Source organism: Peromyscus leucopus, chromosome 10 (assembly GCF_004664715.2).
Source record: "Peromyscus leucopus breed LL Stock chromosome 10, UCI_PerLeu_2.1, whole genome shotgun sequence".
Classification (NCBI taxonomy): Eukaryota; Metazoa; Chordata; class Mammalia; order Rodentia; family Cricetidae; genus Peromyscus; species Peromyscus leucopus.
This window is the reverse complement of record NC_051071.1, coordinates 51161464-51222411: the sequence shown is the minus strand read 5'-3', so window position 1 is coordinate 51222411 and position 60948 is coordinate 51161464. Positions and strand designations below refer to the sequence as shown.

The window sequence follows — 60948 nt, the reverse complement described above, 5'->3', positions numbered from 1 at the left end:
CACTTCCTTGGGATCCTGACATATACTAATGTCACTTGAGACGTCCAGCCTTGTGGACCCAACAGTTACTGGTTCCTAAGACCTTCCATTGGGAGACTAATTCACCTGCCATGGAGTGTTAGGTGTTGGGGATTGAACCTAGGGCCTTGTGCACGCTTGCTAAGCACTCTACACACAGAGCCACATCCCTAGGCCTAACGTCTTTCCTTTACTGGTTGAATTACTGCCTGTTCTGCTAATAAGACTAGAACAAAGAGGTGTGGAGATGGCTCGCCAGTTATAAGCACTTGCTGCTCTTCAGAGCATCCAGGTTTGGTTCCCAGGATCTACATCATGGCTCATAACCATCTGAAACTCCATTTTCAGGGGACGTGACACCCTTTTCTGGTATCTACAGGTACTGTGCACTCATGAAGCATGTACATACAAACAGGCAAGCCTTCACATACTTAAAATACTGAGTAAAATATTTTTTTAAAAAAGAATGGAACAAAAGAACAATGGAGGAAAAAACATGCAAAGAGCTTTACAGAGTCATTTTGTTTTAAGCACAAATGTTACATGTTTGAACTCAGCAATTTTGATAGAGCCATATTCAAAATGGGGTCTTACCTGCAACAAGGGAGTAACCTGAGACCACATAGTAAAATTTCTTCCTCCTCCTCCTCTTCCTTCTCTCTCTCTCTCTCACACACACCAGTGTAATAAAAATTTAAAAACAGCAAACTTATCTTTTGTATTCATAGATTACATTAGGTTCACTCTAGATGTGGTACAGTCTGTGGTTTGGACAAATACATGACATGTGTCTATCATAATAGAATCCAAACAAAAGACTTTCACTGTCCTAAAGCCCTTTCTCTGGCCTGCCTATTCATCCCTCCCTCCTTGACAATGCCTAGCAACCACTGATCTGTACAGTGTGGGTGCTAAGGACGGTAAGCTCATTCGTCATAATGCACACACGCTCTAGGGGAAGGTTTTAAGTGTGGAGGGAGGTGTACACAGGGCAAGGAGTCTAGACATGTATGCTGTCCTTAATTTTACTGTGAATGAAAACTGCCCTAAAAGGCACCCCCCTCCTGTTCCACCCCCCCCCAAAAAAAAAAACCAATTTCAACACATACTTAGTTATCTTAGACAGGGTTTCTATTCCTGTAAAGAGACATCATGACCATGGCAACTCTTGTAAGGAAAACATTTATGAGGTGGCTGGATTATATCAGAGGTTCAGTCCATCATCATGGTAGGGAGCATGGCAGCATGCAGGCAGATAGGGTGCTGGAGAATCCGCTGAGAGTCCTACATCTTGCAGGCAACAGGAAATGGTCTGAAACACTGGGCCATATCTTGAGCAAAAGAGACCTCAAAGCCTGCCCCCACAGTGACACACTTAACACCTCCAACAAAGCCACACCTCCTAATAGTGCCACTCTCTTTGGGGGCCATTTTCTTTCAAACCACCCCAACAGTGTCAATGCGAAGTAGCTTGCACCTCAAGTGGGGTAACAGGATCTGATGAGTGACCATGGCTCGGGAACACGGGTTCATGTTCCAACATGGAACTGGTTACATGGGCTTTCATTCATGACAGGTGAAAGTCATGAGTCTAGGCATTCACCAAATGCACTGGTGGGGACTACAGGACAATCTCTGCCATAGGTCTGGGTGCTAGCTGATGATGATGTGCTTAGCTTTGGAATGGTAGAATTTGGGTACCTGCTAAGAAGACATTCAGAAGTATACCCTGAAAGTCAAAAGGATGTAAGGGCGGGCCACGCTTGGGAGGCAGAGGCAGGTGGCTCTCTTGGAGAGCTGGAGGGCAGTTTTGTTTACATAGCTTGTTCCAGAACAGCCAGGGGCTACACAGTGAGACCCTGTCTCAACCTCTCCACCACTCCACACAAAACAAAAGAAGGGCTATTGAACGGACTAAAGGTAAATCAAGATAATTTGGTACTGTATTTATAACATTCTGACTCTCCACAAACAAGATTCGAATCAGTTATTCAGTCTAGTAAGATTTCCAACATAGGTGGGTTCATTTTTTTCCTTTGGAGAATTTAAATTTACAGTGGCTAGGCTGATTTTTTTTTTTCTTAGCACCTGTACAATATTACTAAAACTTAAAAATCTTAGGTTTAAAAAAAGCCTGATTAGCTCATTTGGTTTGTTTATTTTACTTTATAAGTAACTGACAGAAACATAGGTATAAATGTTGTTATAAAGCTGCTATCCTAGACACAACACCCTGGAACTTAGGAACTATATTGTTTTTCTCCCTATTTCAATTACACATAGAAAGAATCACACAGAAGACATGTGTATGCAAATTAAGGCATATTATTTACAATCTACTTTTTGAATTAAAAAAAAACATCTTTATTTAAAAAATTCAGATAATGCCCAGACTTAACATTTTCATAGAGATGTTGGTTTGTTGGGTTTGGTCATGTTTTCTTTATTCACTTTTTGGGCCAAAAATATAAAACCCAAGGAAGGTAGAGCTGTTGAAAAAATGCAAATACTTGTGATGATTATCCAAATCACTTGGTCCTCAAGAATGTTATTTTAAAAATCAAGTTCAGCCTGGCATGGTGGTGCACGTGTTAATTCCAGCACTCTGGAGGCAGAGGCAAGCGGATCTCTGAGCTTTCCAGGCCAGACTGACTCACTACAGAGTGAGTTCCAGACAGCCAGGGCTGTTACACAGAAAAACCCTGTTTCAAAAACCCAAACCCAAAACCAAAAGATTAAAGTTCAGTTTAATTGAGGTAAATGTAGTCATGGCCAATGCTAGAATGCTTTATTCTGCTCTTGGCTGCAGGTTATACTTTTGTGGCTGGAAAAAATGTTCTTCAATGGCGCCGACTAGCTCATCTAGCTCCTTTTTCAGCTGCTCCAGATCACTGAAAAATATAAGAGGGAGGAGAATTCATATTAATGGATTATTCCAAAGCAAAACAAGTACACGTATTTGATATTTTTTGAGACAGTCTCAGTAGGTAACTATGCATACCAGGCGGGCCTCAAACTCACAGAGACCCAGCTGCTTCTGCCTCCCAAAGGAATGCATTAGCATGCTCAGCCTTGATTTGGTTTTGAGACAGGCTCTTATTATGTATCCCGGGCTGTCTTTGAAATCACAACAATCCTCTGACCTCAGCTTCCTGAGTGCTGGGATTAGGGATTGCAAGTATGAGCCGCTACTCCCAGCTTCAAAGCAAAATTAAAAACTTAAAACATGTATAAGTGTATTTTAAAGATTTCATTTTTAATTACGTGCAAGTGTACATGTAAACGCAGTTGCCTGTGGAGCTGGAGTTACATGTGGTTGGGAGTTATCCAACCCTGGTGTTAGGAAAAGAATTAGGATCCTCTGAAAGAGTCATGAACCGTCTTTCTAGCCCCTTCAAACTGCATTTTCAAATGCTCCCTTCATGGACCTCGTGAGACAGAAACTAAACTTGAAGAGATGGAATTCAGAAAAGAACAGAACTCCATGAACTTTTGCGTGGGAACACATTTGTTGACTTAGGGAGGAAAAAAAGTCCCAGGAGGCAATATGTATTCTTTTCCCTAAAGGTTTTCCAAACCAAGATCTTCACAATAAACAGAATTACTCTTTGCTCTTCTGCTAAGAATTTGAAGAACCACAATTTTAGCCCTGGCATCCCCAGGGATCTCCACTGTTTGTATCTAATAACACAGAGAAAGCGGTCCTGATTTCTTTCCCTCCTGCTTCAATCCCACTCAACTCTGACCACATCTCTGTGAAGTCCTCAGTCTGCCTGGCAAGCTGTTCCCAATGCTGTTTGTCCTCGGGTCACAGAAGTCAAGTTGTCTTCTCAGGAAGGGCCCAGACAGAAGCCTCTTCATGGTGCAAGAAACATTAACTACACATCTTTCTTTCTTTCTTTCTTTCTTTCTTTCTTTCTTTCTTTCTTTCTTTCTTTCTTTCTTTCTTTCTTTCTTTTCTTCTTTTCTTTCTTTCTTTTCTTTCTTTTTCTTTCTTTCTTTCTCTCTCTTTCTCTCTTTCTCTCTTTCTTTCTTTCTCTCTTTCTTTCTCTTTCTCTCTCTCTCTCTCCCTCCCTCTCTCTCTCTTTTGGTTTTTGTTTTGTTTTTTCAAGACAAGGTTTCTCTGTGTAGTTTTGGTACCTGCCCTGGATCTTGCTCTGTAGACCGGGCTGGCCTCGAACTCACAGAGATCCACCTGGCTCTGCCTCCTGAGCGCTGGGATTAAAGTCGTGCATCACTACCACCCAGCCAACTACATGTCTTTTCAATCAAATACTTTAAAACTTATGTTTAACAAGGAATTCAAATCTTTACAGACAGACAGACAGACACACACACCTTGGAAAACCTTTCTGCAAATATCTTAATGCCCACCCCATGCAGTAAAACCCTTGTTTACACAAAGTCCTACAGCATTCCCTGCTTAAGTGAATTAAGCAGCTAACCCTTCCCCTTCCCTTATCTCCTTTGTGCCCATTCTTTTAAAACTAGCCAGACTTCAGCCTAGGGGGGGAAGACAGTCACACTTCTGGTCTCCCTATGCTTGCTCTTCTGAGTTCACCCTCCAGATCAAGGGTCAAATTTGTCCTGCAGTCACTTCAGCTGGGGTGGTGGTCTTTTTCTTTTTCTTTCTAACAGGTAGGAAATGGGAGCCATGGTGTTGAATGTTTATTGCTCTATCACCACCATCAAAACAAACAAAACAACAAAAACCAAACAAACAAAAAACACAGCTAAAAGATAAACAAAAATCTAGGGGAACTGATCCCTTTAAGAAAGCCAAGTTTTTCAGGCTGGCAAGAATGCTTAGAGGTTAAGAGCACTGGTTGTTCTTCCAGAGGTTGTGAGTTCAATTCCCAGCAACCACATGGTGGCTTACAACCATCTACAATGAGATCTGGTGCCCTCTTCTGGTGTATAGGCATACATGCCAGAACACTGTATACATAGTAAATAGATCTTTTTAAAAAAAATTTAAAATAAAAAAAAAGAAAAGAAAAGAAAGAAAGCCGAGTTTTCAAGCATGTAGGAAGCACTTATTTGTATACACCAGGTCCATGAGTGAAAACAATACATAAGCCTACTCCCAGTGAAACGGATTTCTAGCAGCTTAGACAGTCTTATGTGCGTTACCATACAATTGGATTTGGAAATTAACCCTTCACACACTTTCTATTACTTCATTCTTGACCACCTGCAACACTTACATGCAGTTTATCTGAAAGGAAATGACAATTCCTGCAATCAGTTAAGATCATTTTGATATTGCAACTGGCAATAATATTAATAAAGGCAACCGATTTCATTGCAGACATTAATTCTGGCTCTGTCAATTATGTACCTTTGGGCAAGTGGCTTGGGCTCTCTAAGACCCATATTCTTCATCTGTAAAATTGGGATAAAGACTTTCCCTTCTCAAGAGTGTTATTGTACATAGTGAGATATACTGTATAAAGCAATTAGTCCAGAGCCCAGCCCAAAGATCTCAATAAAAAGAGCTATCATTATAGTTATTTTTATTCCTATTAACAACATATACAGTAATTATGACTCATACATGCATGTGAATTACACTGGTCTCTTTGTCCTCCACAAATGTGCTTTGAAGAAAATAACTCTCAGGAAGGCAAATATGGTCATAATTAGTTAAAAGCAAAGTGTAAAACTCAAACTCAGTGAATTTGCCAATTACTAACTTCCTTATAAATCTTTTAGTTCCTAAGACACATTTACATATTGATTCCTTCACTTATTGAGTTAATGTTCCCAAGCTGCATGTTTAAAGTGTGTGGGGGGCCCTCTTACCACTCCATAGGATTTGGTGATGTAATCATCATTAAAAATACAGTTTGATCTTACTATTTCCCATATTAATCCTAAATGATCCATTTAGACACTTCAAGTGTGACATTGTTGAATAAAATTTTATATCTTAAAAACAAGGACACTCTGCCTGGCAATGTAAACTTGGGTTAGGAATCCTTATTTCCTAAGTTTAAATTCAGTGGGTCACTTTATGGAAATGGATATTGAAGTGTCTCTCATAATCAGTCAGTGGTGTCTCTCTGAACATGCCAAAAATCAATGTAAAATAAATGACAACTGAAGCAATCCGATTTCTCAATGAAATTCTGAATTGGGGAAAAACAACAACAGCTATTTTGAGGACTTTGGGGCATGTCTGAATTCACGTTGACCAGGCAAGGCTTACAAACCATCCCTGGTTTTTCAAAATTTTGGCACTGTGAAAGGATTTTGGAGATATGACAGCCACTTACAAATAGTTTACTTTAAATCAAGGCAATCAAGATTCAAAAGGACATTTTTTTTCCTGAGGAATTTAATCCACATCTACAACTTCACCCCACGCCCAGGAACTCCAGCCTGCCTCCCCACCGGCACGTGCACTGTCACGTGAGCTCACTCCCACCAACCACTCTCCCCTTCTATGCAGTCCACGGGCTCTGCTTCTCTGACGCAACTGTTTGAAAACAACCAGGAACTAATGGTCTGTTTTTGTGAATAAAGTTTTATTGAGACACAGTATGTCCATTCATTGGTACATAGATGGCTGTTTCTACACTTCAACAGGAGAGCTGAGTAGCTGCAACAGAATCCCAGGGCCTGCAAACACTAAGACATTAGCTCTCTGTCCATACACACTTGCCAACCTGTGGCCTGGGTGAAGAACATGAGGGCTCAATGAATTATCATTTCAGTTGGGAAAAAAATCTCCAAAAAAAACTTTTTAAATAGCAGAACCTAGACTTGAAAGGCCTTTTGATTCTAACCAATTCATAAGTTAGATGGTTCTATTAATAAATGAAATGCATGGTATGAAGTCTGTTGATATTTAAGCTTATCTTAGCTGTGTTTTGATTGCTGTTGCATGTTAGTAGGCTGATGTCCCGTTGAGCTGTGACATTATGCCCAACCTAGAACCCAATGTCCTTTAATAAATCGGAGTCACCTGTCACTGATTTTTAACACAAGGACAGTTTTTAAAAGCTCCCCCCAATTTATAAAGGTCTGAAATGAAGTCTATTCTAAAAAGTGACATGATAGTGTGAAAAACACAGAGTCTGACATGTAAACAGTATTACTGTTATTATAAGGAAAACTACTCTGAAACATTATGTACATTTCACAGGCTATTAAAAGAGGAAAGGGCTTTTGGAAGAATCATGCAACAAAATATGGTAAGTGGGGCTGAAATAACAGAGACAACCATGGAAAACCCGCCTCAATATAGTGCAAACAACTCATTACTTAACCATATAAAAACATTGATACTTGAACACTAGGAATGGAATACTGACAACCTAGAATTCTTTAAAAAATGAGCTGCTTTCTGTTTGCCTATAGGTTAAAATTTTGCTCAAAATATCAATTTTTTTTCAAAATATCAAATTTTAAAACTATGTTTAGTTCCATAAAACTGTACCATTTGAATTTTTTTGAAGTATGCTGTGTGAATATGTTTAATGCTTATTTGGAAGCTTAAAATTCTTTAAAAGATAATGGAAGCTATTTCGCTACCTTTTTTCTTACACGGATTCTATGTTGTAATGATAGTATTTGGGGGATGTACTACTTCATGTAAATGAAATAAAATACTGAAATTCACCTCATCAGTCTCTTTTTTTTAGCTATTAAATTGTGTTTGCTAGCACGCTTATTAACTGACTAAATCCCACCCATCAGTCTCTTTTTAAGCTTTTCAAATGTGGTTGGTAGACATTCTAAACTGCAAACATGGCTTTATGTATACCAAAGCACTGGCTACATTCACCTTTAAAGGCACTGTCCTGGTCCTCAGCCACATCCTGGTCAAAGAAATACCTCAGCACCAATTAGCTATGGCTTATGGCATTTACATATGCTAGCACCAAGAGATATCAAGTTCAAAACAATACAATGACTCCCAACTCAACTGTGTGCTGAGGTCACAGGCATAGGTTGGAGCATCCAGTCCACCATCTCCAGGTGAGCAAGCATAATTTTTGATCTGGTTCCTTCTCTGCCCTGTGACCCAGCTCAGACCGGAGCAGACACTCAGGTATTTACTGAGTACATGCGGAATGGATTTTAATTAATTTTATCACAGGAGTAAAAGAGGACAATCCATTGGCACTAATTGTTAGGATTCTGCCCCTGCTCCAGCTGCATGACTACACATGCACAGTTCAGGAGTAGGCAAGGGGTCTTACGTCATTAGTGTGTGCTGGTGACTATGTTCCCATGGCGTGGTCACGCCAACAGCGCATGCCTGGCGTAGCTCTGTAAGCCCGCCTGCTCTTTAAAAAGCCAGACACAGACCTCCCTCCTGCCTTCTCTATTCTCTCTCTCCCCACTTCTCTTTTCTGTCTCTGTCTCTGACTCTTTCTCTGCACATCTGCCTTCCCTCCTCCTAATAAAGCTCTGATACTGGGTTTTGTTGTTACCACGAGGTAACCAGGGCCGGTAACCAGTGCGGCTTATCATTTTTAAAACCATCACTAATCACTAATAAAAAATGGAGAAAGGAAGTTTTGTTGTTATCAGTAAGATGAGGAATGTCATTTTCCCATACAGAGAGGTAGAAGAGTTGAAAAATATGAGCCTGCTTACCTGTGGAGACTCATGAAGGGTTTTTTGTTTGTTTGTTTTTTGAAGATTTACTTACAAGTTTTTTATTTATGTGTACGTATTTATCTGTCACATGTATGTAGGTGTCCATGGAGGCCAGAAGAGGACATCAGATCCTCTGGAGTTGGTGTTAAAGGCAGTTGTGAGCTGCTCGATATGGACATGGGCGTTAGGAATCCAAACTCAGGTTTTCTGGAAGAGCAGGAAGTGCTCTTAACCACTGAGCTAGCTCTCCAGCTCAAGAGGTTTTTTTTTTGTGTATTTGGTATGTGTGTTTTAATTAAAAAAAAATTTTTTTAAGAGTATATCACTCTTGCAGAGGGTCAGAATTTAGTTTCTAGTCCCACACAGGACAGCTGGCATCTGTAACGCCAGCTCCAGGGATCCCATGCTTCTGGCCCTCAAGGGTACCTGCAGCCTGTCCCTTCCTCCATATACATAATTTAAAAAAAGAAAAGAAAATCTTAAAAGAAAACAAAAACAAAACCTTGACTCCCAGGTCATACTCCATTATAATTAAAAATCAGAACATACTGGTAAGACCTAGGTATCAGTTTTAGAAAATTCTCCAGATTATGTGTAGCCAAGTTTAAGAATCACTGTTAACCCTCCACCCCTCTTTAAAAAAATTATAAATTTATTTTATTTTTTTTCAGTTTTGGTTTTTCAAGACAGAATTTCTCTGTGTATCCCTGGCTGTCCTAGAACTCACTTTGTAGACCAGGCTGGCCTTGAACTTATAGAGATCTGCCTGCCTCTGCCTCCTGAGTGCTGGGATTAAAGGCGTGCACCACCACGCCAGCTATTTTTTAATTTTTTTTTTTTTTTTTTTTTTTTTTTTTTTTTTTTTTTTTTTTTTTTTTTTTTTTAATTTTTAAGGAGTCTTTGATAACATGATATCACCACAGTTTCTAACTAAGCTACATGTGAATTTTTACACTTGATCAGAACCTGGACATCTCAGGAATTAGAGTCACAGCAGCTACCATCCACATCATACCTGTTGCCAGGAGGAGCACACAGCTCGGCATAGTACTTGATTTTGGGTTCTGTCCCGCTGGTCCGCATGGTTGCCACACCTCCATTAGCAAAGGTAAAGGTGATCATTTGGCTGCTCTTACTGGTAGGAAGAACCTAGAGATTAATTTGTACATGTCACACACTTAAACAGTAACAAGCTATTCTGACCCAGTGAATACTGTCCCAAATAAGCAGAAAATTAATACCAGACAAGTACATTGGCTACAAGGACATTCCTCAGAAAAAAATCAGAGAATGTGATTCCTAGTAATGTGTGACCACTCAGTAACTTCACAGACTAGCTTTCTACTTCCATAAATTTATTAGACATTATCAAGCTTTCGTTCAAATTAAAACACATTATTTCAGCTTAATGATGTACTACAGAAAATTAGATCATACCTCAATGTTGTAAACTGAAATTTTGGCAAAAAAGGGTTCATAAGGAGTTTTTGTTTGTTTGTTTGTTTTCTGGTACAAAGCTGTGAAGGTGTATTTATAATTGTTAACGTCAGAACATCACTAAAGTTCCGCGTAGATACGTTTCACAGGTATAAACACAAGGGCACAGAGGAAGAGAAACGGTAACACTTGAGGAGGCAGTCACTCAGTCGTGGAAGACAGGAAACAGATAAAGATTCAGAAATGGTGTGATGAAACATGTGACCACAGGGTCCCAGAACCTGACGGGGAGACAGAAACAGGAAACAGAGACACTGTGCTCTGCAGAAGTCCAACTGGGCTCGAGAATTAGAGGTACCAGGTATGCCAAGGACTGGGGTAAGGCAGGGATGAAACAGAAACAGGATTGAAGAGAAACTACCAGATGCTCCAAGACATTCCTCCTGGCTTCGGGAGTCAGGGGCTCCAGCTCTTCTCTGCCTGCAAGAAATGCTTAAAGTCCCTGAGTTGGAACTAAAAAGGCTCAGAAACTAGGATCACCAGGTACCATGGAGTGTATGATATGATGGAACACACTGAGACATCCCAGACCTGCCCCTAGCCACACCTCTAGGGCCTTGACAAGCCAATTTACGTCCCTTAGGAAACCAGTTAGAGTTAGGCTCTGAACCAGCCCAGTAGCTCCAAAATGAAGGTCAATCTTAGAATAGCTGTCTTGCTACTTAAGATCCCCGGAAGTGCATTAGGTCATTTGTCATGCGCACACAGGACTTATAAGAAGTTAAGTATGCAAAGGATGCTGGGGGACCCCTAGGGAAGGACAGTGGGTAAGTAACAAGTCCGAAACAAATAGGAAAAACAAAAAATAAACAACAAAAAGCCAAAGTCAGGGGCAGTAAAGGATATAGGGATGGAAAAAATACTCTTAGTTTTTAAAAAGAATCTTTAGGAAGATAGAGTATACAAAAACAATAATAGCATGTCATTCTGGAAAAAAAGTTAGAGTAAGACTTGAAATGAACAGTCAACAGGAATGCTAAAAGTTAGAAGTTGAGAAAAACCCCTCGAAAAAGGAGTAGAGAGGGACAAGAAGAAACAAAGAGGGAGGGGTATCTGTCCTGGAGAGCCAGCGTCTACCTAGGACCTCTTCAAGGAAACAGACAAGCACCTCCCTTCCTGGACACATCGCCAAGAAAACTGACACCTGAAGAAAATGATGCCACAGACCGAAAGACCCACCGTGATGGCTGACTTGATTGGACTGAGCCGTGACTAGGAAAACTACAGCACACTCCGGGTATGTCTGCGAGGGCACTTCCAGACAAAGTTAGATCATAAGGACTCTGACCTAATCAATGGTTTAGTGCATTGATAATGCAGACTTTTAGTGGAGCCCTGAGAAGGCGTGGAACTGTGGAAGGTGGGGACTACTTGGAGGAAGGGGTTCTCTGGGAGCCTGTCTTTGAAGGTACAACTTGAGCCTGGCTTCTCACTGTATTCTTCCTGCTTCCTGTCTGTAAGGAGTAGAGTGAACAGCTTCCTTCTGCCATGCCCCTCTGTCAAGATTTCTACACTGCCACTGCGCTTAAGAGCAGTGGAGCCACATGACCATGGACCAAAACAATGCGTCCCAATAAACCTTTCTTCATTTAGACCGCTTCTCTCAGGTATTTTGTTGCAAGTACCAAAAAGTCTGACACATCTAACAAGTAACCCCAACACTGAACAAAGAGAAACGCTAACCAACACACTGAAACTGAACATTGAGTTGAGAGAGAGATTTTCTCGTTGAGCAAACAAACTCAGTTGCAAAGAAATGATGAGTGAGTATGGTGTTAATTTCCTCGAAGGCATCACACATGGACTCCATTCTTCACTAGATAGAGGAGCAGATGCCGAACACAGTGCTTGGACACTGAACAATAATGGAGCAATGTAAATGGACGTTTCCTGTCCTGGGACTGCCCAGTCCCAAATAACCGACTCAGAGGCTGAACATGAATTACAAATGCTTAGCCGATAGTTCAGGCTTGTACTCAAGGCTCGGATGTGATTCATGAGGACAGGCCGGGGCTAGTGAATGCAGGAAGTGTATGCATGGATTCTTTATCTACACGAGAGAGAGAAAAGTTCTCTGGCCAACACCAGGAGAAACCATTGAGAAGAAAGTTGGTTGGTTGTCTCAGTATGGCTGTAAGGTGTCATACTTCACCATAATCATTTTAATGTAATTTATCTCTTATAAATATATTGTGCTCCGGAGCTGGGGAGATGGCTCAGTGGTTAAGAGCACCGACTGCTCTCCCAGAGGTCCTGAGTTCAATTCCCAGCAACCACATGGTGGCTCACAACCATCTGTAATGAGATCTGGTGCCCTCTTCTGGCCTTCAGGGATATATGCAGGCAGAGCACTGTACATAATAAATAAATAAATCTTAAAAAAAAATATATTGTGTTCATATGAAATTTTTTTTTTTTTTTTTTTTTTCAGACAGTTTTCTATGTAGCTTTGCGCCTTTCTGGAACTCACTGTAGCCAGCTGGCCTAGAACTCACAGAGATCCGCCTGCCTCTGCCTCCCAAGTGCTGGATTAAAGGCGTGCGCCACCACCGCCCGGCCATATGAAAATTTTAAAACAAAACACAAAAAGGTAAATATCAGGAAGACATCTAATGGCTCATCGGGCTATTCCTGCTCTTCTCCTAAACTGGACACAGCCAGCCCTACACCTCTGCTACCTCTGGTTCTAAGAGAGATCCTAATGCAAACATAGGTTTACAGTGAACAGGCCACACGCAGTCAACAGTGAACAGGCCACACGCAGTCAACAGTGAACAGGCCACACGCAGTCAACAGTGAACAGGCCACACTCAGTCAACAGTGAACAGGCCACACGCAGTCAACAGTGAACAGGCCACACGCAGTCAACAGTGAACAGGCCACACGCAGTCAACAGTGAACAGGCCACACGCAGTCAACAGTGAACAGGCCACACGCAGTCAACAGTGAACAGGCCACAAGCAGTCAACAGTGAATAGGCCACACGCAGTCAACAGTGAACAGGCCACACGCAGTCAACAGTGAACAGGTCACACGCAGTCAACAGTGAATAGGCCACACACAGTCAGAGAACGAGGCCAGAATCCTCAGAAAACAAGAGGCCCTCTCAGAGCTGACCAGCATCTAGTCACCTTGAATCTTATTAGATGTGCAAATTCTTTGGCCTTATCTCAGACCTACTCAATGAAGAACTCCAGGGTGGCCTTCAGCACTGTTTGCTTGTGACAGGATATCATGACATAGTCCAGGTTGGCCTCAGACTAAGACTTCTGACGTTCCTGCCTCGATCCCCCAAGTGTAGAGATGTAAAGTTTTACTGGTCTGTGTCATCATACCCAGCAAGTACCAGTTAGTCACACATCCTCTGTGTGACTCAGATACTCTCTGGAGTGACATGTGCTGATGGAGAGGAAAAGCGGGGTCCAGAGTCAAAAGGTTTCAACTCCACCTGGACCCTTACCAGTTAGTGCCCTTCTGAGTCACAATTTCCTTGCATGTGAAAGGATGGCTCTGGATGTCATTTATCACCAAATGACTTGTGAGGTCACTTGCATTCTCGCCCATGATTCCTAGTTTTGCCACATAGCTTATTTCATTTTTTTATTCGGTTTTTCAATGCTAGGGGTCTAATCCATGCTAGGCAAGCAGTCTACCCCTGAGCTACATACCACCAGCCCTAATTTTCCATGTATTTTATTACAATAACACTTAAGTGCCCCAAGTCAGCTTCAACCAACCATGTGACTAAATGAATCTATTCAAATTGTAGAAATGGTAAACACAAAATAAATTCATTGACCCAAGTAAACATGACTTACAGCTTCTTATCAGGTTGACTGTCATCATAGCCGGTTGTAAGGTCCCTGATAGCAGAGATTTCAAATCTGCCACATGTTTTGGGATAATTACTCTTCCCATCGTAGTTTCTTAGGTTTCCAAATAATTTTTGAATGGTGCCTTGATCGTGGCAGATAAAATATGAAGCTTTGGTAATATGATAGCCATACCTATAAGAAAAGAAAAATCCCCCATAAATTTAAGCAAAAATGAGCCACAAAAATTTTGTAGACTGTATGCAAGATGTATCAGCTAGCACATTGTAAAATAAGTGAAACAGGTTGTCCTAACCAACTTCAAAAGAATAATCTAACATTAAAAAAGATGTTGGTTCTGGCAAGATGGTTCAGTGGGTAAGGGCACTTGCTGCCAAGCCTGATGACCTGAGTTGATTCTCAGAACCTACACGGTAGGAGAGAAACTATCCTTCTCAGTTGTCCTCTGACCCCACATATGTGTTTGGTAGCATGTGTTCACCCACCCACATGTATACATACATACACAACAAACAAACAAACAAAAAAATGTTTAAAAAAAAAGAAAAGAAAAGAAAAAGGGGCTGGAGAGACAGTTCAGTGATTAAGAGCATAAGCTGCTCTTTCCAGAGGACCCAGGTTCAATTCTCGGCACCCTCATGGCCGTTCACACCCATCTGCAGCACCAATTTCAGGGGGATTCGATGGCCTCTCCTGGCCTCTCTGGGTACCGGGCACACACATGGTCCACGGACACATCAGTCAAAACACCCACACACACGAAATCAAAGTGAATAAATTTAAAAAGAAAACGAAAAAGAGGTCCAGAGTAGAAGAGACAGCTCAATCAGTGAAATCCTTGCCTTCCAAGCCTGAGGATCTGATTAATCAATCCCCAGAACCCAAATAAAAAAAAAAAGATGAGCATGGAGGTGCACGCTCATGGTCTCAGCACTCAGGAGACAGAGACAGGCGGATCTTTGGGGCTTGATGGCCAGGCAGCCATGTCTACTTGTCAAACTCCAGGCTAAGGCAGAACAGTGTCAATAATGGTCACTGCCCAAGGAAGGAAAGTTGAGGCTGTTCCCTGAACAACACACACACACAGTGAGAATATGAATCAGTCATCTACCCTAGATCAGCCTGCTTCGGTAAGTTACGGCTTTCCAGAACACCACGTTGCTGCAGGGTTACTGTTCCTGCCGCCTGTTCACCTTCCACACCACACCCGCACAGTTCAGTGCGTGCTACAAAGACTGATCCCCATATTGAGGCGTTTCATCTTTTTATGACACTGACTACTTAAAGTCACCCTCTTCAATCAAGCCGTTTGTGCAACGTTCTCATGCGTTAGAATCCACGGAACCGCAAATGGCCATTACTAATTGTGGGGACACATCAAATGGAAAAGATGATCTTGGTTTTCCTAAGAAACAGAACACCGTCACCAAAATAAGAGCCCTTGAAATATGGCCAACATTCCTTCAAATGTCCTAGACCAGTGGTTCTCACCCGTGGCTCATGACCGCTTTGGGGGTCGCCCATCAGACATCCTGCATATCAGATATTTGCATTTTGATTCATAACAGCAGCAAAATTACAGTTATGAAGCAGCAATGAACTAATCTTGTGGTTGGCGGTCACCACAACATGAAGAAGTTCATTAAAGGGCCACAACATAAGGAAGTGCATTAAAGGGTCGCAGCATGAGGAAGGTTGGAAATCACTGCCGTAGACACTTACTCCACATAGATGGCCTTCAGCTGCTGGGACAAAGACAAATTCTTGGTCGCTAGAAAGCTCGCCAGCTCTGCACTGATGACAGCCGCACTGACTCCATCCTTGTCCAGGACAAAGGGGCAGCACATGTACCCTGCAGACAGAGCAGCAGACGCAGCCTTAGCAGTGGATTCTGGCACCGCACTAGAACAAGCCGCCGGAGAGCAGGCTTGTTGGCCATGACATGTTAGGGTCTGGTCTGGAGCACACACGTGTTTTTCCATTTATCTTTGTGTCTGAGAATTTAGATGTGAAGGCGGTTCCATACCGCGACGCTTATCGTATCTGCTCTACACATAGAAGGTCCTGGGTTTGAGCCCCCAGTGGACCAGAGTGTGATCAGCTTACACTGAGCCAGGAGTGGTGATGTGTGCTAGCATGTGGGAGATGGAGACAGGGGATCAGGTGATCAACATTATCCCTGCCTATAGAGTTGGAGGCTGGTCTGAGTCATATAATATCTTGTCTTCAAGACAAAACCATTTAGCCCAGTGTCTTGAATATAGCATCCTTGGGCAGCCTGTGTTGAATGGCCTGTGTGAGATTTCTCCTGCTGGCAAGGGTGTTCACTGACCAGACTCACCATCGTAGCTCCAGGTCAGATGCAATTAGTTCTACTTATTTCAGTCACAACCTGTCTTCCACTTTTCTCTGAAGCCTGGGGGTTCTCGGTAGTTACATGACACATCTTTTTTTCTCTTTTTTGGTATTTCGAGACAGGGTTTCTCTGTGTAGCTTTGCGCCTTTCCTGGAACTCGCTCTGTAGCCCAGGCTGGCCTTGAACTCACACAGATCCGCCTGGCTCTGCCTCCGGAGTGCTGGGATTAAAGGCCTGCACCACCACCACCGCCCCGGCTTACATGACACATCTTGACAGCCGGCCCCTACCCTCTTTGGTGTGATTACTAATTGGAGCTGCTGGAGGCTAAGGTCACTATCACATATTTTGGAGTCACTGAGTAACATCTACAATTAGTACCTGGTGAACATGTCTCCTTAACAAAAGCCATAGAAACACAACTCTGAAAACGTGACTTCTGAAAGGCAGCAGCCCTCTGGGCTAGCCCAGGGCTAGCCCTCTGCAATGAGTTGGTTAAGGGAGTGTTTTTCATTTATCTTTGTGTTTGAGAATTTAGATGTGAATGTGAGTTCATACCACAGTGCTTATCGTATCTGCTCTACACACAGGAGGTCCTGGGTTTGAAGAAAGATCTGCTTTAACGAACACACGGACATAAAGTCAGGGAGTCTACTGAGTTAACTGCTAAGGCAACAGTTAGTGCACCAACAACAGAACGGCCGATGTCCACGCCTAGCTTCCCTTTCCACTTAGACAGACGGGATTGACAGTTGAGGATAAGGGCCTTTCAGTAATTCCGGCCAAACTTTCAGTGTCGTCTCCTGTGACCATGACTGTGAGGACAGGAGACCACTTAGCGGCCTTCTGCTCCCTGGGCAGACTCAGCACACATCCTCCTTAGACTTTTGGAAGAAGGTGGACTTTACCAGTGAATGGAAAAAAGAAAGAAATCAGAAAGGAAGGACATGACCGCTCCTGGGTATGGTGGAGGAGAAAGTTTATTGTAGACATGAGGGAGAGCGTAGCCAGAGGCAGGGACATTTGGGAGAGTCCAGGGTGAACACGGCCTGAGCCAGGCCATGTAAGAGATGGAGCTTAGGGGGTGGGTGGAGCCAGGAGAGGAGAGGATAGACAAAAAAGGTGAGTAACCAAAATGGCTGGATTATATAGGAAAGGGCAGCTGGGGGAGGGCAGCCCAGCCCCTAGACTGCAGAGGTTTACGGTAGGGGACAGAGCATGTACCCCGTAACATGTAGGGACTGAGGGTTGCTGGGAGAACTTGGTGGCCAGGTCCACTTTGATGTGTTAAACAGGCACCCCGGTTACCCATGTGTGCCAGGTTTGAGACCTAATAATCAGCTTCACAAATGCGGGGCCCTTGCTCTGCCAACAGCCCTGTGCAGACCCTCACCACCATCGGATATGTGTGGCTGGCCCAGTTATTTGCATGCTCTTCTTTGTTTTGGTTAAAAAGAGATGAGATTCCAATTTGGGAGTAGTTCGACACTTGACCCAAACAAGAGCAGCAAGCTAAACTGTGTGCTCCCATTTTACTGGGCTCTTCTGAGCTCAAATTCGAGTCTTTCCCTCATTTGTTTATTATATATCTTATATAAACATACATACTCTGAATCTCACTATCACTTCTTACCGATAGCTTCTTCAAATGCAAATAGGACCGTCTTCCCCTGGTCTATTAGCTGTTTGCTTCTGTTTCCCATCCACTTGAAGCCAGTTAATGTCTCCTGAAGGGGTAATCCAAAAGAAAAAAGAACTGTTTTGGTGCTGGGGATGCGGCTCAATTGGTAGAGTGCTTGTCTGGCCCTGGGTTCAGTCCCTAGTACCACATACACTGGGTATGGTGGTGTGTGTCTATAACCCTAGCTCTGGTCAGGTGGAGGCAGGAGGATCAGAAGTTCAAGGACATCCTCGGCTGTATATGAAGTTTAAGGCCAGCCTGGGTTATATGAAACCTTGTCTCAAAATATTAAAAAAAAAACAACAACAACAAAAAACAAAAAACGAAAGAAAGGGAAAAAAATCATCTTAGGAAACAGGGAAATCAAAGTCACACGAACATCTTACCTCGAAGTGAAAGCCCTCCTTCAAGGCAATGGCCCGCAAGATTTTGGAGGAGACGGTGCTGGACAGCATGTATTTGTCTTTGAGGGTACTTCGATCTTGGTTCTTTTCTTTCCAGGAAGTGAAGAGCCACCATCCCAGCAGGGCCCCCAGCTCATTGCCTGAGAACACTCTCCACTCACCACTGGAAGGAAACAAACCCTTTTAGCATCCTTCAGGAAGGCGCAGAAGTCCCCGGAGCTAGGCAAATGAAGCTCAGCACACTTTCTAAAAATCTGTTCCAGTCTTTAAATAACTGAGCTGAAATGGACCAGCCACATCACAAACATCTGAGCCGCTTCTACGTATCAGCCAAGGATGCTTGCATTTCCATCCTGGACAAGCTGTGGTCTGGAAAGGCACCAGACACTCTTTAATATGCTTTGCATAGACCACATGGTGAGACTTGTCTAATCATTGTGTCAACACCTGTCTGCTCCCCCTAAGTTCAAGACTTGAAAGGTCCAGTGCTTTACCAAGTCCCCCAATGGACTGCAAAGCCAGCATCGTGAAAAGGGCTTTGCCTTCTCAGGCATGGAGACCTTCCCATATTAAATTCAATTATAAAATGCGGGGGTCACGTAGAGTCATTTCGATTCCCGGCACACCAGAGTGCTTTGCTCTGTGTTACACGAGTCAAGGATACGATCCCCTGCCCTTGGGATCGGCAAACTGTCCCCCCACCAGGGGTTTTGTTGTAAAAACAAATGTAATTACCTGCAAAACTCCCACGTGGACTCACCCTCCCCAGAAACCTATTATTGCTAAAGACGGCGTTCTGTCTATTTTTCATGACACACACAAAGTTAATTTCACCTGTCTTGCTTTTCTGCCACAGCCAGTCTGTCAGCATCCGGGTCATTGGCTAAGATAATTTTGGCCTTGATTTTGTCAGCCAACTCGAAAGATAAAGTCTGGAAACAAGTACAGAAAATAAAAGATTACTTAAGGAAAACATAGAACACATCTTAGTGTTTACAACATGCCTGTTCTTATGAGCTAAAAAGGGCTTTCCCCAAAATTGGGGCAGCAGGGTTTTGTTTGTTTGTTTGTTTGTTTTCCTGAGACAGGGTTTCTCTGTGTAGCTTTGTGTCTTTCCTGGATCTCGCTCTGTAGCCCAGGCTGGCCTTGAACTCACAGAGATCCGCCTGCCTCTGCCTCCCAAGTGGTGCGATCAAAGGCATGCGCCGCCACCACCCAGCTAGCTGCAGGGTTTTGTTGGTGTTGTTTTGTTTTCTGCTTTTTCCCCCTGGAGCTGGTTTTGCTCAGTCCGATTTTATTTTATCTTTCTAGATTAGAGGTCAGATGATGAGCGTTCCAATGTACGGCCCATCCCTGCCCTGTGACCGCACACAAGTGTGGCAGCCTTGTGGCTGGACTGGCATTTCTAGGCACTGTGTGTGTCTGGCCACACAAACTAGACCAAATGATCTCTCTCTGTATCATTATTATCTAACCTTTCAGAATGGTTTGTGAGCCATTATGTCAATAATATTCTTTAACAATAAATAATAAAATTTAAAAAATCCTCAACATCCTATTATTATTACTCCTTGGCAATAAAGGAACTGTCAATTAAAATTTAATTTAATTTGAGCTGGAAAGATGGCTCTGCGATTAAGAGTACCGGCTGCTCTTCCAGAGGACCCAGGTTCAATTCCCAGGACCCACAGAGCAGCTCACAACTGTCTGTAACTCCAGCTCAATGGGGATCCAACACCCTCACATAGACATACATGCAGAAAAAAACACCAATTCACATAACATAAAAATATATAAATATTTTTTAAAAATTTAATTTAAAGAATAATTTAGATTTTAGCTCTTATAGCCTCTTGTAAGATGTCAAGTTTGAAAGTTCCTTTAAGAAATTTATGACCATCCAATATACATATTTCCAGAGATATAACTCATGTTTTTCAGCACAACAAAACCCCACAAAAACATAATGTACTTGGTAACAATGTTAGACCAGTGGTTCTCAACTTTGCCGATGTTGTGACCCTTGAATTCAGTCCCTCATGCTGTGGTGACCCCCAACTATAAAATTATTTTGTTGCTACTTCATAACTGTGATTTTGCTACTCTTATGAACCATAATGTAAATATCTGTGTTCTGATGCTCTTAGGCGGCCCCTGTGAAAGGGCCAGTTGACCCCAAAGGGGTTGTGACCCACAGGTTGAGAACCACTGGTTGAGAGCACAAAAGGTAGAGTCTATTATTTAACAAAAGTGGGTTACCAAGACACCTTTACCCTCCTCAGGATTCGGGTATTTGACAGTTGGAAACTCAGGATCTGGATCTTTCTGTTGGGGTACAGCTTCTGGAGGAGCAAGGTCAAAGGTCTTGAATGCCAGCTGCACAAACTCATGACCCACACCATGGACAGAGGTGTGCACAAACTTCACAGCGCTCTCCTTGTTCACGCTCCTAGAATGAGACAGACTGGAAAATGAGAAAGGCTAGAAACAAGGCTCTCCAGAGGGGAGGGCTTAGAAAACACCTAGGGCTGGGCACTGCAGACTGTAAGAAAGACTCTTTAATTATGTTGATGGTGCAGCTGTGAGCCTTTCAGAGCGACCTAAGCTACATCTTCCACACAGAATCAAAAAGGACAGGTGACCTGAAAAATTCAGCATCACAAAATGCAAACGCAAAAGCTCGAAAGGCAGAATTTCTCCCTTATGATCTTAGGATAGAGTCTTTTAAAGTATGAATAAAACCCGGAAACCAAAACTTAAAGGACAACCAAATATTAACAAAATTGTTAGAGTTTCAATAAAAACTTTCGAAAGTAACAATAGCAATGTAGGTACTTGAAATAAATAAGACTGCTTTCCTAAACAAATATATTGTATTCTAAAGACAGCAGACAAGCAAATACATAGAAAAGACAAAGACATATCAAATAAACATGAAAAAAGCTTTTCATAATTAAGGGATGTAAGTGAAGATGAGATATCACTCTCATCTCACAAATGGGGGGAAATGATAAATCTGATAACGCTGAGCACAGGGTCATATGTGGGGTCCTACATCATTACCACAGGCTGCAGCGGTGGGTGCCAACTACTCTAATTCTTGGCGGGCAGTTTTCCGATCACCTTCAACCTTGTAAATGCATATACATTATCTATTACATATACTGTGATATATATTATATACTGTGCAAGATTTTATACATACAGGCACGCACGCCCATGCATGAGCAGCGGTTGGTACTTCATACTACTTTCAGTGATGAAAGAAATCCCAGTCAACCCTTTGTGTTTCTAAAACTAAGTGACAGAGGCAGAGGGGAAGACCACAGATGCATCTTGTTTACATCACACACCAATGGGAGGAAAATGATAACCACATTTTTAGATTCCTTTTGTAGAGAAAAACAAAATTCAATGACCTGGGAACTCAGATCCGTGGTCCAGGGAGACTTTTTAGCCAGTGTGGGATTGGAGTCTCTGCTCCGCACTGGAACTGCCAGGCCCAGGTTGTCTAACAAATGCAGCACCAGACAACCTAGGCATTCAGTGTCTGGCTGAGGGACAATGAGTAGTGGGACCTAAGTCCTCCAGAGAACAATAGCACAGCCACCGTGCTCAGTACCCAGTTGTGAGTATCACGATTGCCCAGGCTGAACAAATGGGCACAGCAGCATTGGGTGACCACACTTGGGTAGTGGGAATTCGAACTTAAGTCCTCACACCTGTGCAGCAAGTGCTTACCCACTGAACCACATCCCCAGCCCTGAAAGTTTTTTAACTACACACACACACACACACACACACACACACACACACACACACACACACACACATTTATAGCACTTCAAACTGTGGCCCACGGGCTGGCCACCTGTAAATAAAATCACTTTAGCCGGGCGGTGGTGGTGCACGCCTTTAATCCCGGCACTCAGGAGGCAGAGCCAATCGGATCTATGTGAGTTCGAGGCCAGCCTGGACTGCAAAGTGAGATCCAGGACAGGCACCAAAACTACATAGAGAAACCCTGTCTCGAAAAAACAAAAACAAAAACAAAAAACCACTTTAAGTGGCTTCCCTGACTGGTCACCTGTGCTGTTTACATATCAGAACAGCAATTCTAAGGAGTGAAGACAGGCTTCATGTAGCTGGCAAAGTCACAAGGATTTGTTATCAGTTCCTTTAAGAAAAGGTGGCCAGCTCTGCTGGGGCCCTTATACAAGTAGCTACAGTGTATGCACCAAGTAAAGGGGAATAACCAAACGCAGACATAGACTCCAGCTGAGTCACACTGGCCCAGGCGAAGCCCCATCCAGTTACCTGTGGAAACAGTATCTTTTGAGGTCTTCAAAGTAGTCCTTCCTGATGGAAGTGCTGGGGTCGTGAAGCAGGGGACTGCTGTCAATCAAAGACTCGTCCCAAGCCTGAGGCCAGGGCTCTAGATTTTCTTCAATAGCTTGAGAAATGCCTCGATCGTGTGGCGAGATGATCTGGGCTCCATTGTCCCAGTAGACCTAGAGAAGCCAGGAATGCATTTAGCAGGTGCTCTGCACCCACTCCCAAACAGCTTCGGGGCGGGGCTCCTTGTAAGAGCACTGTGTAAGTGGAGAGGGCAGGGGCGTACCTTATAGCCATTGTCCTGCTTCGGGTTGTGCGAGGCCGTGATCATGATGCCGGCACAGAGTTTCAGATGTGATACTGTGTAGGGCTAGACAGGGCAGGAGACGGTTCTTAACAAAGATCAGCCAGAATGGAAATGCCTTGTATACAAAGATCAAACAGAAATGCCTAATATACATGGTTTAGACCTGCTCATCCCCCTTTACCACCCTAATGTCATAACACACGCCATTCAGCATCCCGTGTCCCATCCAAGCAACATACAGCATCCCCCTCATCTGTGGCTTTGCTCTCTTTCAGTTCCTCGTGGTCCAGGAAGATGAATATTCTGTCTTAACTCTTTCAGCGGGGCCCACACTCACACGACTTCATGCCAGGATACTACTACAACTGTTGTGTTTTATTATTTATTATATATAACAGCTACTGCTGTTAGTCCTTTATAGCCTTAACCCACAAATTAAACTGTAGGCCACAAGCTGTATAAACTTTTATATTGTCTGTAGCTTTCACTATCAGGAATACTTTGCCTGTGGCTAAGAAGAGATTATTATAATTTTATCATTGTGGGAACTCACGGGCTGCCCAAAGTTCCAGAACGTTCATCCTCACAAAACAGGTGCACTATTTCCTAGGCACCCCCTCCTCTGTCTTCTCTTTTATAGAGCCAGAAAAGTCTTTGAAGACAAAGACTGGCCAAGCCTCCATTCTGCGTTAGGCTTTTAGTAGCAGTTCAGCTGAGATTCATTCCAGATGAGGACACAGAGGCTTCCAGTTTGAGGAAACAAGACCAGCCGAGGTGAGGTGAGGTTAGATGTGGCTCATTCCGTTTCTCTGGCCTTTCAATGTTCACCCCAATACCTGGCTCCAGATTTGTTTTTATTAATAAGACCTTTTAAGATTCATGCTACACCTATTCATATTTAAAGCTGGTACATCAACTTGTTCAAAGACACAGTAATATAATGTTTGAGAGATTTAGACTCAAGAGATTTCCTAATTGTGATAGCTGCAGTAAAGAATTACCTACCAATTTAAAAAAAATGAACATTTTGCTAATTTGCCAAAAGATCCACAGAATTTGGTGGTTTGAAAGAAAATGGCCCCCAAAGGGAATGGCACTACTAGGAGGTGTGGCCTTGTTGGAGTAGGTGTGGTCTTGTTGGAGGCAGTGTGCCACTGTGGAGGTGGGCTTTGAAGTTTCCTATATGCTCAAGCCACATCCAGTGTCTCAGTTCACTTCCTGTTGCCTATGAGTCAAGACGCAAGAACCCTCAGCCCCTTCTCCAGCACCATGTCGGCCCGCATGCTGCTTTGTTTCCTGTTATGACAATAATAAACTAATCCTCTGCACTGTATGTGAGCCACCATAGTTAAATGTTTTCCTTTGTAAGAGTTGCTGTGGTCATGGTGTCTCTTCACAGCAGTAGAAACCCTAAGATAGAAGTCAAAGTAAAATGACAACTTACTTTTCCTTTGGTGCTGGAGCTCGAACCCAGTGCGACCACTGAGCTACAGCCCCAACCCTTATTAGACTTTGAGAAAACCAATTTGGAATGGAAAGCTGCGCATCACAAGCACATTGCTAGGATGTGGGTGAAACTGCCTTAGAAGAGAGGAGTTAGCCCAGCATATGTCAAGGAATTGTCACCAAAACAGCAGAAGCCCAACAGTACCAAGGCTCATACAACCCAGCAGAGTCCCACCCCAGGTCCCGTGACAAGAAGTTGGGAAGGAAATGGTAACTTACCACAAATGGGGTTGGGGTTATATCGGAGAAGAGATGCACGGGAACCCCCTGGCTGATAAATGCAGTGGCAGCCAGCCGGGCAAACCTAGAAATGCAGAAACCGGACAGAGTTGGGGTCAGGGCTGCAAGCGCAATGAACAAGCACGCTGGGGTGGAACCCAGGGCTTCATGTGCGCATGCGCGCTGGGCAAGCACTCTAACAGAGCTGCAGTCCTGGCCCCTCCCACCGTGCCTTTAGATTGTGCATGGCAGCAAAAGAAGGAGGATGTTTTTTTTTTTTCTGCTGTTTACACTGGTCCAGAACACCAAAGCTGAGGACAGCTCTGAAGTCCTCTCCCGCCACCTTTTGTTTAGGATAAAGGCCTCACAGGTCACCTTGCCACATGCCCAAGGCCACTGAGCATGTAAGGCAGGCGTGCGTGAAAGTCTTTCACCACGGCCTCAGCCCACCGCAGTGGTTCTTGCTTGGGCTCCTCTGTCCCTCACAAGGTCTCTGATGTGGCGGGCAAGGTCAGTTGTCATGCTCGGGAGAGGGATGTGCCCTGGCAATTGATGGGAACTAGTGGGTAGAGGCCAGAGGAGCTCCTAAACATCTTACAATGCATAGGGCGGGCCCACAACAAAGAACGGTCCAGCTGCCGTGGCATCCTATGTCACTTTGCAGAGGTGCTTTATAGGATATGGGAACCACGCCTGGTGGTGTGTGCCGGTAATCAGACTGAGACAAGAGAATCATGAATTCAGTACCAGGGAGAGCTAGTGAGAGCTAGTCTCCAAACTGAAACGATGAAAGAGTACATGAGAAATGATACACTGCTTTTATCCAAACCATGTGCCTGGTTAGACAGGTGAATTTTGCACCTATGGGTGTGGGAATTGAGGTTGTCTTAGAACCAGTCTTAGTGGATACAGAGGGTCAATTTTAAATGCTCTCTACGTCATTTGGGGGATTCAAATCGTAAATACCCAATCCGCATTCAAAAAACTGCCACCACTACGGCCATCATTATCTTCACCACCATCGGCCCACAGCTAAACAGGAGTCCCTGTGGTCTGGGACCGTCGCCAAGCTTCAGCCTGGGAAGGGAGTCTGTTCGAGAAAGGAAGAGGCCATGAAGCCTGTAAGCGGCAGGGAAGAGGCCGGTTTGGATAGGTTTTTTTTCCTTGGGGTAAATACTACACTTTAAACACCTAAATAACTTAATTTTCCTAACTTAGATATAAAATCAAAAATTTTAAAGCTACTAGCAGATCTTACTCCGTCATTTTTGTTTGTTGTTGAGACAGGGTTTCTCTATGTATCCCTGTCCTTGAAAGTGCTATGCACGCCAGGCTGGCCTTGACCTCACAGCCTAAACCATCATTTTTAACAGCTAAACAATTCTGCAATTATGGGTTTAAAATCAAGTTATTTAAAAAAGAAAAATCAAAGGGCTGGAGAGGTGGTTCAGTGGTTAAGAATCTGTACTCTTTCTTTCTTTCTCTCTCTCTCTCTCTTTCTTTTTCTCTTTCCTTCCTTCCTTCCTTCCTTCCTTCCTTCCTTCCTTCCTTCCTTCCTTCCTTCTTTCTTTCTTTCTTTCTTTCTTTCTTTCTTTCTTTCTTTTTCCAGTCAGGGTTTTTCTGTGTAACAGCCCTAGCTATACGGAAACTAGTTTACTAGTTTCATAGACCAGGCTGGCCTCAAACTCAGAGATCCACCGGCCTCTGCCTCTGAATGCTGGGGTTAAAGGCGTGCGCCACCACACCCGGCTCGGAACTGCCTGTAACTCCAGCTCCAGGGGATCCAAGGCCTCTGGCCTCTGTGAGCACCTACCTGCACACACATGTACATATCCACCTGCACATACATAATTAAAAATGTTTTTTAAAAAGGCAAATTATTGAAATGGCGATTGAAAATAAAGTATAAAGGAAATTACAAAAAAAAAAATCTATTTCTGAAAGATGTCTCCAGGTTCCATCCCCAGAGTCCCTCAAAAACCTAAATACCTTTTGCTGCTGCCTCCGCTGGCCGGGTGAGCTCTGGCATCGAAGCTGATCACCACGCCCCTCTGCTTCAGGTCACTGAACTGCTTTTCCAGGTACCGGCAAAATCCCTGAAAACAGCCCAGGGGTTGAAAGCACATATTTCATACATACGATATTAAAATCAGCCCCAAATTATATTTTTTCCCACTTTCACAGGACCACATCATTCATGGGGGGTGGGGGCAGTAATTGTGCGGACTGAACAGGAAGATGAAAACAGCTTATTTACTTATTTACTGTCTAAGTCAGATGCTGTGATGAACAGCTAGAATCGAGTATCTCCAGGTTCAGACCCCTTACTCAGAATTTCCATCGTATAGACGGGAACACAGAAAAGAGCCAGGGCAGGCCCAGTTTCAGACCCAAAGGGCAGCAGAATGTGGCTGATACCCAGGTCTGATGAGAGGCGGTTCGGCGTAGGGTGTCAAGTATATGCTCTAGGGCCAGAAAATGGGTTTGACCTCCACTCTGCCACCACCGAGAAAGAGACAAGTTCCTCAGTCTTTTGATGCCTCAGTTTCCACGTCTATAAAAAGTAACAGCAATAATAGGTACCATGTGAGGCTTTTATAAGACTTACGTAAACTGAAAGCATGCAAAGTGGGGCTACTTGGTTACATGCTTGCCTCGTAAGCCTGAGGATCTGAGTTCAATCCCCAGAAGCCACATTTCAAAAAAGAAGTTAGGTATGGTGGGACATGCTTGCCATCCCAGTACTGGGGAGGTGGAGGCAGCTCCTACATCCCTGGGACTCCCTGGCCAGCCAGCCTAGCCTACTTGGTGAGTTCGAGGCCAGTAAGAGACCCTGTCTTAAGAGAAAGGGTGGAAAGTGCCTGAGAAATGACCCCCAAAGTTATCTTCTGGTCTTCATGCACACACACACACACACACACACACACACACACACACACACATACACACACACACACAAATGCATAGCGTACATTGTATACTAAAGATCAGCTTATGGCTTTTCCTGGGTATGGGTGCTGAGCAATTTTAAGGTATCCCCAGGCTTAGCCTCGTACCCAAAAGAACAGCAGGGGGAGTGTCTATGCCACAGGAAGGTGAGAATGTGACCAAGCATGCTTCATGCCAGTGTTCTATCAGGGACCACCACCCACAGCTGGGGTGGCAGCCAGAGCTGGCCATTCTAGAAGTCCTCTCTCCTTCAATGCCGAGGTGATTCCTAAGATGTCAGAGATAAACCTGTTGCTTTCCTGAAACTTTCTCAGCCCTGAGCATCCTTATGTCTCATGGAAAGCATTCCAACACGGATGAGTTAGTCACTGCAGAATAGAGAGCTTCTAAGGACTGCTTCAGCTGATAGAATTAGATGACGTATAAAACGTCTATTCATCATGGTTTCAAAGGACTCTTAACTCACACTCCCGAGGCCCACTTCAGAAGAGATCCATTATTCTAGAGGAAAGGTGGACCAAGGGCTCTGAGAACTTCCCGAGCCACATTTCCTCGTGTCTGGACATTAGATAGAGCTGAACACAGGCGAAAAGGCTCAGGTTAATTTGCAATCCAGAGAAACACTAACAATCAGGCCTCACAGCCACCAGTGTGACAAACTGGATTATCCAAAGATGGCTAGGGCAAGACGTACTCCCACCAGGTGACGCTGACCTTCTCTTTTAACAGACGGAACGTAGCAGGAATAAGTTACTTTGTTTGAGTCAAAGCTCATTAATACGATCCAATACAGCTTCTGGCTGGCACATTCTTTAGTCAATGGCTCTGTATAAGACAAAAATCTCCACAAGGGAATCCGTCTTAGTCATATCAATTGACCACGCCTGACAACCAGTAGGCATTCAATAAATTTGATGGAAGGTGGCTAGAAAGCTAATGGATGTTTAAATAAGGACTGCACAAGCCTCATTTTGTAGATTGAAGAGTGGGCGGTTTCTCTACTTCCTCAGACCCAAGAACACATCCATAATTAAAGCAAATTGAACCCATCAGATGCATCAGGAGATACATCAGGAGTAATCAGCAGTGACCAAATCATGGTACCTGCGTGGTCTGGATGATAGTCAAATCATTCATTCGAGAAATCCCTGCTCCCATGGGCGCTCGCAGGCCAGCTGTCCCAAACTCCATCCGGGCCCCGAAGCATTTCTGCAGCTCTTCTCTATTACCCTCAGCCACGAGCTGTTTCACTGACTCCGAAGTTAAGGGATTCTGAAAGACAGACGTGGATGTATTAGATACAGCTTGGTTAGGAGAGGACGACAGAAAATCTGCAAAGTAGCCTCACCCTCACCCTCAACACACACACACACACACACACACACACACACACACACACACACACACACAATTTTAACCTCTAGGCATAACCTGACTATATACAGGCTTTTGCATTTTCTGGTGTTTTGATAGTATGATGTATCATTTTCTTCCTGACTGAAGTAGGCAGTTTTAGAGAAAATGAACAAGGTGCTGTTTTAGAACAGACATCTAGCACGCATGGGAGCTCTCCCAGACCCTTCACTTACAAACCTGTGCTTGAGAAGGCTATAGAGTCTCTTGATCTTTCTTTTCCATCTGTAAAGGGGAACCAGCTAGAACCTCTCTTGCACCATTTTTTTTTTTTTTTTTTTTTTTTTTTTGTTTTTCGAACAGGTTTCTCTGTATTTTGCGCTTTCTGGAGTCATTGTAGCCAGCTGCTCGAACTACAGCGATCGCCTGCTCTGCTCAGTGCTGAATTAAAGCGTGCGCACATGCCGCAATTCAACATTTTAAATTCGATTGTCTTTCTCTGCCTGACACTGAGTTGTGATATTCATCTCCTTGTCTGAGGTCCTCAAACTTTCCCAGGGTGGTAGGTCAGTCAATTTAATCAAAACCTTACTTTTGTGATGCTTTACAGTTTTGTTTTTGTTTTTTTTTTTTTTTAACAAAATGTTTCCTTCATATCTGGTCAAGTTTCAATGACTAGAAGTCAGGCCAATAAATAGCTGATATCTTTAGTAGTGTTTTATACTATAGAATAATTGCAGCACTTGGGGCAGAGGCAGGTGGATCTCTGTGAGTTTGAGGCCAGCCTGTTCTATAAAGTGAATTCCAGGACAGCCAGGGCTACACAGAGAAACTCTGTCTCGAAAAACCAGTAAATAAATAGATAAACAAATAAATAAATAAAAAAGAAAGAAAAAGAAAGAAACTGAGTGGCTTGTTTAAACTGATGAGCATCAGCCTAGTGCCTTTCTATTACATTAATTGAAAATAGACATGAGCATGAGTCATTAAGTCACCACACACGGCGTGGCTTTCTTTGTGTAATAATTGCAGGAGCTGTTAAGATTGGAGAAATCCAGTGATTACCTAACGCCACACGGACTTCTGAATTAAGAAATGAAGGAGGACTGAGTAAGCACTTTACCCCTGTGCTTCCACTCAGCATCCACTAAAATGAACACCAGGCAAGATAAGGCCCCATAATTAAACTTTGAAATGTGGTCGCAATAAAACCTTGGCTTCCTGGAATCGAGCCCATGGTTCCAGATTGTTCCAGATTCAACAGGTACCTGGACCAACCTTTTAATTAAAAACAATAGATCCCAATCACACAGAAGACTCTTACCCATTAAACTGTCAGGTGCCCCCAAGGAAAGGCTCAGAGCTGGTATACACAAGGAGCTCAGCAGCCATCTGCTGAGTGGATGAGAAAACACAGACTTCCTGGCCACACCCAATATCCAGGGCTTCTCTGAGTTCTACGGTAGACCTCAGAAGTCCTAATATTGACCTTGGATATCTAGAAAAGACTCAGCAGCCTGAGAGAACAAAGCAGAGAGATAAAAAGTCAAGAGAGCAGCAGAGGTCGGACCCGGAAGTGATGGAAACTGACAGAGAGGGAAGCCCGAGGTGGGGAACAGTGACGGGTGCCTGCCAGCCTGGGTGGCTTAGCAGCTTCTACGCTTTCGGCTGGTGGGAGTTTCACTGAAAAATGAATGGGTCCTTCCCAGAGAGGCGCCTATCTCCAGTTGGAGAAACAGAGAGGGACTACAGTCAGTTCCATCAGTAAAGTGCTTGTTAGGAAAGCTTTAAGACCCAAGTTCATATCCAGCATGCGCCAACAAGCAGAGTTCACCTGTATGACTAATGCTGGAGGTACACAGACTATGGATACATAGAGTGGGCTGTTCAGTTAAGCCAAGGTGGAGAGTGACTGGGGAAGATTCTTGATGCCAACCTCTGGCCTCTGCACAGACATGCACACATACACCTGCACAAAACCACATAGACACAGACACATTCATACAAAACACACACACACACACACACACACACACACACACACACACACACACACACACACCTCTGACTGGGAAAAAGAACATTGAAACATCTCCAAGGGAGGAAAGGGCAATTTCCCTCCACCTCTACCCACGGAGGTACCATTTCTAGATGAATTTCATATTCTGTAGTAATTACATTTTCTGGTTTTCTTTTATGGAATGAGATGACTAAGCTTGAGTCTCAACTTGATGAAATTGAGAAATAAATACCTAGGTGAGCAAAGCTGCTCACTTCTGGGGTATCCGTGAAGTAGCTTCCAAGGATAATTAATTAGATCATGGGCTCTGACAGAATCAAAGGGTCACTCCTTTGACGGGTTCATAATATGGTGGCATTATGGGGAAGTGACAGAAGGTAGGAACAGGGAGCCAGTTGGAAGGTAGAGGTTCCTGGGACTTGTCACTAGGCAATAAGTTTTGTGGTGGCCTCTTCCTGTATTCTCTCTACTTCCCAGGCGTCATGACATGAGCAACTCTGTTACATCTCTCCACCACGGAAGGATAAAACCATCTCAAAGTGTGAACAAAGCAGTTCTTTCCTCCGCTTTAGTCTAGGCCAGATGCTTACCTAGGCAAGTGATCCAATAGCCTGGTACACAGAACAATACCTCATTAACTCTGGCTTTCGGAGAATCTACACAATGCAAGCTACTAAGTTATCAGAAATGGAAACAGTTTCCTTCCCTTAAGCATCCTGAAGTTAACTTTCCAAGGGGGGGGAGCCCTCCCTCAAGGAGTTGGCACTGGCTTCCTGGAAACAGGCTGGCATAGGTGTGAGTGGGGAACGGCTTCTGCCGAGCCTTGCAACCTCTGTCTAGTCAACAAATGCTTCATGGACCTACTACGTGCCGGGTACTGTAGACCACAGGCGGCAGCAGGAACACACACACCAGCTACATAATTTTCAGGGGCCAGTGAAAAATTAAAACGAAGGATCCATATTTAACTATAGAGAATCTGAGAGCGGAGCTTTTTTTAAAACTACGGCTTAGCCCGCCCCGCCCCCCGGCACCGGTTCAGTCTGTCTGCCAGGGTCTCGCCTCCTGAAGTCAGGCCTGGACACCAACAGAAATTGAAACAAGCCTGCAAGGGGTTGCTGGTTGTGTTTCTTCCAATCCCACTAAGAGCCGGGAAGCAAAACACTGGGCTGTTCCGAGAGTGTTTGGGAGGAATAAATTGAACGTCGTCGACGGGGAAGACCTCAGTAAGTTCACACAGGAATACCAACAAGAGAAACAAGGTCAACTGAACACAGGCAAGAGGAATATTATGGGAAACAGGAAAGCACAGTTCGGAAAAAAAAAAAAAAAAAAACTTGTAGAGAGCAGAGGAAGTGATGTCCGGGGCTGGCCACCAGACCGTTTCAGCCATAAGACAGTTTACAGGGGAAAGGTGCAGCCGAGACCAAAGCATACTCTGTCACCTTCCCAGTGAAGCCAATGTCCTCTGGGAAACTCCTGGTCTGCCTGGCCCACCAGGGACCCCTTAGTAAACATGCTGTCAGGAAGGGTGGTCCGGGTCCCGGGAAAGGCGGGACAGAGCGGATTCTGAATGGATGAGGATGCACAGCCCATCACAGAACCTCAGAAACCCTTTCGTGCCGGGACCACCGGGAGCCCCAGCCCCGCTAGGTTCACCCGGCCCGGGCTCGCTCCTCTACGCTGTCTAGCAGCCCGGCGGGCCACAGAGCTGTCCCCGTCCCCCAATAGGCTTTTCCGAGCAGACTCGGTGCGGCGGGGCAGGAGAGGAAGGAAGCTGGGCCCCGCTGCACCCGGGACAAGCCCCGGAGCCCGGGAACCCTGGAGCCAGCGATCGGCCCTCACCCGGTCCCAGCGCAGCCACTGCGCGGTCTCCTGGTCCAGTCGTGCGTCCATGCCCGAGCCACTGACTCCCGGAGCTGGTGTCGGTGTCGCCGCTGCCGCCGCCATCCCGCCGCAGCCACCGCCGGGTGAAGGAGGCCGGGTCACCCTTCCGGCAGGGCGGGGAGAGGGCGGGGACAGCGGCGTAGACGGAGAGCTTGCTGGAAGAGGACGTGCAGCTCCGCCCGGCTCCGGACTTGTCCCTACGGGTGCGCCTCCTGGAGGGCTAGGCTAGGAGGGTGGGTGGGGTGGGGTGGGGTGGAGTAGGGGCAGGGATGCCTGGTGGCTAGAGGAGCCGGAGGCTACCTTACCCTAGTCTCCTAGGCATACCGAGGGTCATCCTGCAAGCATCACGCGTGCATGGTGCCCTGTGTCTGGGATGCTGGGATGATAGCACTCGGAAGCGGAGCTCTTTGGCGCAGGCCGGTGGAGGTGCCGCAGAAGCAGGCAGATCTCCCTGAGTTCGAGGCCAATCTGATCTAGGCCAATCCCGTCTGAATTCCAGACCAGCTCGGAGTTCATAGTGAGGACCCTGTCTCAAAATTTGAATTAAATTTTAAAAAGAATATGGCAGAGCAGAGACAATCTTGAAAAAGAAGAGCCAAGTGGGAAGTAAATCAAATAGACCAGCGAACCAAAAGGGAATTCAGAAACGAGACCACACTTGCAGAGACAGTTTCTGTCAGAAGTGGCGCTGAAGAGCACCCGGAAGGATTAGTCGTAATTTCAGGGTGCTGGGTCAACTGGATTTTCACACTAGAAAATGTTAAGAAGAAAGTCGACTCACCTGCGTAACGTCATCACACACAGATGTGAATTCAGGGTCAGCTGGGTGATGTCCACGCCTGGGCATGCGGAAGCACAACCAAGTATATTTCCGAGCTGCACGTGGTCCCTCTTGCAATTCTGACAAGTGGGAGCCTGAGGCAGGATTGCTGTTGAGGTCAAAGCCTGACCTAGGCAGTGAGTTCCAGGTCACCGTGGGTTTGAAAAAGGCAGTTAAGAACACTGACTTCTCTCCCAGAGGATCCAGGTTTGATTATCGGCACTCACATGATGAGTGCTTATAACCATCTGAAACTCCAGTTCCAGGGAATTCCTCTTCTGACCTCCAAGGGCACACATACCTGTGGTGCACAGACATACATGTACGCAAAATCCCCAAACACCACATAGAAATAAGTACATCTTTAGTGTTTTAAAAGTGTCTAGCACCATTAGTCACAAAAAGCTCCAATAGGACACACGCAGATGGCCAACAATAGAATGATAATTACACAGTGGTACACTCATCCCAATCATATAAATAAATTATGGCAAGTCAGCGATGAGTTACACAGACCAGTGGAATGAACACCGTTGCACACAGCCTCATGGATGCAGCTCGTAAACGTCACGTAGAGTGAAAGAATTCAGAATACCAGCTCTGATAGACACAGAGCAAGGAAAGTATAAGGAAAGAAAACAAATCAGTGGTTTTCAAAACTGGAAACGGGGGTTCAGTACAAAGGTCACTGGGGGTGGTGGTTATGGGGCAGGGACAACTTTGTATATTCATTGAGTTTGTGGCTGCCTGAATCCAGAACCGTGGTCACTGGGTCTAAGTTATATCTCAATTTTGAAGTTTTTTAAAAGCAACATTCATCTTGGGAGTAGGTGTTTGTGCTGTGGCTCACGTATGGAAGTACAAGGATAACTTTAGGGAGTCGGCTCTCTTCTTCCACCTTATGAGTCCTTGGGTCGAGTTCAGCTTGTCACTCTGGTGGTAAGCGCCTTCATTTGCTGAGCCATCTCACTGGCTCATATCTCAATCTTTAAAAATTACTAACATAAAAACCATGAAGGAGAGGCGTGTGCGCACGCTTTAATAGCACAGAGGCAGCGATCTTGGAGTCGAGCCAGCTGCACCAAGCTCCAGAAAGGCGCAAGCTACACAGAGAAACTGTCTCGAAAAAAAAAAAAAAAAAAAAAAAACCATGAAGGAGTTAAACCTTCGGGCATCAGGAGACTGTTATATTTGGGAAGGAGGAATTCCGTACCTGCTCACCGCTCCCCGACCCCCCACCTCCACCAGTACTAGAAATTGAACAGGGCCTTGCACCAGCCAAGCCCTTTACCCAGAGCTACATCCCCAATTCCACCCCCTTAACCCCCACCTTTTTTGTTTTCTCTTGAGACAGGATTGCCAGAGGGTTTCCAAGTTGGTCTTAAACCGGCTGTAGTTGTAAACCAAGGCTGGCTTGGAACGTGTGATCCTCCTGCCTCAGCCTCTCAGAGCAGCTGCAATTATAGATGTTTGCCATCACCCCTCGCTTGGACCTTTTCTATCACCCGAATGGAGATGATATAAATGCATTCACATATATCATTAATAATCCATAGAGCTGTTGGTTGGTTGCTTGGTTTGGTTTGGAGTCTCCTGTAACCCAGAATGGCATTCAACTGAATATGTAGCCAAGTGTGGCCTTGAATGCCTGCTGCTCCTGTCTCTGACTCCCACGTGCTGGGATTATAGGCATACACCACCATACCCAGCCACAGTCTGAAGAGTTCTGCGTTTTCTTTGTGTTCTACTGTAAGCACTAGATAAAAGCACACATATTAGGATGTATGGTATCTGTACAGAGGAACTAGCATGCAGTTACTATCTGATAACAAGGCTGGCAGGGAAGTGAGGGCAGTCCTGAGGGGAAGATTAAGAGGCTGCTGGTGTGAGGAGGCTTCTCAGAGCACTCGCAGCTTGTGGTGAGACAGGCAAGCAGAGATGGCTGGCCTTGGGGATGGCAGCCCCGCAGAATGCTTTTTAGACACAATGTGCTCCTGTCTCTCAACCAAAAGGCTGGGAGATGGGAGCAGAGAGGAAGAGAAGAGAAGAAGGGCACTCTCCTAGCCAGGTTTCCGCGGCGATAGCTGAATACCACAAACTGGGTATAAATGACAGGGGCGTCTTTTGCATGTGGATCTGGAAACCAGGAAGTCCGTTATCTTTTGAATTTTGGGCAAACACGTTGAAACCATAGCAAGAAGTCAGCTTTCTTTCCCATCTGTTAATTCTGCCATCTCCTTCTGTGTTAGTGGTCTTTACTGCCTTCTGCCGAGATGGGGGCGGGGTGTTTCCCATGAATGAAAAGGTCAGTGCATCAGAGCTCGTATTGGTCCCTCCATGATGGACAGTGTGCTGGCTGATTTGATGTCAACTTGACACAGGCTAGAGTCATGAGAGGGGAGGGAGCCCCAATTGGGAAAATGCTTCTGTAAGACTGGCCTGTAGAGCATTCTCTTAATTAGTGATTGATGGGGGAGGGCTCAGCCCACTGCTGATAGGACCACCCCTGCTCTGATAGTCCTGGGTTCTATAAGAGAGCAGGCTGAGCAAGCCAGTACCGCAGTGCCCCTCCATGGCCTCTGCATCAGCTCCTGCCTTTAGGTCCCTGCCCTTTTGAGTTCCTGTCCTGATTTCCTTCCGTGATGCACTATGGATGTAGAGGTGTAAGCCAAATAAGCCCTTTCCCGCACAGTTTGCTTTTGGTTGTGTTTCAACACAATAACCGTAACCCTTAGACAGATGGGTTACTGCAGCTAAATGCCTGCTGAGTCAAAAAAAAGGGGGGGTAGCAGAGTGGGGGGAGGGGTAGTAGAGTTGGGGGAGGGGCAGGAAAATGGGTGTTTTCATACCTTTTATTGTATCAGGAATTAAGGGCCCAGGGTGACATCTACTAAGAACCATTTTAACTTCACCAGCTGCACCCGTCTTCTCAATGTCCCTCCACAGAACCAAGCAAAGGAAGCACAGAGTGTGTTCACGTAGAGAGGAGCCATGAACCACAGTATCACCACATCATACCCAATTCTCCCTTGCAGAGAAGAGGGCCACGTTGTTAAGAACTGTGCTGAAAATCAACTCGAAATAGGCAGGGTTCACCACACCCGTCCACTTCCTGTGTGAGGTAGAAAACAGTCTTTTGGGCTACTTTGGGGGTCTCTGTATGCAGAAATCCTTCTTAGGGTGTGTTATAACAAACACACCAACACTAGAGGTCTTTATGTCCCGACAGCGATACCACAGTGACCTGAAGCTGCTGATTTCCCACGGGTACCCTGCAACAATTATGTTATGTCACATCTGGGGAGACCCATGTTGAACAGTTGATTGGACCAGGGACAGCACCATGGTGGGTTGGATGAGAATGTCCCCCATAGGCTCAGGTATTTGAATTCTTGGTCCCCAGTGGGTGGCGCTGTTTGGGTAGGTTTAGGTGTGGCCTTGCCGGAAGAGGTGTGTTACTGGGGTTGACTCTGGGGTTTCAAAAGCTGTGTACCATTCCGCCTGCTCTCTTTCTGTTTCGTGCTTATGGGGAGGTGAGCGCTCAGCTCGCTGCTCCAGCCCTGTGCCTGCTGCAGTCATCGACTCCAACCCAAATAAACTCTTCCTTCTGTAAATTGCCTTGGTCGTGGTGTTTTACCCAAACAACAGAAAAGTAAATAATTTAGGCACTTAGGGAAGATCTCTGATTTCAAGTATTATGGATAAGGAAATGAGAAACAGGAAGTTTCAGAATCTTAGGGTTTTTTGTTTTTGTTTTTGTTTTTGTTTTTTTGCTTGTTTGCTTGTTTTAGTGTTTTGAGATAGGGTTTCTCTGTGTAACAGTCTTGGCTGTCCTAGAACTTTCTCTATAGACCAGACTGGCCTTGAACTCCCAGTGATTGGCCTGCCTCAATCTCCCAAATGCTGGGATTAAAGGCATGAACCACCACTGCCCAGCCTAAGAGTCTGTTTGTTGTTGTTTTAAGAATCTGTCTTTAAGTTACAACTAGTTAAGGACAGAACCCATATTCCCACACCTATTCTCCTGACTTTCTACACAGACATCCAATCCTGGGCTTCACTCAATTCTTTTTAACACACATCTATAGAAGGAAGTTCCGTGAACTCTGGTAGCCTGTTTATATGTGGTAGTAGCTGCTGCTTCATGATAAACCTCTACCCCCACCACCCCCGACTCTGACATTGACAGTGTGAGGAGATGCTCTGAGTGATTTCATCTATGTCATGCTCTTCGCTGCCTAAGACCTGTTTCTCATATGAATATCCTAATTTCCTGGGAAGTGTCCCCGCAGGACCCAATACCACGTCAGCAGTTTCCAGCCCCTTTGAATCTACCCCCGGCACTGTTCTGCTAAAGCTCTTTAATATGGGAAATTTAAAATATTTGCTGACTTTGATCCCCAGGTACCTATCATGCAGCCACATAATCAATTTGTGGCCAATCTTGCATCCTTCACTTACTGCCTCCTCCTGAATTACTCTGAAGAGAGTTCCAGACATTCTATCATTTTGTTTACAGATATTTTCACTTCTATTTTTCTGAAATGTAAGGTCACTTGTTGGTTGTTTTTGCTCTTTTGGGGGGCCTGCCACCCAGCTCCCAAATAAATTACTCACAGAGGCTTATTCTTAATTATGAATGCTCAGCCTTAGCTTGGCTTGTTTCTTGACAGCTTTTCTTAACTTTAAATTAACCCATCTATCTTTTGCCTCTGGGCTTTTCCTTTTCTATTCCTGTATACTTTTCTTTATTTCTTACTCAGTGACTTGCTGTGTAGCTGAGTGGCTGGCTCCTGATGTCTTCTTCCTTCTTTGGCTACTTCTTCTCTCCTTCCAGATTTCTCCTTCTATATATTCTCTCTGCCTGCTAGCCCTGTCTATCCTTTCTCCTGCCTTGCTATTGGCCGTTCAGCTCTTTATTAGACCATCAGGTGCTTTAGACAGGCCCAGTAACACAGCTTCAAAGAGTTAAACAAATGCAACATAAACAAAAGTAACACACCTTAAAATAATATTCCCCAACAGTTACTTTAACAGTAACCATAACATCACAATTTCACCTAAACATATCCAAATTAAACTTATTATCCTCTAGTGTCCATTTCTATCCCATCTCACTTAAGCTTTGCTTACAGTTTGCTTGAATTAGGAGCCCGGGAAGCTTCCCCTTGGTTGATATTCTCTCAAGTCTCTTTCAGTCTAAGGTACAGGTTTAGTTCCCTGGAGTTCACCTGTGAAGAAACAGTCCCTTGGCGTGAAGTCTGGATTCTGCTGATTGCCTCGGGTGTTCTTTGGCCAGTTTCTCTCTTGCCTCCATTTCCTGAAAATCCACTTGTTACAATTTTCTCTTTATGGGAGAGACCCTTCCTCACTAAACTGAACTCTCCAAGGACAGAAACACTGTTTTATTTGTCTTTGTCTACTCAGAATCTAACACTGTAAATCTTCAATAAATAAATTCAAAAATGAGGAAATCAAGGGGCTGTTGGTCTTTTCCTCTGGTTAGAACCAGGAAGACTTTAGAGTGAGGTTGCTGGTGGTGGTTCTTAATTCCTCCCTTTCTTTTCTGGGGACCTCAGGCAAGTCCTTTAATAGTTTTTGGCTTCTATTTCCTTATTTCTAAGGTAGAAGCAATAATCATGTATTAGTCCTAGTTCTCTAGAGAGATAGAGCCAGTAGTGTGTGTTTGTGTGTGTGTTTATAAATGGACTTCCTCCATGGGCTTACACAACAGGAAGCTGGGTCATCTAAGAACGGCTCTCTCCACGCTGGAGAGGCAGAGAATTCAATCATTGCTCAGCCGAAGAAGCTGGACTACAGAATAATAGAGACCAGCGATGAAGTCCTAGTCAAGGCGTTTGGCCTGCAAGCTCCCTGCAGAGCTGCTGGTGTGAGACCGACCACACGGGAGCTCTGTGGAAACTGGAGTTTCATGTCTGTGGGTGACAGCGGCAGCCAGAGACACCCCGGGGGAGGACCTTCCACAGGCTCAAGTCTCTTCTCGATCTATTGTGTCTGGTTCTCCAGCCTCCCGGATGGCCCTTCAGCATTCACGGTAGGCCCTTGGCCTGGCCCGCTTGATCTCGGATGTGCCAATCCTGTCTGGGAAAGTGTTCACAGACATACTCAGACGCGTCCTGGACCAATGGAGAGACTGCCGTCCCTCCAGGCAGTCAGGCTGACAGTCAAGACTAACCGCCACAGTTCACTTGTCAGCTTGCCACCAAACCTATTTCCTTATGCCACATGTCACCCCCAAATAAAGACAATTAGCAAAATCATAATTATGCCCTATGTGATATAACCATGACATACACAACTCTATGTGATATAACCATGACATACACAACTGAAAACATTAATGCCTTCTCCGGGATAAGTGACAGTATTTAAGTTATATCTTAATATATATATATATATATATATATATATATATATGTATTATAACCAGATATAACTTAAAATTATAATATAGATGTAATAATATCTGTCTGATCTTAGGTTGTAAGGTAAAGGAATATCAAAGAAAATAAGGATATCAGCATAGTATATATGTATATATGTACAAAGATAGTCTTAACAAAATAGAAATAAACACTCATGACGATTATAACTTTTGATCCTGTAATTGGCCACATGACCATAATTGGTATTTATAACTATCTTTTCACACTACCCAATCAGGATTCCTCCTGCCTCCCAGAAGCACCTCAGCTGGCTTTAGCGCTTCGTTGTGTGATATTTTGATTGTATTCTGACAACAAAGCTTGCTTGGAGACAGAGGCGGAGCGAGCCACTAGCTGGCTTTTGGATGGATGACCTACGTCTTCATTCCTGATGGTTCTGGACCATTTGTCATTTGCCTGCCTTGGGTTTGTGCAGTTTCTCATGGACGGCCACAACAGGATACAGCACAGAATGCCCGACCGCTCAATGTCACCGTTTCGTCTGGTTGTTTGACTTTCATTTCTGTCCCGGGAATCAAACCCAGGACTTTATGAGGTCTGGCAAAATGCTCTACCAAGCTTTCCCCATTGTTATTGTACTTTTAAACCACGGGTTGATGGTTTTTGTGTGTATACATGCGATATATATGTGGTCTATATTTCTGTATGTGTTCAGGTGCATGGGCACACACGTGTGAATGGAGACCAGAGGAGGACGGACACTGGGTATCCTGTTCTATAATTTCTGCCTTCTTCCCTTGAGATAGACCTTCTCACTGAGTCTGAAGTTAGGCTGGCAGCCAGAACCCATCTGTCTCCAACCTCCACAGTTCTGAGGTTACAGATGTGCAGGGTGCCCCTCCCCGCGCCTCCCTCCCCCCATTTGTTTGTTTGTTTTATTTATATCTCTAGCCTCCACAATTCTGAGGTTACAGATGTGTGGAGCTGGCTTTCTCCCCCACTGACATACATCTATTTGTTTGTTTGTTTATTTGTTGGCTTGTTTGTTTATGGGAGCACATGTCATAGAATGCACGTGGGGATTACAGGACAGCTTGTGGGAAATGGTTCTCTCCTCCCAACATGTGGGTTCTGGGTACTGAACTCAGGTCTCCAGACTCGGCAGCAAATGCCTGTACCTCCCGAGCTCCCTTGTTAGCCCCATGCTTAGCTTTTTATTTGGGTACTAGGGATTTGAACTCAGGTCCTTATGTTTGTACAGCAAAGGCTCTTCTTACCCACCAAGCCATCTCCCAGTCTTTACCCATTATGTTAGAATGTACTCATTTTATTTAAAACAAACAAACAACAACGGAAACCTAGCTGGGCATGGTGGCGCACGCCTTTAATACCAGGGAGGCAGAGGCAGGCGGATCTCTCTGAGTTTGAGGTTTGAGGCCAGTCTGGTCTACAAAGTGAGTTCCAGGACAGCCATGGTCACACAGAGAAACCCTGTCATGTGGGTGGTGGTGGTGGTGGTGGTGGTGGTGGTGATATAACCAAACCCCAAAACCCTGCTAAGAAGCATGTGCTATTTCCCCCCCGGGCACGGCTACATTCCCCAGGCTGTGGTGTCATCTGGCTCAGGTGTCCTGGGTCACAAGAGCTCATCATTTCTCCCTGCATGTGATTTCATCTCAAACGGTTTTACTCATCACGACCTAAGAGCAAAAGGCCTATGTGCGCAAGCACATTTGCGCACACTGACACCTGGGAGACACACAGGCATGTACTCACACAGCTGCGGTGTGTGGCAAGCTGTACTGTGGAGGTCTGCGTAAGAAAAATGTTTACCCAGTGACGAAACTGCTTCAAAACACATTTTCAGCACACAGCCCGTCATTAAGCGAGGTGACCACGCTTAAAGAGCATCCTGAATCATGACAGGTGGCGAGGCATGAAGTGGTGTCTCAAGTATTTGTTATTTTTTTTTTAAATGGAATCCATTTGTAAGTTACTCTAATTTAACTTTTAAAAAATAATTAAAAGTGCTGCTAGTGTTTGGGGTTTTTTGTTTGTTTTTGTTGAGAAAGAGTCTCTCTCATGAAGCCCAGTCTGGTCTCAGATTCACTTACAGACTGAGTGCCCATCACCTTCAATGGCTGGTCGTCCTGCCTCTACCTCCCAAATGCCCAGTTTATCGGATTCTGAGGTTCAAACACAAGCACTCTTGCATGCTAGGCCATCACTTCTCCCAACTGAGTTCCATTCCCCTTGCTGTGTTGGAGATAGCATCTCCCTGTGTAGCTCGGGATGGCCTTGAACTCACTGCAATTATCCCACCTCCACCTGCTGAATGCTGAGATTACTGTCTCAGGCTGCCCCACCTGGCGTAATTGACCTTTCCGTAATGACTGGCTTGCACAATGTCGAAAGTGTGCTAGTGCGTGCTCAGGAACAAGAAGGAGCCACCAGCAGCATAGCCCTGGCCCTACGGGTCACTTTATCCAAAAGAGGCCTTCACCAATCTCTTTTCTATTTTAGTTTCTCTTCCAGCAGTATATTGTTATGTATTAAATCTTTCATCATGGTCCAGCTAGTTATCAGCATTGTGAGTTGGCCACTGGTACAGTATAGAAGCCACTACACAGAGAAATTCTCTTCATCAGTAGAATTGTATGTGTTGCGTTAGAAATATGGCTCAGGGGCTAAAAGCGCTTTCTCTTCTCCAGGACACACACTGGGGAGCCCATGACTACCACTAACTCCATCTTGAGAAGATCTGACCCTGTCTTTTGGCCCCTGTGGCTCATACACTCATGTGCACATACTGGTACACATAATGAGATATACAATAAATCCTTAACAAATTTAATAAATAAAATAAAAGTATTATTTATCTTTCCTCCTTTTTTTCTGTGTCTCGAGTATACAGAACATACTGAGCTCATTATAGGTAGCTGATAATGTTTGCTGAAGTCGTGTAGGGTTCACGAAGAAGAAATTAAAATAGAGTAAATAATATACAGGTGTAACTCTTAATTTTTCTAGTGAGCAAAACTCTCTGAATTCAGCAAAGGAAAATGAAGCTGTTATCATTATGTTCTCATGACCTAATTCCAAGGCTGATGAGAATAAATAATTCAATGACAGCTCATTGTCAGTAGCCATCACTGGCCACAGACCACAACTCCAGGAGCAGTGCAGGATGCTATTCCGTTGCAGCCTGCTCCAGCATGCAAGCGGTCTCTGTGCCAGTGATAAATGATCCAGGAACAAGCTGATTCTATTACTATACCCATTTCCATGACATTCTTAAAACTGACTGATTTCTCTCACTGCTTATTTTAATAATTTGCTTTTCAGCTCCTGCTAGACTTTCTGGTTATTGAAATCTAACTGGGGATGTAGCATGGGGGTAGGACTTGCCTAGTGTGCACAGACCATGTTTGATCTCCAGAGCTTAAAAGAAAAAGGAAAATTAACCCCTTGTCTGCTTCGTGTCTCTGCAGAGATATTTCCTCTTTCTTCTCTTTCCTCCTAAGGAACCCAGTTGACAGCAACCCCTTCCCCATGGGTGTCTGCCAGTCACAACCACCCCAGGACAAGAGACACACTCTCGGCAGCACCCTGAGTCAGCGTCAGTGGGTCCTTTGGCCTGAGGGACCGGGATGTTTCACAAGCACTAAGGATCTGGGAACTCAGAAGGGCACTGCTGTAAAAGTGCTAAGAAGTTAGTGTCTGTTTGGTCGGTCAGAGCAGTATCCCAGCCCTGTGGGAACAGGGGGAAATCCTGTGTGGATGCTGGAAGGCACAAAAACAGGCACATCTGGCCTGCAGTCCACAGGCTGAATGTATCCCAGGATGGCGATGAATGCAGTTCAACTTGTTTGTTCCGTACTTAAAACTGTCACACAGCAATGTCAAAAGATTGGACACCCCTGCTCTCAAAGTGTCGGGGTTTTTGTTGTTGTTGTTGTTTTTTAATGTACTCCTATAAATTGCTGTAGAATCCTAGCAGGATAGTAGGCACTAAGGTAAGTCGTACTGCTCCAAGTGGAGCAGCCTGGTCCAGTGTGGCCTCCCTCACCCACCAAAATGACATTGATCCTTCTCATTCTTATTTCTAAGTCTATCTGTGTTCATGTAGAATTCATGCTTCATGAAACTAACAGTGTTAAAAAGGAGACATGCCCAGACTATTAAAAGAAACTCTAGCTTCCAGTAAAATGATCTGCCAGGACTGGAGAAACAGCTCAGTGGTTGAGTACTTGCTGTTCTTCCAGAATATCCAAGCTTCGTTTTCCAGCATCCAGGTCAGGCACCTCACACCCATCTAATGCTCTGACACCCTCCTCATGCGACATGTGCCAGGTTGGTCTCAAATTTGCTAAACTTGCTTTGCAGCAGAGGGTGAGCATGAACTGCTGATCCTCCCTACCTCCATTTCCCCAAATGCTGGTATTACAGGTAAATGCTATCCAGCCTTAGCCTTAAGGTTTTTGTGGGTTTTTTTTTGGCGGGGGGTGGGGGGAGATGAGACAGGAGCACACTTTGTATCCTTAGCTGACCTATAACTCACTATGCAGTCCAGCCTTGCCTTGAATTTGTGAAAGCCACCTGCTTCTCCATCCTGAGTGCCGAGATCAAAGGCATGCCTCGCAGCCTTTGAAATGCTGTTATGTTTAACTTAAGAAAGTGTAAATGCAAACACCATAGCTGCCATCTTGAAGGAAACAAGAGATAGTTTACTCTGGAATGCCCTTGAGTGACCGTGGTTCAGAAACACAGATTTGGGTGACCCCAGATTCCATGTTCCTGAAGTTTTCAGCTTTACAGAACAAAGAAATGTATAGATTAAGGCAAATTTAAAATACATTGGTGGGGACATCAGAGGCGGTTACAGCAAGATGGGGGAGCTTTGCTATAGGCCTCAGATCCTCTCTGTTGGCATAATTAACGTTTGCTAGTGGTCAGTTAACAGATTCCAAAAGTTTTTTGTTTTTGTTTTTGTTTTTTTCCTCTTAGTCATAAGACAGTTAACAGACAGAGGTGGGCAAGGAATGGCTGGATGTTCAGAAGGGCTAGAATTAGCCCAAGATAAGGTATTTAGTCTCTGGATCTACAGTGTTCCAATCTCTTCACAGCAATGAAGTTCTAATCAGTCATTCTCTGCAGACACAGCTTCTTTCCTGGAATTATTGTTCACCAAAGAAAAATTTTAAACCTGTTGTCTTTCCCATTATAATTACTATTCAATTTTCTTCTAATCCTAGTTTTCTCTAGTGGTTTAAGTTTTTAACTCCTCTGCCATTTCCACCTGTTAGAGCCCCTTAGGAAACAACAGTATTCCGTTCCCTAAAGATGTGTGGAGCCACCCTCTGGCCTCTGTGAGCAGGAGTCCTTAGCTCCTTCTTAGCCATAAGAAAATCAGATTGTTTCTCCACACACCATAAAAGTTTTTACTGGTAAAATGTTAATGGTTGGCATTGCAAAATGTCTTTGGACAGAGATAAAGATATCAGCAAAAAGCACCCGGGGAAAATGCCTCTGGTTCTTGGCTCCTGGTAATTGTCAGGTCTGAAAAATACTACATCATAGTGTTACTTGATGAAATCTTATCAAAACATGATTTGATGAATGTAATTTCTTCATCCAGGCTTCTTTTCAAATTAAAGGCTTAGATAACTTTATGGTTGAACACCTGAATAATTAAAGGTTTTCAGCAAAGTTAATCTTATTTCTGTATGACTGAGACACTATTACATCTCAATGCTCACTTATGTTTGGATATAAGTAGGTGCTTTATTCCAGTCAGATAACTCTAAGGAAATACCGCAGAATGGGTAGTTTAAATCACAGAGATGGATTTTTGGAAATCCAAGATCAAGGTGGATGCTGACTGGGTGTCTGCTGAGGACCCTCTTCTTCTTCTTCTTCTTCTTCTTCTTCTTCTTCTTCTTCTTCTTCTTCTTCTTCTTCTTCTTCTTCTTCTTCTTCTTCTTCTTCACTTCTTTTCTTTGGTTTTTCACGAGACAGGTGCTCTATCCTTCTGTGTAGACTTTTGTTTTTTGCTGTTTTTTTTTTTTCTGTGTGATTTCATTGTATAAAAAAAATGCCTGGTCAGCTTGCCTGCAAGCATCGCAGCGGGGGGGGGGGGGGGGGCGGCACACGCTAAAATCAGCACTAAAAAGTAGACCTGTTCAGACACAGCATGGACATCTGTGCCTGGCTCTCGCATGATCGTGTGTGAGGACACGCAAAAACAACCCAATGCTCTTTCAGAGAGTAGAGCACTATTGTTGGCCACTTCGCTTTTTTTTTTTTTTTTTTTTTTTTGTTTCTCCTGTCCTCAAAGAGCAGAAGGAGCCAGGTGTTTCTCTGTTTTTTCATGCAGGAGGATGGAAACTTAGACTGCTTAGCATGTTCCAAGTCCTAGGATGCTTAGGGAGGCCCTGTTTCTAAAACAGCAACCAGAGCTCTGCACATTGGCCTCCACTTCTAAAACCATGCTAACAGAAAGATAGAGATTTTGGAACAAAGAAAATGGGGCAGCTGGGTCATAGCACAAAATCCTGTGGGTGGAGGGCAGGGGACAGCAGCCTGAAGTACCGAGCTCTACTTTGCTGTTGAGAACAACGAGAACTAAGACAGAACCCCCAAGGAGCCATGTGCCTCTGGAGGTGGAGGTGAAGACAGGCCTAAAGCCAGAAAGACTGGTGGGAATTGTGTCTGAAAAGGGAAAGGGGGAAGTGATGTCATTATATTTTAATTTCAAAAAGAAAAAAAATGAAAAATTCATACTGTTTTTATCATGCATTGAAGAATAAAACTTGGTAAGAACTGATAGATATCTAGAAAGTTGATTCCACCCCAGATTTCTCGATGATTTGTTTTCCAGAATGCTGTGGAACTCTGTCTGGAGGCCATGACCTTCTAAGAAACACCAAGAGCTCCTGATGGCCATGAAGGTTCCTCCAGTGAAGTGGAATCATGTGGAACAGCTGAAAAATGATCCCTTTAAAGGATGAGAACCACTGCACTTTCCATCACCGTATGCTTACCCTTTTCCAAATAGTAGCCTCTGTTCACCTGAGAAAGTAGAGTTGGAGCAGATTAAAGCTCTGGCACAATTAAATCTATTTCTCTTTCCCTTTTCCTCCCTTCCTCCCTCCCTTTCTCCTTCCTTCCTTCCTTCCTTCCTTCCTTCCTTCCTTCCTTCCTTCCTTCCTTGTTTCCTCTTTTGACAGGGTCTCATGTAGCTCAGGCTGGCCTCAAACTCATTAAGTGGCTGAGGTTGACCTTGAATTCCTGATGCTCCTGCCTCTCCCTCCCTTAGGGTGGGATTACGGGAATGGACCACCATACCTAGTTTATGTGGTTCTGGGAATTGAATCCAGGGCTTCTGCTTGCTAGTCAAGCATCCACCCGCTGAGGTGCATCCACAGCCCCGGCCATTTCTTGCTTGATGCCTTATAGTTGTCTTAATTATTTCTTTGGTCTCTGTGACCAAGGATCTGACAGAAACAACTTCAGGGAGCAGGGGTTTCTTTCTGTTCTTGATTCAGGGCACACAGTCTGTCACAGTGGGGAAGGTATGTTGGCAGGACCTGGTCTTGTCCATGTTGAGCAGAGTGTGAGGCTGCTCCCTCACACACCTTCACATCAGGACGCAGAGGGAGCTCAGGCTAGAAGTGGAGCCAGCCGAGACTGCTCGAGGCCGTCCTTCACAGCGATGCCTCATGTCCAGAAGGTTCCACAGTCTTCCAAACAGTGCCAGCAGAGCCTGTGGGAATATTTTATATTCACACTATAATGATGATTATTTTGTCATCAATGTAAAAACTGGTAGTGTCTGAGGATTTCAGTGTTTTTCTTTTCTTATTTGCCTTTTTTTTTTTTTTTTTTTTTTTTTTTTTTTTTTTTTTTGAGATAGGGTTTCTCTGTGAAACCTTGGCTGTCCTGGAACTTGCTCTGTAAACCAGGCTGGACTTGAACTCACAGAGATCCACCTACCTCTGCCTCTAGAGTGCTGGGATTATAGGTGTGTGCCACCACTGCCTGGCTTTCGGTATTTTTCTTTAGACATGCTGTTTTTCCTCTTTTTAGAGGCTAGAAACAGCGTGCACAGCAGATCTTAAACTGTCTATAGACATCTTGTTGAGTGAGGACATGCTGAGCATTGTTGGGGCTGCCAGGCTTGGACCAATTAGAAAGTAGTTTAGGTCTCATCTCAGAGGATATCAGAACCAGTTCCAAATCTTGAGTCAGTTACCAGTTTACAGTCACATGATAGTTATACCGATGACATTCGGTTCACCTGATTTTCTAAGAGACCCTCAGATGGTCTCAGCCAGATGAAGTCTCTTCTCCACCCAGGAGTGAGGCAGCCCAGGCATGGGCTTGGTCAAGATCCCAGGGAGGATGAGGTGTGGGCATTCAAGGGCCCTACTGGCTGAGATTGCTAAGGTTAGCCAAGGTCAGCCAAGCTAACTGCCATCCGTGTTACAAATAGTTGAAACTGTGGCACTAGCTTTACATATAGTCTTAGAGGCACAGAAAGTAACATAGTTGTCTCTATGGAGTCATCTGACTTATGTCTCTTGTCTCTACGGTGAGAACATGGAGCCTCATACTTCTCGGATAGGAATGTAGAGTAGAAGTTTTCCAACCACCTTGGAAAACACCGAGATTAACAGTGTATTTCCAGCAGCAGCGGTTCTGGTGGGAGTGTTTCATCTACTGCGGTAATCTGCAAGGCTCACTGCCAGAGAGCCAGACAGTAAGGTGCACCCGACACCCGGGAGATTATGACTACAGCTGTGGTTGTTGGGTAGACAACATGCACATGAACGAGTGTGTTTGTGGTCCAATAAAACTTGGTCTATATTTGCATTTAGCATTTCATGTCATTTTTGGCATGAGAAAAAGCATTTTCTCTTTCCAGACATTTGAAATGTAAACACTGGGCGGGCAAGATGGCTCTGTGGCTGTAAGTGCTGATGACCTGAGCTTGATCATTGGATCCACTAAAAGTTGTTGGATTCTAAAAGTTATCTTCTCTGTGTAGTTGTTGTTGTTTTTATTCTTTGGTGGCTGCCACTCAGCTCACAAATAAATACATGGAGACTTATTCTTGCTTATGAATGCCTGGCCCTTAGCTTGGCTTGTTTCTGGCGAGCTTTGCTTAACTTAATTATCCCGTCTACCTTTTGCCTCTGGGCTTTTATCTTTCTCTATTTTATATACCTTTTTTACTCTGTGGCTGGCTGTGTGGCTGTGTGGTTGTGTGGCTGTGTGGCTAGGTGACTGGTCCCTGGTGTCCTCTCCTCCTTTTTTTTCTCTTCCTCCTTCTTTTCTCCTCTCAAGCCTTGATTTCTCCTATTTATTCTCTCTGCCTGACAGCCCCACCTACCCCTCTTCTGTCTCGCTATTGGCCATTCAGCTCTTTATTAGACCAAGCAAGTGTTTTAAGGAGGCAAAGTAACACAGATTTACAGAGTTAAACGCAGTGTAAAAGAATGCAACACGTCCTTTGCATCATTAAACAAATATTCCACAGCATTAACAAATGTAACACATCTTAAACTAATATTCCACAACACCTCACTTCTGCAAGCATGCTATGGTATGTGCATAAATGTACTTACACTTGCATCATACAAGTAAACAATAATAAATAAAAATTAAAAAGTACTCACATATATGTAAAATAACTCTCAGCCATGGGCTACATAGAAGCAAGAAGGGAGATGTCTTACCCTACAGATTGTAGTGAGCTGACCCTTGTCTTAGGATTGCTGTGCAAATGCACTAAGAGGGTCCTGTAGGAAGCTTGCTGTTACTTGTAACAGTAACAGCACAAAAAGTTTATCACAAGCACAGGCCATAAATGGTAATGTGTGATGAATCCATATGATGGAATACCTTATGGCATTCAAAATACAAGAACTTCAGACAGCTCCATGTGTCAGTACGGTTGGATCTCAAGCTCTTTATATTGATCCCGAAGTCAACCATGGAAGAAATCTTACAGCACAACACAGCTGTATTTAGGCTTGAGCTTGACAGAGGTGAAACTAAGCAATGGAAAAGTTATAAAACTAACAGAAAGGAAAAAAATTGTAAAAATCAAGGAAGTGGTTCACTAAGGAAATAGGAGTAAATGTGACCCTTTGAGAGACGAACACAAAGGGCTTCCATGCTATTGGGGTTTACTCCACATTTTACCATATCCTCTTTTGTTTAGTGTGTATCCTTTACAATACACACTAGACTCTACCTTTGGGCTACATCTCCAGTCATGTGCTTCCTAAATTTAATTCTGGATTTCCTGGCTTTTAGGCGTGCCTTTCCTTCTTGTTTTAAACTGCATGACTCAGCAGAAATAATATGCTAATTAATATACATTTTATTAAAACTTACTTTGATCTTTAAAAAATTGCTACTAAGAATTTAAAGTTGGGGGCTGAAGCGATGGCTCAGAGGTTAAGAGTACCGACTGCTCTTCCAGAGGTCCTGAGTTCAATTCCCAGCAACTACATGGTGGCTCACAACCATCTGAAATGAGATCTGCTGCCCTCTTCTGACCTGCAGGGACACATGCAGGCAGAATACTGTATACATAATAGATAAATTAATCTTTAAAAAAAAAGAATTTAAAGTTAATGTACAGCCTTTTTCAGATTAGTTTAGGTTTAAAGGCTTAGTGGATGGGTTTTGGTTTTACAGGAAAGGGTGCCCTCTTCAGGCACCATGTTTAATGTTGCTAAAAAAATTTTTTTTCAATAGAAAATGTAGAGTTAAAAAAATTCCAGAAACTGTGGGATGACATAAGAGGCATTGTGAGGCATTCTGTGTCTTAGCCAGTTCAGAGTATTTTTAGAAAATTTGAGAAATAGACATTTTTTCTCTTTCTATATAATAATATTACTTAATTCAAATTAGAAAACTCCCCATTTTGGGGGGCTGGAGAGATAGCTCCGTGGTTCAGAGAATGGACTGCTCTTCCGGAGGAGCCGAGTCTGGTTCCTAGCACCGAGTCTGGTTCCTAGCTACCAATGTTTTTGCCTGTAATTCGAACTGCAGGTGATCCAACACTGGTTCCGTGGGCACCTGCTCTTATATGTACATAGCCACCCCCCTCCATAATTAAAAATAATAAAATAGGTGCTGGAGAGATGGCTCGGCAGTTATGAGCACTGACTACTCCTTCAGAGGACCTGGATTCGATTCCCAGCACCCACATGGTAGCTCACAGTTCTTGCTAACTCCAGTTCCAAGGGATCCCATGCTCTCTCCTGACCTCTTCAAGCACCAGGGATGCATGTGGCAGACAGACAAATGTTGTGGAATATTATTTTAGGATGTGTTACATCTGTTTATGCTGTGGAACATTTGTTTTTATGATGCAAAGATGTGTTGCATTCTTTTATGTTGCATTTGTTTAACTCTGTGAAACTGTGTTACTGTGCCTGTCTAAAACACCTGATGGTCCTAATAAAGAACTGAATGGCTAATACAAGGCAGGAGAATGGATAGGTAGGGATGGTAGGCAGAGAGAATCAATAGGAGAAATCTGGGAAGAGAGGATGAAGGATTGAGAAAAGAAGGAGCTAGCCACACGGCCACACAGCCAGACATGGAATAAGAAGGAAAGAAAAGATATGCAGAAACAGAAAAGGGTAAAAGCCTAGAGGGAAAAGGTAGATGGGATAATTTAAGTTAAGAAAAGCTGGCAAGAAACAAGCCAAGCTAAGACTGGGCATTCATAAGTAAGAATAAGCATCCATGCGATTTATTTGGGAGCTGGGTGGCAGGCCCTCCAAAGAGCCAAAAGAGTTAAATAAAACAACAGCAGATATATACTCAGGCAAAACACTTACATACATTAAATAAATAAATTTTTTTTTAACATTTCATTTCTATTTCTTTAGGTACATGAACCCCAGTAGGCTCTTCCCCTGGTAGGTAAAAGCTACAGCTGTGGAAGTGCTCCTGTGGGACACTCTTTGGCCCACCATGACACCAGGAGAGAGAGGCTGAATGAATCTCTTTCACACTGGCAACAGCATAGATAATCTTACAAGGATTTCAGACTTCTGTTTCTATTCTGAGAGGAAGCATCTGCTTGGCTCTAAGATCTTACCCAGCCTGATTCCGGTTAGCCTGAACATTTAGCACACACCTTCATGTAAATGTACATGTGCAGTATATGGAAATGATTGAAGCAGAAATTACTGGTTAGTCAAGAACTGAAACGAATTTAGTTGAAGTCATGGCAACTGTAGTTTAAAAGCAATCAATGGATCTATTTTTTTTTCCCACCATCACAATTCAGTTTAACAGCATTTGCTTTCTTTGTTTACTTGTTTAGGATAATTATTATAGCTTTAAATGAAACAAAAATATTTATTTCCCTGTATCATCTTGAAGCAATATTGTATTAAAAAGTATTCTATTTATTTTCAGCTTCCAGATCTTGTGCACTTGAGGTTTATGAGATAGTCCTGGGAGTTAACTAGACATTGTGCTCTGCACCAGCCACTGACAGCTTCAGCCCATCCAGCCAGCCAGCCAGCAGTAGCTTTTGGAAGAGACTCCCTTCCCCTTAACTTCTGGTCACCATTACAGCCATGCCAAGGAGGGAAGGAAGGGAAAGGAAATAAAAGCAGGTAATGGGGTATAAAGAAAAAAGGAATAAAGAGAGTTGGTGTTCAAAGAGGAAGCGCAAGAGTTTGTTCCAGAAATCAAAATGCTGGCAAGTGGGTGGTTAGCAGCCGTGTTTAGGTGGGCGCTATGTTACTTTTCCTCCGAGACTATTTTTACTCACCTCAGTTAGAGAGGAGAAAACTCCCACCAAAGTCCACCTTCATGAACCAGTACGTTTACTGGAGCTACATGAACACAGGTGAGGGGTTACTTTCCTGAGCATGGGTGACTAGGGCACCCGCATCACGGAAAAGCCCAGCGTGGTCAAATCGTCACCAAAGCTGCCTCGATGGAGTCCCCTGCACAAAGGACAGGCAGCAGCCACACCGCTAAGTCTCCTCCTCTCTCCAGCTGCTGTGCGCTGTTTACATAAACTCAGGGACGGGCTCTGGAGTCTGGTGAGTTGATTTGTGAGTTTCCTTCGTCCTGCAGATTTCTTCCCATTCCTCCACAAGGAAAGGCTTCGGTCTGGTGGGAAGAGCTACGCAGCAGCAGCCACAGTGGTGCACTGGGCGGCTTGTGCCACATTCCAGGGAAAACAGGAAGAAAGGTGGGGGTCCGTGCCCCAGATGCTGTACCGATGATCTACAGGGCTATCAGGGTAACAATGCTGACGTCCTTTTAAGCTATAAAGGGTGAAGCCGGAAGTCATATGAAACAACTTCCAGAACATGCTGAAATCCTAAAAGCAATGACACAGAAACTCCTGGTTCTTTAGAAAATGAAGAAATCTAGTCTGAAGGTATTGGAGACCGCGATGAAGGGACCGGTGATAAGGAAGCCGAACTGGGTGTGTTACAGTCCGAGTTTCCCAAGGACTGTCTTACAGTTGGGATCTTGGCCTTGAACTGTTAAGAATAAAACTCCATTTAGCATGGCTATAGCTTGTTGAAGCAGATAGATTTATTTTCATGAAAAAATGTACTTAGGATATTGTTTGAAAATTGAAGATCCCACACGATCTTCAGCGACACATCAACACTTTGCTCTTTATATGTAATGGAATGTGGAAGTAAAACATTCACAATATGCGTGGTCCACAGGGAGAAAAAGCATCTTTTCATTCGTGACTCCCTTGTTTCTAGTGAGTGATGTTTTGCATCAGTTATTTGCCTCCTAGTCATCAGGGACTATAGTAAGCCTTCACGCCCACACATCTGTTTGCAGAGACTTTATGTTCTAATTATCCAGATGTTCTGCTCAGAGTTTTCGTCAAATTTAAGGCTGACATAAATATGCATTTGGAATTAGAGAGAAAATATGGTATTTCCTATATTTATGTAGCCATGTGTAATTTAATGTTAATTTTCGTATCTTACACATCTTTTTTTATGATTTGTATTGTCATTGCTTCCCCCAAAACATTTTTCAAAATATAGTTTTTAACACATGGGTAGCAATTAAAAACATTTATTTTTTGTATATTTAGTGTGTATGCATGCATATGTTTGGTGTGTGTGTGTGTGTGTGTGTGTGAATTGCCCCCATAGACTCCTGTGTTGAGAGTGACACTATTAGGAGACATGGCCTTGTTGGAGGAAGTGTGTCACTGTGGGGGAGGGCTTTGAGGTCTCCTATGCTCAAGCTACGCCCAGTGTGGTACACAGTCTCCTTCTGCTGCCTGAGGATCAAGATGTAGAACTCTCAGCTCTTTCTCCAGCACCATGTCTGCCTGCACGATGCCATGCTTCCCATCATGATGACAATGGACTAAACCTCTGAAACTGTAAGCCAGCCCCAACTAAATGTTTTCCTTTATAAGAGTTGCCGTGGTCACAGTGTCTCTTCCCAGCAATAGAAACCCTAACTAAGGCAGCCCTCAAGTGGGGGTCAGAGGTTGAACTCAAGTCGTCAGCCTTGTCAGAAAGTTTCTTTACCAATGAGTCATCTCCTCATCCATGGGTAGCAGCTTCAGAAACTGAACTCTAGCTGATAACCAAATATCTTGACCTTAGGAATATTGATATAATAGATGATAATGTTTTAACTTAAATAATAGATGATAATGTTTTACTTTTATGCAGCATACCCCCAAATAGAAATGAAAATGGGATGAAAAAAAATAAATGATTCTAATATTTATATGGGAAAATTTTCACCTTTTCGTGTGAAAAAGGATACTTTTTAAGGATACATAAAATACTTCATGTTTATCATTGTAATCACAACACTCAGGAGGTTGAAGCAGAATTGCTGTGAATTAGAGGCTAGCTACAGCTACATAGTGAGTTTTGGTACAGCCTGGGCTACAGAGTAAGGCTGTGTCTCAAAATAAACAAATACCCTAGCAAGCATAAGGCAGAGGCAGGAGAATCAGCTGCTAAATGTATATATAATTTGAGGCTAGTCTGGGCTCATGAGACCTTATTTTGGAGGGATAACATTAAAAGGTATAGTTTTTTTGTTTATTTTTTTATTTATGTGTATGTTTGTATGTCTATAAGTGATATTACATACATACAGATGTCTGTAAAGGCTAGAAGAAGGCATTAGGTCCCCTGGAGTTGGAGTTACAGATGGTTATGAGACTCCTGGGAACTGAAATCAAAGAGCGTCTCAAAGAGACAATCAAAGGTTGTCTCAAAGAGCATCAAGTGCTCTTAACTGCTGAGCCACCTCTCTACCTAGGTGTCATTTTCTTTCCAAAGTCCTTCATTGCAAACCATAGTTTTGTGCCTCATGAGTAAATGAGAAACCAATGTACAAATGAAAAGCTGATGCCTTAAATTCTAAAAACTAAAAATCTGTTTTTATATGTTATATTAGTTTGAAAGTTTTGTCAAAGGTTCCAGCTATTTTATTACTTCCTTTTCTTTTATGATTACCTGAGATGTTACTGGCCCTAAGCATAGAAATATATTTTAGTTAGTTAAAAAATGGGTTCTGTTGCCAGCAAGATGGCTCATTGGGCAAACATACTTGACACCCACACTTGATGATTTGAGTTTGATCCCCAGAACCCAAGGTAGAAGGAGACAACTGACTCCCACAGGCTGTCCCTGATCTCTGCCATGACACACATACACACACACACACACACACACACACACACACACACCCCACATGTAAACAAAATAATAGCCAGGCCTGGCGCATGCCTTTAATCGAAGCACTCAGGAGGCAGAAGCAGGCAAATCTCTGAGTTTGAGGCCAGCCTGGTCCACAGAGCAATCCAGGACCACACAGGAAAAAACCTGTCTTAAACCCCAAAATAATAAATAAATAAAAATAAAAATGAGTTCCACTCCTCTTAAAAGGACTTACTGTTATAAAGGCTATGACAGAAAACCCACAACCAATGAAACGACAAAGAACCAGTGATTTTGGGTTACGCAGTCCTGACTGGTACATCTGCATACAACACAGCTGCACCAAAGGCGCAGTGAACACTGTGGAAGAGGCGGCGGAAATACCGTAAGAACCAGAGGAACAGGAAGTTTACTAGGAGAGTGTGTGTCCTAGAAATGTCAGAGAAGTCTCACCCGTGAAGTCTCACCAACATGGCTGCCTAAAGAAGACTTGAACAAGGAAGACACCAATGGATATGCGAGTCTCAAAGCACCCCAAGCCTAGACAAGGAAACAGGCAAGTAAAGATGCTGATCGAGGAAGAAATGGCCTTCCCCAGGGAAGAGCCCCCACATTGGTTATCCAATGCCAAGGGATCAGCTCTGAAGTCACATACGTACAAGCGACATTATATGGACCGAGCAGGTGGTATTTATATATTTAGGAATATGTGTGTGTGTGTGTGTGTGTGTGTAAAATACACATATAAACAGTTTTAAAAAACTGGCACAAGTTTAAGAGAGAGCAAGTAGGGTAGATAGGGGAGTTAAAGGTAGGAAAGAGAAGGGGCAAATGATGTCATATTCATTTAATTTCAAAAAATTAAAATTTATATTCTTTTTTGTAAATGGGTAACAGAATTTATTAAGATATAAACTGAGGAAATACACTCAGGATTACAGAACATAGTAGACAGCTGGAGTCATTCTCTGATCTGACCAGGAGCAAATCCACCTCGCAGGCAGAAGCAGGAAAAAGGCAAACATTTATATTCTTTTTATTATGTATTGAAGAATGAAATGTGAAGAACAGGACATAGAATCCTAGAAGCTAAAACTGGAAGCCATTTTAGGGTCCTCTTATCTATACGGAGCTTTTCATGTCTGTGTCTACTCTCTTCACAGCTGGGTCAACTGGGTTTTAAGTAGTCACCTGACTTGTCCTAAGTCACACCTGCAGCAATGAGTCAGCTCTTCTAAGCAGTTCCAGGTCGTTAGTGGGAGCTTGGTAGCCTGCCTTTTATCACTGGGTAGCTGGGAGGCACTGTTGTACAGGAAAAATTATCAGGGGTGGTGGCGGTGGGGTGAGTGGAGACCTGGCTTTTGCCACTTGGTGGCAGATCATGACAAATTACTAGGAGTATTAGTGGGAATAACAACCAAGAGTCGCAAGCTTCGGGGAGGAAGAGATGCCCAGGGATTGTATCCTAGAGCTGAAACTAGTAGTCATGGCCATCATTATGATATATATAATATAATATAATAAAATAATATAATATAATAAATATAATATAACACAATATAATATAATATGTATTAGAAATAATGTATTATTGTGGTGTGTTTTCTATACTAACTATATATTTTATTAGTGGTATATTTTATGCTTATATGCACTTAATGCTTATCTGAAAGCCCATCCTCTTAACTGCTCATTGATGCTTTAATTTTCATGTTTTCCCACATCCCCAGAAGAATATCTTTTGCCATATTCAGCTCTTTGGTGACTCAGTCTCCCACGTTTGCAACGAGGGGGAGAAATTGAATAAAACCTTTACCTTCCACATGCTCACTAGCTGAAGAAAAAGAAATCTCGTCTTCTCAAAGGAAAGTCTTTAGGTCTGAATGATCTGCATTAGCCTCCTACAATGATCCAGTCCTCTACTGTGCACTGAAAAACATTGCATTGGAAACCGATTGCCAGGAATTGAGAACTGGTGGGGGCGGGCGTGGAGACTGAGTGACAGTGAAATCAACATTTCCAAACAAGTAGGTGAGAGCACAGAGAAAAATTCATTTGGAACCTCACTTCACCGGCATGCTGAAGCACACTTCAGATGGGACGGAGTTAAGTACTATTGAATTGCAGTGTGCCCAAGTAAAGGCTCTCCTGGAAAACGTCCCGACAAATTGAATTCAGCTCTGGAGGGGAGATAAGAATTCGCAAATCTGAGCAGGACAGGCTATGAACAGAGAGGTGCAATCCATTTACATTCAGCAAAATGAAAATATGAATACACACAGTGTATTAAAGCAAACATCGAAAGACATGAATGAGATAGTGGAAACACGTAACAACATCTGGCGCATTTACTACCGAATCTAGCCACACATGGATGTAGAAATCAGCAGTACTCACGCAGCAGCTAATTCAGGGTGATATGGTGCATGACACACAGTACATTGTAGAAAAAGAGTTCGTGAAAAAAAAAGTATTAAAGATTAATAGAAATAGTGATTTCCAGTGGAGCAAGTGACGCATGCTCAGCATAGGAAAACAATACATGATCTTAGTAAATCGTTGTAGACGAGGTTCCTCCTTCCCTCCCTCTGTCCCTCCCTCTGTCTCCCTTCCTTTGACCCTCTCTCACTATCTGGCTCAGGCTGGCCTCAGCTCAGAATCTTCTTGCCTCGGCCTCCTAATGTTGAGATTTACGTATTTCTTTAGCATTACTTAGCAATGTGTTTCAGGTTCTTCCAACACGTTCCATACCCCGGGTCTGGAGAGATGGCTCGGTGGTTAACAGCACTTGTGGCTCTTGCAGAAGACTTGGGGTTCAATACCCACTATTCACATGGTAGATCACAAAGTCATCTGTAGCTCTTGTTCCGGGAGTCTGATGCCCCCTTTTGGCCGCTCTAGGTACTGCACGTACATGGTGCACGTATAACACTCAACATCACAATAAAAGTCTTTAAAAAATCTTTATAGCCCGGTGGTGGTGGCGCACGCCTTTAATCCCAGCACTCGGGAGGCAGAGGCAGGCGGATCTCTGTGAGTTCAAGGCCAACCTGGTCTACAGAGTGAGATCCAGGACAGCCAGGACTGTTTCACAGAGAAACCCTGTCTCGAAAAACAAATAATCAAACAAACAAACAAAAAATGAAACTAATAGGAAATAATATTAGTTGTACAAACATATCTGCCCTATTTATAGTGTAAGTAAGCATAAAGAAAAATTTTACTCCACCCAAAACATAAAATGTGTGATAGACACATATGCATATATATCAGCATCATCTTTAGGTACGGTAAGTCTACGTAGTCTGGGAAAATCCTGAGAATTGTTTTCGTGACAGCAATCTGTGTGTGCATGTGTGCATGCTGGGACTTTGACCTAAAGTCATAGGAGTGCTAGGCACTAACTCTACCACTGAGCTGCATTTCCAGCCCTGGTGGCTCTCTTACGCTGAAGAGGAGGCACCGAGTGTGGGGGTAGCCACGTGCAATGATTATTTATTCGGATGATTTTCTGTCTCGTGGTCTCTGTTCCCACTCACCATGGGCAGATGGTTAAGCTGGTTCCTGAAAACTCCTGGGAATGAGGCAGGCAAGAGACAGTAGAGAGGGTTCAAGAAGTGTCTCAGAGCTTCAGGAGCTGTTTGAGGAAATGGGATAAGAAGCCAAGTCTTCCTAGAAGGACCGTGCCTACGCTTACAGTCCCTGCTTTTCTAAATTTGACCCAGTCTGGAGTGTGATTTCTTTTGTCCCCTGCTCTGTCACCAACCCAAAGTCAGAATGTGGAAGCAAAGACAAAGGATGAAGTGGGAAAACAGACTGACGTTGTCGACAGGTAGAAAGGGTGCCATAGAGCGAGGGAGAGAAACTATTGGTGGACCTGTTGACCATTTGTTTGAAGTAACAGGAATAAACTTTCTCTTAAGTAGAAAATTAGTTGCTTATAGATCAGAGGGAAGGTTGAAGACTTGGACTTAGGAAACAGATGGAAGCCAAGGGACATGGAAAATCATGACCAGAAGGGCCATCCTTCTGGAGTGGTTTGCCAGCATTGCCAAGGGTCCATTTCTGGACCTGCTTTGTGTGATGTCATAGCATCAAAAGAACATATTCTTAACTGCCCATTTGTCTCTGGTGGTCAAGAGCTGAGTCCTCCAGGGGCTCATCCTGGGCTGGCTGTCCTATTTCAGGAGACAGAGATGAATCTGATCTCTTTGCATCGACTCCTTGTGGGGAGTGAATCTCTTCCTCCCAGCAGAGCTCATCTCAAGGATTCTCCACAGCTAGAGCCAGGCGGTCTAGGCACTGAAGAGGCAGACAGAGGAAGAGCAATATGTGGGAGCAACAGCAAGCTTCTGACGTTCTTCAGTGTCCTGGGGTGGGTGTCTGGGCCATGCTCAGACTGTAGGGACTAGACCCAGCTCACAGGAGGGAGCCTGTATGGAAAGGAGGTATGTCAACATGGGGTCTTCTGTAGGGTTTTCTCAACTTCTGGTTTACTCTAAAGAGGCTCTTGTGACCCTGCTATGATGGAAACACAGACAAACATGTTCATGTCTTTCCATGATTTTAGAATTTACTGAATAATAATAAATTTGCAAGATTTAGTGGTTTCGGTGACAATTTGTCATAGAATACGCCTCCTTTGGTAGCTTGGCCAAAGAGAATTCAGGTTCTTTTGTTTAAATATTAATTACTAATATTAACTCTCATATCACATAGCACACAGAACACACACACACACACACACACAAAAAAAAAAAAACACAAACACACACACACACACACACACGAGCATAGTTCAAGTTCACAAGTGGGCTGAGAGTCCATTGATAAGCTGACAAACTTTAAGAGCAGTGTGGGGAGGGAGTCTTTGGTCCTTGACACACACACACACAGCAGATGACAGGTTGGTGAGGGCCCTGCCATCACAGCGGTAGGTGTCCATCTCATTGTGGGGTCCAAGTGAGGCAATTACATTCTTTCCATGGTCTGGTGTGTTTGGTAAGTTCTTGGGTCTGATTTCC

The 60948-nt window shown here is 43.9% G+C and overlaps 1 protein-coding gene across 2 annotated transcripts; it reads right to left on the bottom strand.

The window, feature by feature from the left end:
• Window positions 1–2746: 2746 nt before the first annotated feature.
• Pgm2 (phosphoglucomutase 2) lies at window positions 2747–33104 on the bottom strand. Of its 2 annotated transcripts, XM_028868138.2 has the most exons (15): window positions 32937–33022; window positions 30396–30588; window positions 28823–28990; window positions 26759–26865; window positions 24770–24854; window positions 23024–23107; window positions 22720–22913; window positions 20662–20851; window positions 19237–19334; window positions 18385–18565; window positions 17951–18044; window positions 15684–15813; window positions 13947–14135; window positions 9647–9780; window positions 2747–2909 (listed from the first exon to the last, which is right to left on the bottom strand). In XM_028868138.2, the coding sequence occupies exons 3-14, from the start codon at window positions 28907–28909 to the stop codon at window positions 9750–9752; spliced, it is 1470 nt and encodes a 489-aa protein (XP_028723971.1). In that variant the 5' UTR covers window positions 28910–28990; window positions 30396–30588; window positions 32937–33022; the 3' UTR covers window positions 2747–2909; window positions 9647–9749. The 2 variants fall into 2 exon arrangements, with proteins under 2 accessions (XP_028723971.1, XP_028723970.1); XM_028868137.2 differs by lacking the exon at window positions 30396–30588 and having other exon boundaries at window positions 32937–33104.
• Between the last annotated feature and the right edge of the window lie 27844 nt (window positions 33105–60948).

Bases quoted from the DNA above. Each gene is read 5' to 3' on its own strand.
- Pgm2 (XM_028868137.2), bottom strand. From the start codon at position 33,041: ATGGCGGCGGCAGCGGCGACACCGACACCAGCTCCGGGAGTCAGTGGC. The intron at 26,866-28,822 runs GTACCATGATTT...GGCTGTTTTCAG, and splicing joins CTATCATCCAGACCACGCAG to GGATTTTGCCGGTACCTGGA. The intron at 18,045-18,384 runs GTAAGATGTTCG...TTACCCCTTCAG, and splicing joins AGGAGGGCTTTCACTTCGAG to GAGACATTAACTGGCTTCAA.